The sequence below is a fragment of the Chlorocebus sabaeus genome, chromosome X, assembly GCF_047675955.1.
Source record: "Chlorocebus sabaeus isolate Y175 chromosome X, mChlSab1.0.hap1, whole genome shotgun sequence".
Lineage (NCBI taxonomy): Eukaryota > Metazoa > Chordata > Mammalia > Primates > Cercopithecidae > Chlorocebus > Chlorocebus sabaeus.
Window position 1 is genome coordinate 51704906 of NC_132933.1, and position 60948 is coordinate 51765853.

Below are 60948 nucleotides of genomic sequence, written 5' to 3' on the forward strand. Positions count from 1 at the left end.
CTCAAAGTTAAGTTGTTGGTTCTGTATCAAAGGCAGCCAAGTGAAAGAGAATCTGTATATTTTAAGTTAATATGCCTAATATATATATTATTATTTTCTCCAATATCTCAATTACTTTTCAATTAACTGATGAGCTACCAGTCCAAATTTCATTGGATAATAGGGCTTCTGCTATATTTCTAATAATTTTAATTTATATATTTCAATGATATGCTGTTTGATAAACAATTTCTTGTATATTCTTGGTGGATCACACCATTTATAAATATAAAATAAAATATATAGATATAAAATAAAATAGTTATTTTAAGCTCTGATAAACTCCGATATTCAAAGTTTACCAGATAAGCTTTGGATTTAACTTATCTGATATTAATCTTAGCAATTCTGATTTTTTAATTCACATTTACCTGGGTTTTTAAAATCTTTTTGTTTTCAATCTTTGTGTGTTTGTTTTTGATGTGTATCTTGAAAAGATTATATTGTTGGCTTTTTAGTCCAATCTGGATATCTTTGTGTTTTGATAAGGGAATTTAACCATCCATGTTAATTGTGATTACTTCTTTTAGGTTTTATTCCTACCATCTTATATTTATGCTTTCTATTAATGATTCCTTATTGCTCCTTTTGGTTTTTCTTTTCTGACAAATTTTTCCCTCCAATCACTTGAAAATTCTACATTTTAATGCTAGTCTACTATTGGCTACAATTGAAAATTTTACCAAATGTATATAAATGTATTTTCTACTAATGTCATCATTTAACCACTATCTATAACTGCACTCAATCTCAAGTAAGATATGACCTATAATATGCTTTCAATTATATCCTAACTCCACTTCCAAATGTGTTCACATCACCTTGAACTTCAGTTTCATTTCTCTATTTTTCACTCTGTTATTACAGTATGTCACTATAATTTTAGGAATTATTTACAAACAATTGCATTAAACTTTGCAGAATATTACTACTACAAATGATTAATTGGTTATGTACAGAGTTCTAGGTTCATGATCTTTTTCCTTCAGAATTTTAGAGACATTGCTCCATTACATTCTAACATAAACTTTTTTGGGTAAAAAAACCCAATTACATTTTAATTTTCTCTTTAAAAGTTACCTTTTCTCTCCCTCTGGAAGTATGTAGGATTTTATATGTTCTGCGTGCTTAAGATGTATCTAACTATTCTTACGTGTGCTCTGAATTTTTTCTTACTCAGCATTTGGTGGGGCCTTTAGATCTAGAGGACCCAGACTTTCAGGAAATTGCTTTCTATTATTTCTTTAATTGTTTGGTTTTTTTTTTTAAACAACCTTGAGTAGATATTAGATCTACTGGATTTAATTTCTATGTCACTCAATCTTTCTTTTATAATTTCCATCTCTTTTTATTTAGGAATGATTCCATGATTAAATCTCCCAAATAACAAATTCCATCTTCAGTCATATCTCTTAGGTTCTTCCATACTTCTGATGAGGTGTTTGTTTTTTGTTTCACATCTTTGATACTATCTTAAAAGGTCTGTTAGTCTTCAACTATCTCAGTGTACTTCAAAATACAAAAGTAAATGTAATAATCGGGCCAAGTGTGGTGGCTCACCCTTGCAGTCCCAGCACTTTGGGAGGCTGAAGTGCATGGAATGCTTGAGCCTAGGAGTTCGAGGCCAGCCTGAGCAACATGGCAAAACCCCACCTCTACAAAAAATACAAAAAAAGAATTAGCCCAGCATAGTGGCATGCACCTGTAGTCCCAGCTACTCAGGAGGGTGAGGCAGGAGAATCACTTGAGACCAGGAGGTCAAGGCTGCAGTGAGCAGTGATCCCACCACTGCACTCCATTCCAGGTGACACAGTGAGACTTTATCTCAATAAGAAAAAGAAAAAGAAAAGTAATAACTATAGTTGGGACAGTTATTCTAAATCTAAATAGGTAATTTCCACAGTAATATTGTTTATTTAGCACATATTTTCCTTTCAAATATATGTAAAATTTCTAAATCAGAATACAACTCACTGAACAGAAGCCTCATTGTTTAAATCTCAACATTCAGTAAAATAAACACTACATATTAGGTTGCTTTTGAATATGAATCACTCATTTAGGTAAAGATATAATTTCTAACTTGTGTTAAAAGTGAAAGAAAATTAAGTGGGCTCGCAGTGAAGAAGATGGTCGAATAGGAACAGCTCCAGTCTCCAACTCCCAGCATGAGCGACACAGAAGACCGGTGATTTCTGCATTTTCAACTGAGGTACTGGGTTCATCTCACTAGGGAGTGCCAGACAATCGATGCTGGTCAGCTGCTGCAGCCTGACCAGCAAGAGCCGAAGTAGAGCTAGGCATCGCCTCACCTGGGAAGCGCAAGGGGGAAGGGAATCCCTTTTCCTAGCCAGGGGAACTGAGACACACAACACCTGGAAAATCGGGTAACTCCCACCCCAATACTGCGCTTTAAGCAAACGGGCACACCAGGAGATTATATCCCACACCTGGCCGGGAGGGTCCCACGCCCACGGAGCCTCCCTCATTGCTAGCACAGCAGTCTGCTATCTAACCGCAAGGCAGCAGTGAGGCTGGGGGAGGGGCACCCGCCATTGCTGAGGCTTAAGTAGGTAAACAAAGCCGCTGGGAAGCTCGAACTGGGTGGAGCTCACAGCAGCTCAAGGAAAGCTGCCTGTCTCTGTAGACTCCACCTCTGGGGACAGGGCACAGCTAAACAACAACAAAAGCAGCAGAAACCTCTGCAGACACAAACGACTCTGTCTGACAGCTTTGAAGAGAGCAGTGGATCTCCCAACATGGAGGTTGAGATCTGAGAAGGGACAGACTCCCTGCTCAAGTGGGTCCCTGACCCCTGAGTAGCCTAACAGGGAGACATCCCTCACTAGGGGCAGTCTGACACCCCACACCTCACAGGGTGGAGTACACCCCTGAGAGGAAGCTTTCAAAGCAAGAATCAGACAGGTACACTCACTGTTCAGCAATATTCTATTTTCTGCAGCCTCTGCTGCTGATACCCAGGCAAACAGGGTCTGGAGTGGACCTCAAGCAATCTCCAACAGACCTACAGCTGAGGGTCCTGACTGTTAGAAGGAAAACTAACAAACAGGAAGGACACCTACACCAAAACCCCATCAGTACGTCACCATCATCAAAGACCAGAGGCAGATAAAACCACAAAGATGGGGGAAAAGCAGGGCAGAAAAGCTGGAAATTCAAAAAACAAGAGCACATCTCCCCTGGCAAAGGAGCACAGCTCATCACCAGCAACGGATCAAAGCTGGATGGAGAATGACTTTGACGAGATGAGAGAAGAAGGCTTCAGTCCATCAAACTTCTCAGAGCTAAAGGAGGAATTACGTACCCAGCGCAAAGAAACTAAAAATCTTGAAAAAAAAGTGGAAGAATTGATAGCTAGAGTAATTAATGCAGAGAAGATCATAAACGAAATGAAAGAGATGAAAACCATGACACGAGAAATACGTGACAAATGCACAAGCTTCAGTAACCGACTCGATCAACTGGAAGAAAGAGTATCAGCGATTGAGGATCAAATGAATGAAATGAAGCGAGAAGAGAAACCAAAAGAAAAAAGAAGAAAAAGAAATAAACAAAGCCTGCAAGAAGTATGGGATTATGTAAAAAGACCAAATCTACGTCTGATTGGGGTGCCTGAAAGTGAGGGGGAAAATGGAACCAAGTTGGAAAACACTCTTCAGGATATCATCCAGGAGAACTTCCCCAACCTAGTAGGGCAGGCCAACATTCAAATTCAGGAAATACAGAGAACGCCACAAAGATACTCCTCGAGAAGAGCAACTCCAAGACACATAATTGCCAGATTCACCAAAGTTGAAATGAAGGAAAAAATGTTAAGGGCAGCCAGAGAGAAAGGTCGGGTTACCCACAAAGGGAAGCCCATCAGACTAACAGCAGATCTCTCAGCAGAAACTCTACAAGCCAGAAGAGAGTGGGGACCAATATTCAACATTCTTAAAGAAAAGAATTTTCAACCCAGAATTTCATATCCAGCCAAACTAAGTTTCATAAGTGAAGGAGAAATAAAATCCTTTACAGACAAGCAAATGCTGGGAGATTTTGTCACCACCAGGCCTACCCTACAAGAGACCCTGAAGGAAGCATTCTTATATACCAGTAAGAGACAAACAGCCAAATCATGAATGAACTTCCATTCACAATTGCTTCAAAGAGAATAAAATACCTAGGAATCCAACTTACAAGGGATGTAAAGGACCTCTTCAAGGAGAACTACAAACCACTGCTCAGTGAAATAAAAGAGGACACAAACAAATGGAAGAACATACCATGCTCATGGATAGGAAGAATCAATATCGTGAAAATGGCCATACTGCCCAAGGTTATTTATAGATTCAATGCCATCCCCATCAAGCTACCAATGAGTTTCTTCACAGAATTGGGAAAAACTGCTTTAAAGCTCATATGGAACCAAAAAAGAGCCCGCATCTCCAAGACAATCCTAAGTCAAAAGAACAAAGCTGGAGGCATCATGCTACCTGACTTCAAACTATACTACAAGGCTACAGTAACCAAAACAGCATGGTACTGGTACCAAAACAGAGATATAGACCAATGGAACAGAACAGAGTCCTCAGAAATAATACCACACATCTACAGCCATCTGATCTTTGACAAACCTGAGAGAAACAAGAAATGGGGAAAGGATTCCCTATTTAATAAATGGTGCTGGGAAAACTGGCTAGCCATAAGTCGAAAGCTGAAACTGGATCCTTTCCTTACTCCTTATACGAAAATTAATTCAAGATGGATTAGAGACTTAAATGTTAGACCTAATACCATAAATATCCTAGAAGAAAACCTAGGTAGTACCATTCAGGACATAGGCATGGGCAAAGACTTCATATCTAAAACACCAAAAGCAACGGCAACAAAAGCCAAAATTGACAAATGGGATCTAATGAAACTAAAGAGCTTCTGCACAGCAAAAGAAACTACCATCAGAGTGAACAGGCAACCTACAGAATGGGAGAAAATTTTTGCAATCTACTCATCTGACAAAGGGCTAATATCCAGAACCTACAAAGAACTCAAACAAATTTACAAGAAAAAAACAAACAACCCCATCAAAAAGTGGGCAAAGGATATGAACAGACATTTCTCAAAAGAAGACATTGATACAGCCAACAGACACATGAAAAAATGCTCATCATCACTGGCCATCAGAGAAATGCAAATCAAAACCACAATGAGATACCATCTCACACCAGTTAGAATGGCGATCATTAAAAAGTCAGGAAGCAACAGGTGCTGGAGAGGATGTGGAGAAATAGGAACACTTTTACACTGTTGGTGGGATTGTAAACTAGTTCAACCATTATGGAAAACAGTATGGCGATTCCTCAAGGATTTAGAACTAGATGTACCATATGACCCAGCTATCCCATGACTGGGTATATACCCAAAGGATTATAAATCATGTTGCTATAAAGACACATGCACACATATGTTTACTGCGGCACTATTCACAATAGCAAAGACTTGGAATCAACCCAAATGTCCATCAGTGACAGATTGGATTAAGAAAATGTGGCACATATACACCATGGAATACTATGCAGCCATAAAAAAGGATGAGTGCGTGTCTTTTGTAGGGACATGGATGCAGCTGGAAACCATCATTCTTAGCAAACTATCACAAGAACAGAAAACCAAACACTGCATGTTCTCACTCACAGGTGGGAATTGAACAATGAGATCACTTGGACTCGGGAAGGGGAACATCACACACCGGGGCCTATCATGGGGAGGGGGGAGGGGGGAGGGATTGCATTGGGAGTTATACCTGATGTAAATGACTAGTTGATGGGTGCTGACGAGTTGATGTGTACAGCACACCAACATGGCACAAGTATACATATGTAACAAACCTGCATGTTATGCACATGTACCCTAGAACTTAAAGTATAATAATAATAAATAAATAAATAAATAAATAAATAAATAAATAAATAAAAGAAAATTGAGTGAAGAAATAATTTTTTATGTGAAGACTTGACCAAAACCAATTAGTCAAATACAAGATTACTGCCATGGGTATCAACTATCCAGGCCAGTGGCATGAGCAGTAAAAAGAATTTATCAAGACAGTTGTAGGTAAATAAAGGTAAATTTATTAGAGAAAGTATGAAAATATGCTGCAAGAAAGCAACAAGCAAATCAGGAAGAGAGGAGCTGACTGCAAGGAGACAAAGGCTTGCTGGCGATTTTTTAGGATGGTGCTTGTACTGGAGAGGGCTGCATGCAGTACTGATAATGCCAAGGTTGCAGTGAGCTAACTTGAGTTTTTCTTTCAGACGAGGGTTTGATAATAGCTGGACACAGGAAGATTGTGAGTTATCTGCGCAGGAGGGGTATGTGTCCTGGACCATGAAGAAAGACAGACTTATAGATTATCTGCTTTCTCTTCTTGTTTTCTCCTGCTCCCGCCAGCCTGACTCCTTTTCCTTTATTAGGACTCCACAATTAACGTATTATAATACAACTCAAACTCTAATAACACAACACATTTGTTAGAGATTTGGAAGCAGATATAACTACATTTGAGGAACTGAATGTTCTTTAGCTGGGGGGTAATCAGAGAAAAAGATATTTTGTGGATCAGGCCCCAATTTTTATTATTTTATTGATAACAATGCCTTACTTTGTTTATTGAAGAATGTTTCTTCCAATTAAGATACACTTACAATTTTATAATGTTAGTGGGGCAAAAAGAGGGGCCCACTTTTCAGAAATCCACTGTTTATAAAGTTATTATTTAGACATGGAATGTCTAATTAGACATTTTCTGCTCTGATGACAACCACATTTTTTTCCAAGTATTGACTTGCCAATTTATCCTCGACAAGTGATTCAGAAAGATAAATGAGCTTTCTGACTTTGCAAATAAGAATGTGGATAGATTTTTTTCCGAGAAACTGTGTCCCATCATCTGGCCCATACTTCTAATTTAAAATATAACTGTTATCTCAACAAACAGCATTAATTTTAAATTTTAAACTTAAATCATCCTTACTGCATTGTTCTCATTCTCTGTACTTCTTATTTTTATATTATTTCTATAAAGAATCTTAAGTGTGAATTCTGTGGCTTTAGAATTAGTTCTCTATTCTGATTAGATTTAAAGAGACTAATAACTCTGTTTCCAGTGGTAAAGAGAACACGGATAGTCAATGTCATGATGAGGCAGTAGAAATACACAAAACATGGCTGTGCACAGTGGCTCACGCCTGTAATCCCAACACTCCGGGAGACTAAGGCAGGAGAATCACTTGAGGCCAGGAGTTCAAGACCGAATTGGCCAACAAAGCAAAACTCCATCTCTACTAAAACTACAAAATAATTAGCTGGATGTGGTGGCAGCTGGCTGTAATCCCAGCTGCTCAGGAAGCTGAGGCACGAGAATCGCTTGAACCCAGGAGGTGGAGGTTGCAGTGAGCCAAGATTGCACCACTACACTCCACCCTGGGCAACAGAGTGAGACTTTGTCAAAAAAAGAAAGAAAGAAGGAAAGAGGAAGGAAGGAAGGAAGGAAGGAAGGAAGGAAGGAAGGAAGGAAGGAAGGAAGGAAGGAAGGAAGGAAAGAAAAGAAAGAAAGAAAGAAAGAAAGAAAGAAAGAAAGAAAGAAAGAAAGAAAGAAAGAAAGAAAGAAAGAAAGAAAGAAAGAAAGAAAGAAAGAAAGAAAGAAGGAAAGGAAGGAAAGAAAGAAAGAAGAGAAGAGAGAAGAAAGAGAGGAAGGAAGGGAAAAAAAGAAAAGAAAAAGAAAAGAACACAAAATATCATCACTGGATACTCCTAATCACATACTTGGAAGAGTCAAGGTTCTGAGTGATGAAATATGAATTTTATACCTGAGAACATTTTATGTCAATCTAACAAGTAAGATGAGATTAGTTGGCTGCTGTTAATCATGCTGGATAAAGTTGCAGAAGAAAGGGATGAGCTCAGGGCTTCAAATTCCCAACACAAGTACTGTATAAATGACCTGGAAGTTTCTATGTCTGCAAGTGGCTGAATTACAATGTAAATTGAATTCCCGATTCTCAGGGTGTCTGATGTTAAAGTGAGAGCATTGATTAGGAGGGAATTGGATTCTGAAAGTTTAAATGAGGACATATGGGTAGATACTGATGAAGCTGGGGACCTTCGTTAAGGAATTTAAACCCCCAAATTCAACTAAGTCTTCTTTGCCAGTAAAGACAGCCCTTCCATCCCTTTCTAAGGAGATTAACCCTGCCAGCATTAAAGACCAAAACTGAGTCCTCCATATGGAAACATTCCCCAGGGAAATTAACTAGCTACCTGGAGGCAGGTTGATTATGTTGGACCACCACCATCATGGAAGGGGCATCATTTTTTTCTTATTGGAACAGACACTCTGGATATGGATTTACCTTCCCTGGTTGCAATGCTTCTGCCAAAACTGTCATCCATGGATGTACAGAATACTTTATTCACCATTGTGGTATTCCACTCAGCATTGCTTCTAGTAAGAAACTTACTTCACAGCAAGTGAAGTACAACAGTAGGCGCATGGTCATGGAATTACTGGTATTAAACCATGTTCCCTATTATCCTGAAGCAGCTGGCTTAAGAGAATGGCCTTTTGAAGACTCAGTTACAGCATGAGGTAGGTAGCAATTTCTTACAGGCAACTCTATATATAGGAGTAATGTTCTCCAGGAAGTTGTATGTGATCTACATCAGCAACCCAATATATGGTGCTATTTTTTTCATAGCCAGGTTTCATGGGCCCAGGAATCAAGGGGTGGAAACGAGAGTGGCATCACTCTCTATCACCCCTAGTGTTCCAATACCAAAATTTTTGCTTCCTGCCTCCATGATCTTATGCTCTGCTGGTCTGAAGATCTTAGTTCCAAAGGGAGAAATGTTTCCAGTAGAAAATTCAACAATGATTCCATTGAAGTTAAGACTGCCACCAGGCCACTTTGGGCTTCTCGTGCCTGTGAATAAACAGGCAATGAACAGACTTGCTGTACTAGCTGGGGTTATTGGTCTTTATTAACAAGGGGGAAATGTGAGTCTATTCCACAATGGAAGTAAGGAAGAGCTTGTCTGGAATATAAACTATCCCTTAGGGCTTAGTACTACCATGCACTGGTATCCCTTAGTACTAATACTAGTATTAATATCCACTAGTACTAGTACTAGTGCTAGTTCTAGTATTCCTTAGTGTTTCTGTGCCCTGTGATTAAAGTCAATGGAAAGCTACAATAACTCAATTCAAGCAGGACTAATAAAGACCCAAATTCTTCAGGAATGAAGGTGTAGTTCACAAAGAACCATGACCAGCTGAAGCACTTGCTGAGGGCAGAGGGAATATGGAATGGATAGTGAAAGAAACTAGTTATAAAAACCAGCTATGACCACATAACCAGTTGCAGAAATGAGAACTGTAATTATCATGTGTATTTTTTCCTCATTTCGTTATGATTAAGTTTGTGTGTGTATATAGCAAATATCTTTGGGTCGTTCCCTCTCTATTCCCTTATCGTATAACAAAATATGTATTAGCTTTACATCGTAGAATTTAAGTTACAGGATATCAAGCGGAAGTGTAAACATTACCCAAGGACTTTGCATCCTCTTCTGGGGAAAAGGCTGGTGCATTTTCAGTTGAACACAGGATATCTGTATCATGATAAGTGGAAGTATCGCTTTGTTATTGTCTATATTTGGAGATTATGTATGGTTTAAGGAGATGTGTATGGGTGCCAAGGTGACAAGGGGTAGACTGTGATGGTTAATATTATGTGTAAAGTTGGCTAGGTTGTGATGTCCAGTTGTTTGTTTAAAAACTAGTCTAGATGTTGCTGTGAAGGCATTTTGTAGATGTGATTAACATTTATAATCTATTGACACAATGGATTGTTTTTCATTGTCTGGATGGGCCTCATCAAATCAGTTGAAGACCTTAAGAGCAAAACTTGAGGCTTCCTGGAGAAGAAAGAATTCTGCCTCAAGACATAGAAATCCTACTTGACTTTCTAGCCTGCAACATGCCCTGTGGATTTCAGAATCAGGATCACAACATCAACTCTTACCTAACTTTCCAGCCTGCCAGCTTTCCCTAAAAACTTCAGGCTTGTCAGTTCCCATCATGTGAGCCGACTCCTTAAAAATGAATCTCTCTCTCTCGCTCTCTCTCTCTCTCTATGTATATATATATGTTTAGATAGATAGATAGATAGATATAGATATTCTCCTATTGGTTGTATTTCTCTAGAGAGTCCTAATACAGAATACAACATATGCATTTTATCTCAAGTTCATCTTGAAATCCCATTAAAATAATCAGAAATATAAACAGAAATGGAGAAGAAATAATAGTTCATGGAATATATTAACAAAATTTTGGAAGATCAGTGGATAAACATTGAAAGACCTAGAAAAACAGGAAAAGCTGAAACTTCAATCTCCCATTAATGATGATGATGAGCTAGGAGTATGTGATTCACTCCACAGAGCAATACAGAGGCTCAGGAATTTGAGGCACCAGTTAACTGTTGAAGTGTCCTCACTGGACTAAGAACAAAAGGATTAGTTGAAATTTTTGTTTTCTTATTTTCTTGAGATAGAGTCTTGCTCTGTTGCCCAGGCTGGAGTGCAGTGGCGCAATCACAGCTCACTGCAACCTCTGCCTCCCAGGTTCAAGCCATTCTCCTGCCTCAGCCTGGGATTACAGGCGCCTGCCACCACACCAGGCTAATTTTTGTATTTTTAGTAGAGACAGGGTTTCGTCATGCTGGCCAGGCTGGTCTCGAACTCCTGACCTCAAGTGATCCATCCACCTCAGCCTCCCAAAGTGCTGGGATTACAGGCGTGAGCCACCGCTCCCAGCCCATTAGTTGAAATTTTTAATAAGGGGCAGTTAGACCCCAAGATCGTCTCCTCCAGCCCCTATACTAGGTGAGTTCTCTCAGAAAACAGATGGTTTACTTTCTGGAGAAGTTAAACAAGAGAAGGTCTGAACTTATAAGTGCAGCTGAGGGTGGGTATAATAAGTTGTACTAAAAAAAAAAAAGGAATACTTAAGTGAGAATTTGCATACTGAAAGGTGAGACATTCTCCCCACTCAAGGTGCTTTCCCTTGCTCAGCCTCCTGAGCACTGTCAACTGTGCTTATATGCCCAAGGAAGGAGACTAGAGGATTCCTCTCCATGTAAACTAATTAGCCTAATAAAAAGTACCTACAGAGGTTGAGGTGGGAGGTTAACTTGAGCCAAAGATTTCGAAGTTACAGCAAACTATGATCATACCACTACACTCCAGTGTGGGCAACAGAATGCTCAGAAAAAAAAAAAAAAGTATATATGAAAAATGGCATTTGTGTGTGCTGCAATGATATAACTGGATCCCTTCTAACCCTATGCAGAGGCCCATTTTTAAAGATAAATAGATGTTTGTTGGAGGACTAACATTGTTTTGGTGAGACCAAGACAAACAGCCATAAAAAGGAAGCTGAAAGTAAAATAGACAATACATGAAACAGAAGAAAGCCATACAAATCTATAATGTCCATAAATAGATAAGAATATATAATATCCATGAGACAAGTGCAGAATTCTATTTTAAAAGAAACAATCAGAGGTCAGGAAAAGCTCCATGTATCAATAGAAGGTCAAAAGAGTAGGGAAAAAAATCCCCAAATGTAGAACACAATAAGAAAGAGATTTTTAAAACAGGAAAAAGATAATAAAATTATCATATGAGAGGTAAAATATAGAAATAGTACAATTTCCATAATGAAAGAACAGAAAAATGGTAAGAAGAAACAATCAAAGTGCTAACACAAGAAATCAATGGAACCAAAAAAGACTCCACATTGCCAAGACAATCCTAAGCCAAAAGAACAAAGCTGGAGGCATCACGCTACCTGACTTCAAACTATAATACAAGGCTACAGTAACCAAAACAGCATGGGACTGGTACCAAAACAGAGATATAGATCAATGGAACAGAACAAAGCCCTCAGAAATAATTCCACACATCTACAGCCATCTGATTTTTGACCAACCTGGCAAAAACAAGAAATGGGGAAAGGATTCCCTATTTAATAAATGGTACTGGGAAAACTGGCTAGCCATAAGTAGAAAGATGAAACTGGATCCTTTCCTTACTCCTTATATGAAAATTAATTCAAGATGGGTTAGAGACTTAAATGTTACACCTAAAACTATAAAAATCCTAGAAGAAAACCTAGGAAATACCATTCAGGACATAGACATGGGCAAGGACTTCATATCTGAAACACCAAAAGCAACGGCAACAAAAGCCAAAATTGACAAATGGGATCTAATGAAACTAAAGAGCTTCTGCACAGCAAAAGAAACTGCCATCAGAGTGAACAGGCAACCTACACAATGGGAGAAAATTTTTGCAATCTACTCATCTGACAAAGGGCTAATATCCAGAACCTATAAAGAACTCAATCAAATTTACAAGAAAAAAACAAACAACCCCATCAAAAAGTGGGCAAAGGATATGAACAGACACTTATCAAAAGAAGACATTGATACAGCCAACAGACACATGAAAAAATGCTCATCATCACTGGCCATCAGAGAAATGCAAATCAAAACCACAATGAGATACCATCTCACACCAGTTAGAATGGCAATCATTAAAAAGTCAGGAAACAACAGGTGCTGGAGAGGATGTGGAGAAATAGGAACACTTTTACACTGTTGGTGGGACTATAAACTAGTTCAACCATTGTGGAAAACAGTGTGGCAATTCCTCAAGGATCTAGAACTAGAAATACCATATGACCCAGCCATCCCATTACTGGGGATATACCCAAAGGATTATAAGTCATGCTGCTATAAAGACACATACACACGTATGTTTATTGTGGCATTATTTACAATAGCAAAGTCTTGGAATCAACCCAAATGTCCATCAGTGACAGACTGGATTAAGAAAATGTGGCACATATACACCATGGAATACTATGCAGCCATAAAAAAGGATGAGTTTGTGTCCTTTGTAGGGACATGGATGCAGCTGGAAACCATCAGTCTCAGCAAACTATCGCAAGAACAGAAAAGCAAATACCGCATGTTCTCACTCATAGGTGGGAATTGAACAATGAGATCACTTGGACACAGGAAGGGGAACATCACACACTGGGTCCTATTGTGGGGAGGGGGGAGGGGGAAGGGATGGCATTAGGAGATATACCTAATGTAAATGACGAGTTAATGGATGTAGCACACCAACATGGTACATGTATACATATGTAACAAACCTGCACATTGTACACATGTACCCTAGAACTTAAAGTATAATAAAAGAAAAATATATTTAAAGGTACAATAGTAAAAAGAAAAGGATAGGAGACAACAGTAACACAAGTTTAGAAGCTGGAGTACAGATGGGCACATTGCAATCAACTTATTAGATTTGAGATAGCTGCATCCTATCCCTAAAGTAGAAAAAGGTGAGAAGTAATCTAATTTACCTCACAGAACCCCCAAGCTCAGAGAATAGTATTCTCTAATAAGCAAGGGTGAAAATAAGACCAAAAATAGGAGGCTTGGTTAAATGTTTCAAAAACAGTTAGACCCTCACTCTTCCACTCCAAGTACCTCAGTGACTATCCCTCCTCGACCCTGGCAGAAGACTGGAGATTAGTTATTGAAGCAATGTTTGTCATTGGAGTGACTGGAAATAATCAAAATAGTCATTGGAAGAGAGCTTTCTAAATGAAATTGGTACATTCACACAAAGGGAGATTATGCAGCTGTAAAATGTGAGTAAATTATGTACTCATGTGGAAAGACTTCCGAGATATACTGTTAAGTAAAACAAGCAAATAAACAACCTAAAAAAAGCAAAGTGCAGGACAGCAAGTGTGTGAATGTATGTGTGTATATATACTATATTTTATCTTTTATAAAAGGGGTAAAATAAGAATATTTACATTTATGTTTCCTTATATATGCAAGAAGAAATCCTGGAAGTATGAAAGAAACTAATAACAATAGTTATCTGTTTTGGGAAAAGGGGAACTGAGTGGAAGAAGAATGTTGGTTGGAGGGAGGTTTTTCGCTGCGTTTTTTTATTATTAATTTGAACCATGTGAATGTATTACCTAGTGAAAAAGCAAATATATAAAAAAGAACTGGAGTAACATCTGACTTCTCAACAGCAACACTGGAAGCTAAAATACAATGAAACAATGTCCTCAAAATTCTTAGAGAATTTCCAATTCAAAATTCCATCTCCAGCCAAGCTATCAATCAAGTGTTGGAGTAGAAAAATGACATTTTCAAACCTGAAAGATCTCAAAAGTGTGCTTTGCATAGACACTTTCTCAGGAAGCTACTGGAAGATGTGCTCTGCCAAAAGAGAGCATAAACCAAGAGGGAGATATGAGATCCAGGAAACAGTGAGTCTAACACAATAGTGAGCAAAGAAAGTCACCAAGATTATTGTGAAAAGAGATCCCAAAATAAAAGTTGTGTTGCATGCCTAAAGTGCAACCAGTCTAGTTTAAAGCAGTTCAGAAGATTCCCAAGAGAAACTTTGTCCAGAAAATGAAATTGGTAGAATACCTAATTTATATAAACATAATGGAAGAATATTTACATAATTGAGAGTATATTTTGGGGCCGGGCGCGGTGGCTCAAGCCTGTAATCCCAGCACTTTGGGAGGCCGAGACGGGCGGATCACGAGGTCAGGAGATCGAGACCATCCTGGCGAACATGGTGAAACCCCGTCTCTACTAAAAATACAAAAAAAAACTAGCCGGGCGAGGTGGCGGGCGCCTGTAGTCCCAGCTACTCCGGAGGCTGAGGCAGGAGAATGGCGTAAACCCGGGAGGCGGAGCTTGCAGTGAGCTGAGATCCGGCCACTGCACTCCAGCCTGGGCGACAGAGCCAGACTCTGTCTCAAAAAAAAAAAAAAAAAAAAAAGAGAGTCTATTTTGGAAACAAATTGGTGATAAATACATAGGAAAAGAGAGGGGGAAAGAAATTAAATCTAGAGAAAATAAAAAGTTGTGCAGGACAGGAAAAAATAATCCTAATGTACTATGTAACTCAACTTTCAATAACAAGTACATAGTCAACATAATACTGTCAATATAACTAAAATAAGAATAAAGTAATTGGGAGGGCAGGGTATAAGAAATGTAGAAATGTACGATTACAGTAAGCAGGGGTGAGTATAAAAGAAGAGTTAAACTCATCCTCCATAGTGGGAAGTCAGTGACTTAAAACTCAAAAATCAAGAAACAATATAAGTATGTTATTTTGACATAGACAGATAATCCCAAAATAATACATTAAAAGAGTTGAAATTTATTGCTTCTGGGTGTGGGAAATAGTGTTGAGATACAGGATATTGCTGTTTTTCATAGTAAGCTGTTATGTACTGAATCGTGTCCCCCAAAATGTATATATTGAAGCCCTAAACCCTTAACGTGACTGTATTCAGAGATAGAGCCTTTAAGGAGGTAATTATGGTTAAATTGGGTACTAAGAGTAGAGCCCTAATCTGACAGGATTAGTGTCCTTATAAGAAGAGACAAGAAAGATCTCTCTCTATCTCCATGCACACACAAAGAAAAGACCATGTGAGGACACAGCAAGAAGGTGGCCATATACAAGCCAGGAAGAGAGGCTACACCAGAAACTAACCTTGATTGCATCTTGATCTTGGAATTCTAGCCTGCATAACTATGAGAAAATAAATTTCTATTGTTTAATCCACCCAACCTGTGGAATTTTGTTATGGAAGCTCAAGCGGACTAATACATTAGCCTTGTATGATTATACTCATGCATTGCTTAACAATGAAGATACGTTCTGAGAAATGCATTGTTAGGTGATACAGTCATTGTGTGAACATTGTAGAGTGTATTTACACAAACCTAGATGATATAACCTACTACATACCTGGGCTATATAGTATAAACTATTGCTCCTAGGCTATAGACCTGAACAGCATGTTACTGTACTGAATAGTGTTGGCAATTGTTACACAATGGTATTTACATATCTAAACATTTAAACATAAAAAAGGTAATGTGCTGTGCTGCAACATTACAATGGCTACGCCATCACTAGCTGATAGGAATTTTTCAGCTTCATTATAATCTTATGGGACCACCATCGTGTATGCTGTCCATCATTGATGTTGTTATGCAGTGCATGACTGTATTGGATTTTTTAAACTATATGCATATACAGCTTTGATTTGAAAAGTAAATTTTTAAAATTCTGAAGGAAATGACCTAAATTTAGAATTTTATATCCAATAATTATCAGTCAAGGGTAAGGGTAGAATACAGGCATTTTCAGACAGGCAAAATCTCAAAGTATTTATATACTATACACTCTTTCTCATAAACATAGATTTATTTTGTCAAAATGAGGTCATAAATCAAGAAAGATGAAGCCACGGAATGTAGGGAAAGCAAAATCCAACATGAAAAAGAGACTAAGAAAATTCCACTATGATGACAAGGGAGTTTCTAGGACAATAGCTGTACCTTAAGCCTGAAGAGTAATCTTCCAAAATGGAGCAGGAATACAGAAGGATCCATGAACTCTAGGGGAAAAATGTATACAATGAACAACAATAATATATAATAGATGCCAATTACTATGTACCAAGTATGACTCTGAGTGCTTAATCTTTTAATCCTCATAGAAATCGTATGAGATATGCCATTTCCCATTTTAAACATGGTGAAAGTGAGACAGAGAGTGAAAGAGATTTGTTCAAGATCATGTAGCTATTAAATGACAAATTCAAGATTTGAAGCCAGGCTGTCTAGTGGCAGAGTCTATGCACTTATCTGCCTCTCCTTCTAATGTCTCAATTGTGAAAAATCCTTACATAGACATAATGTAAACACTGAATGTTGATTTAACATAATATAGTGATACAACAATATATTGGGAGAATATGGGAGAAGTGTGGTTATGTATAGGATGGGAGGTATAAGACAACTGAATCCTTCCACTGTAGGAAGTCCTAGCTGATACATAAAATTTAGAAATCAAGAAATAAAATGGTTGATAAAAATATAAAGGCAATATCAGAAGAAAGAGTTAATTAAAAGTAATTTTAAAAAGAAATTGAAATTAATTTGGAAGCAGAAATCTGGGGTAGGGAAGGATGAAGGAAGGTTCTGCTGGATTTCTGTAATTGTTATGGCACCCTATAACTATGAAAAATACATTTTAAAAACCAGGTTCTGAGATTGAACATAGAGTAGAACTCCAATTCTGTGTAAAGAACTGGAAACTTGAGAACCATTACGGACTGAATGGTTGTGTCCCCGCAAAATTCACATGTTAAAGCCCTAACTTCCAATGTGGCTGTGTTTGGAAACAGGACCTCTAAGGAAGTAATTAAGGTTAAATGAAATCATAAGGGTGGGGTTCCGATTTTGTAGGATTCGTACCCTTATAAGAAGAGACATCAGAAAGTGCCTCTCTCTCTCTCTCTCTCTTTCTCTCAACGCACCAAGGAAAGGCCACATGAGGACACAGTGAGAAAGCAGCCATTGAGAAGCCATGAAAAAAGCCCTTACCAGAAATTTTTGGCATTTTGATCTTGGACTTCTTAGCCTCCAGCAAATAAGTTTCTGCTGTTTGTGAGCCACCCAGTCTGTGGTATTTTGTTATAGCGGCCCAAGTAGACTAATAGAAGAATATTATGCTAAGTCACAAAAGGACAAATCATATATGGTTCCACTAAAATGAGGCACCTTCAGTAGTTACATTCATAGAAATAGAAAGTAGAATAGTGCTTTGCAGGGGCTGGGGGAGCAGTGAGGGGAGTTACTGTTTAACGGGTAAACATTTCAGTTTGGGAGATGAAAACAGTTCTGGGCGGGATGTGGTGGCTCTCGCCTATAATCCCAGCACTTTGGGAGCCAAGGTGGATGGATCACCTGAGGTCAGGAGTTCGAGACCTGCCTGGCCAATATGGTGAAACCCCATCTCTATGAAAAATACAAAAAATTAGCCGGGAGTGATGGCAGGTGCCTGTAATCCCAGCTACTTGGGAGGCTGAGCCAGGAGAATCGCTTGAACCTGGGAGGTGGGGGTTGCAGTGAGCCATGATCGTGCCATGGCACTTAAGCCTGGGCAATGAGTGAAAATCCATCTCAAAAAATAAAAGGAAACAGTTCTAGAGATGAATGGTGGTAATGGTTGCACAACAATGTTAATATATTTAATGTCACTGAACTGTACACCTAAAAATGGTGAAGATGGTAAATGTTACGTATATTTTACTACAATTTTTAAAGAAAAAAGAAGGATGTACAAGGGTATGCATAATAATACTCATGGAAGGCTGTATTCTCGGTTTCAATTCTGCACTATTTTCTTCCAAAGCCCCACATGTACTAGGCTTCCTCAGTGTTCTGTCCTCAGTTTTTCCATCTGTACTCCTCACTGAGGCTACCTGACTTACCCTTCTGTTATCATCCATAATATGTATCTTCATCCCAGACATTTATTCTGAGCTCTAGATACATACCTCTCAAATAAATACTGAGCTTCTCCACTTGGAAGTCCCATAGTGTCTTAGTTTGTTGTGTGTTGCTGTAAGAGAATGCCTAAGACGACATTTATAAAGAAATGTTTTATTTAACTCACAGTTTTGAGGGCTGGGAAGTTCAAGACTGGGCAGTCGGCCGGGCGCGGTGGCTCAAGCCTGTAATCCCAGCACTTTGGGAGGCCGAGATGGGCGGATCACTAGGTCAGGAGATCGAGACCATCCTGGCTAACACGGTGAAACCCCGTCTCTACTAAAAAAATACAAAAAAAACTAGCCGGGAGTGGTGGCGGGCACCTGTAGTCCCAGCTACTCGGGAGGCTGAGGCAGGAGAATGGCGTAAACCCAGGAGGCGGAGCTTGCAGTGAGCCAAGATCCGACCACTGCACTCCAGCCTGGGTGACAGCGTGAGACTCCGTCTCGAAAAAAAAAAAAAAAAAAAAAGACTGGGCAGTCACATCTGACAACTTCTTTTGAGGGCATCAAAACATGGCAAAGAAACAAAAGGGGAAACAGGTACATGCAAAAGACACCGAGCACAAGAGGCAGACTCGCTTTATACCAACCAACCTTCTCACAGTAACTAATCCAGTCCCATGAGCACAAGAACTCTCTCACTCCAAAGAGACTGCATTAAAACCCTCATCAGGACAGATTCCTCATGACACAAACACCTCTTAAGGTTACCACCTCTCAACACTGTCACATTGGGAACTCATCCTCAACATGAGTTTGGATGGGGATAAACCATATTCAAATCATAGTACATAAGCACTTCAAATTCAAAGAGTTCAAATCAGGATTAATCCTCTTCCTCTCCCAAATCTTCTCCTTTATGTCCGAAAAATAAAAGGGGAAGAGAACTGTTAATATCCCTCTCCATTCATTCCTCACTCCAGATTATATACTTTCCCCTACACTAAACTGCCTCAAGGACCAATCAGTTCATGTGATTTTCAGAAATGGACATTTTTGCCCAAGAAGAAAGATTGCATTTTCACCTTTGGAAAGTGGTCTTATATGACTCCTTATATGTGCATGACCCAGCAAAGCCACTGTACTCAAAATCTTAAACCAACCTCTGAGCCCTGAGTCTACTACTACAACAACACTAGAGTAAGAATCTGGAGACCTGAGCAGAGTCAGACCCCAAACTGACTATAAGACCACCTATCTCTCCAAAACATTTAGAAATGTTGTCCACTGCTACCCTAGCCCCATAAGTAGGCATGAGGGCTCTTAGAACTGAGCAGAAGGCCCCCCTAAGTCCCAAGTTTTTAATGGTCTTGGGTCTAGAATCTCTCTCTCCTTCTCTCTCTCTTTCTCTCTATCTCTCTCTCTCTCTCAGACACACACACACATACACACACACTTATTAAAGAACACTTGAATGCCTGTGTCACATGGGATCTGGTGTAAGGCCATAGCTGTAGATAAGGAAAGGTACTAGTGCAACAGTGGTGGATATCATAGAGGATCTACTCTACCTGATCGTGCAACTGCTTATGCCCTCCAGTCCTGCTTGTGCTTGATCCCATATATAAAACTTCCATCTTGGCTGGACACAGTGGCTCATGCCTCTAATCCAAGCACTTTGGGAGGCCAAGGCAGGAGAGGCCCTTGAGCCCAGTAGTTCGAGACCAGCCTGAGCAACATAGTGGAGCCCAAGTTCTACAAAAATAGTTAAAAGATTAGTGAGGTATGGTGGTGTGTGCCTATATTCCTACTACTCGGGAGGCTGAGGTGGGAGGCTCACTTAAGCCAGGAGGTCAAGGCTGTAGTGAGCCATGATCATGCCACTGCACTCCAGCCTAGGTGACAGAGCGAGACCCTGTCTCAAAAAAAAGAAACAAAAAAGAAACTTCCATCTCATTGCTGGGGCTACTCAACCTTATACCTCGGTGGATCTGACAGAACTCAGCTCATAAAACAATTCTGGCTGCATGGCCACTGGATGTCCTATAGTCAGGCATTTCATCTCTACCAGGATGTAGTAGCATGTCAGGAGCTGTTCTTAAAAGGTATATAATTTTCCATTCATATGACATGGCTTTGCTCCACAACCCTAGCTATGTTGTGATTTCCCCATAGGGGCTTCCCATAGGGCCTTTCCCATAGGGGCTTCCAAATACTCCACATGGCATCTTTTTCCAACACAGATACCTCTAATACTGAGATAGGAGATCAGCAGGACTTGTTTTCCGAGCACTGGTAATGGCTCTGCTGATCAAAAACAGGATGCAGTAAAGACACCAGGAGATGATGAAAAAAGCAACCTCTGGTTGTCCTCACTGCTCATTATTAATACTCCAACCAGTGCCATGACAGTTTACAAATGCCATGGCAATGTGCCATGGCAATGACCCAGAAGTTGCCTTATATGGTTCCAGGAACTTCCCACTTCTTTTCTAGAAAATTCCAAAAACCCATTCCTTCATTAGCATTTAATTATGAGTGGGTATAAATATAGCTAGCCAGCAGAACTGCTGTCCTGCTCCCTCTGCTGCTCCAGAATGCTACTGTTGCTATATACTGCTGCTGCTGCTGCTGCCGCTGCTGCTCCAGGCTGCTTTGCCTGTGGAGGAGCAACTTTGCTGTACACTGCTACTCAGGGCTCCTCTGCCTATGAGACAGCCCTGGTCTGTCTATGGAGCAGCCATTTCGCTATACACTATTGCTCTAATAAACTTGCCTTCTTTTACCGTCAGCTCGTTCTTGAATTCTTTCCTGAGTGAAGGCAAGAACACCCCTGGGCTAAGCCCCAGTTTTGGAGTTCACCTGAATCAGTACCATAAGGACTGTCCCTTGTATGCATCAAGTGGCAGAACTGCTTAAAACTGCATCCTGGACCTGCTATAGGGGCTTGTTCTGTTATAGTTCTCAAAGCTGGCACCTTTTGTGTCACCCAGTATATGGGGTGAAACAGTAATTCCAGGTGTGAAATGTGGTATTTCCAGAACCCAAAGAGGCCTACCAAGCAGTGCACTTCCAGAAAATTATCTGTGAAGAAGGTAAAAAAATACCTTAATTTGTCCTTCCCTTTGTGGCATTCCCCAGGCCATTCAACTCCTAAAAATTATACTTAATGTGGTCAACCCCCTAGGTCTTTGTAGGGTTCATCTCCCATTCTCCATTGTGTATGTGCCTTACTAAGGCCTCCAATGTGCTAGCCCCTTCCTACTCATTTTGGTCCAATTAGCATGACGTCACTGACATTGTGGACTAGTACTATATTCTGAAGGATGTTTGAGTGGTCCAGATCTCTTCAGACTGTATTGTGACAGAGGACATGAAAGTTAGTAGAGCACTGAGGAAAACCTGTGTATGCATACTGTTATCCATTCTGTGTGAATATGGACTTTCCATTATGATACAGATAGGAAAAAAAAACACATTTTCTAAATCAATAGCTGAAAACTAGGTACTTAAGGCCATGCTTTCTGCTGTAGCAAAGATATCATATCTGGTATGCCACTGCAATTGTCTTACTACTTGGCTGAGTTTTCAGTAGTCTAGTGTCATCTAGGCTCTGTCCACATTTTGCAGGTTAAACTGGTGAATTAAATGAAGATATGATGGAGACCACACCTCTTCATTCTCTAGGTCTTCAAAGGCGGCAATAGTTTCTGCCATCCTCCACTACACAGATGCCATATGTTTTCATTTACTATCTTGGCCAGGGAAGGTGAGGACAGTTTCAGAAGCTTCCACTTGGCCTTCTCATATACAAATAGCTCTGACTCCACAGGCCAAAGAACTACTATAGGGCTTGTACCAACTAACCAACTATGTCTATTCCAATTACACATTCAGACATCAAAAACATAACCACTGAGTGGGTCTGTGAACTCAGTGGGCCCACTGTGAACCCTACCTAGGCCAGGATCCCCTTTAATACTTGGCTCCCATGTGCTTCCATTCTAATAAGAGGGCCAATTAAGACACTTTAGGTCTCTGGGTGTCAATATCAACTCAGAACCAGTGTCCATCTGTTCTCAAAATGTTTGAGTATTTCTCTTTCTTTGGTACACAGTTACCTGAGTAAATGGAAGGACTAGAAAAATCATTACTACACATGCGTTGTAAGGTCCTTCTTCCTGGGCACTTAGCCTTTCCTTCAAATCATGTGTTGTGGATCAAAACCTGACTTGAGACTAGAAGCTGGATAAGTAATTATGACTTTTTATTGAGGCAACCTCCCTCAAACCTGTGACCACCTTTCATTTCTTGTGTTTGTATAGACTGCAAATTGTTGGCTGCCTATTTCCCCCCAGGATATTATGTTGTATTGACTGTCCGTGTCCTATTAACTGTCTCTTAACCATCTACCCACTAGGGGTACTGTGTTCTATTAACCATCTCCATAGCTCTCTGCAAGTCAGGCCTCCCCACCTGCCACTCTGACCCTGTAGTCAAGTATTTACATCCACTTGACTTCTGAGAGTTAAGTGCAGCCATCTTGCCTCTATTGTTTCAGAGGCATCATCATTTCTATCAGTGATCCTTGTTCCATAAGATGCTCTCCTACTCTGAGCCCTGGCATGCAGAAGAGATCCACTACTGAGCTTCACATGTCCCTCTCACCAGAATATTCCTCATAGCTGTGGTAAATGGTTTGTCCTTTGGATCCTCCTGCAGAATATAATCTTCTAGAGGGTTTTCTGGCCTTACATAATAGGTTTATTATATAATTCTCACCTCTCTGAGTCTTTGATCCCTTTTTCCACCATCTTCTATGGCAACTCTGGCATTTACACCTCACTTAATGTAGGCCATGGCTTTTTCCATACTTTGAGGAGCCATCGTAGTAATGAGTTCATGTCATTTCCTGTATTTTTTTTCTAGGGTATTAAATCCTGTATTCTGGGAGAGCACTTTCAAATTGATTAATTCTCTCATATTCAAGTTTATATTCCAGCCCTCCTGATCGAGCTCCTCAGAATTTGGTGCCATACTTATTCCCTCAGCACCTTCTGGAACATGCTGGCTAGGTTACGTCCTGAAACTCTTTGTTGGTGTATTCTCTTTCTTTCCTTACTACACCCAGCACATCGCCAGCTAGATTATGCTGTGGCTTAATCCTAGTTATAGGCCCAGTGGCCAGGATAGGAGGTGAGGGCAGATTCTGAGGGAAACCCAGGTTATCTTACAGGGGAAAGGATTCCATATATTGAAGCAAGATGGAGTGCCAGCCCTTAATAGGGAGGAGTAGGACACTTCTCAAGGGGCTCAGGGGAATCTGGGAATATAAGAATTTTTAGGGACATCAATCCAGATGTCCCCATCCCAAGTGTCGGAGTCCCATTCCTTCTTAACCATGGCACTGAACTCGGCATAGAAGACTTGTCTTGGTTAGAATTTTAACTTTCTTTGAAGCTTTCTTTTAACAAATCCTGAGTCTACTCCTCAGATTTCTCCACCATTTACCTGGAAAAGATGAGAACCTCTTTATATGTTATGAATAAAGCCTTCTGGCTTTCAAACATAGCTTTCAATTGTTAATTAATTTAATTCAGCTTTTTGTTATTCTTTTCTAGAGCTCAATCCACTTAGCAACAGCCACCCAATTTTCTGGCCTTCCTTATATTTAATATTTCCCATATTTCTCAAAGGTCTGATACATGGCACCAGTTAATGTGTCCCCTTTTACCTGTATGCCACCCCAGTTAACCACATTGAAAGTTTTAACAATTCCTCTGCTACCTTGTTCCAGAGGCCTATCTACTCCACCTACCACCAACGATGGGTCTTCATTGACAGCTGAGTAGCAGGTGATTCATCTCCAAAATTTCATCACAGTGTTTGCTTTCTCGAACCACTTCTTGAACCAACTGTTGCAGGTTGGCTTCCCAGGAAGCAGACCCAGAGACAGAGTTCAGCAGGAAGGGTTTTTACTAGGGAATGCTGTTGGGATCAACACCTGTGGAAGGGAAAAGAAGGAAGCAGGATTGGACAGAGGGAGGAGTGAAGCTGTCCCAATTTGGGGCAAGAAGGCCATATCCATCAGTAATTGGATGTGAAATACCCCCAGGTGGGGGGTGTAACCTTGGGGGAGGTGGCTTTCTTCAGCTGAGGAAATTCCTGAAGAGGCCTGACAGCTGAGGACTGTGTACTTGCCGCACTCCTGGCAATTAAAATAATAAGCTTTTCATTCCTGAAGGGGGATCAGGGCACCAGATGGCAGAATCCACTACAAGCGTGACACCATTTTTTTTACAGTAGAGTAAGTTGGTGGCCATCGAACGCTAGTATTGAGAATGGTTTCATTTTTAAAATACCTAATAAGATTTAAATTTTAAAACACTTATTGCTTTACAAATAATATTTATTTAAAATTTTAAGTTATACTTTCCAAATATGTAGACATAAATATGTGAGCCTCCATTTATGCTTTTGCTCCAGGTCCCTCAAATACTATTGACCAGGCCTGCCTAGTATGAATCCATCCTTTTCCTTGTTGGTAAATTATGCATAAAATTTCATTTATTATATAAATATCATAAATAGAGTTAAGTAAAAAACAAATGAGCCCGGGCGTGGTGGCTCACACCTGTAATCCCAGCACTTTGGGAGGCCAAGGCAGGCAGATCACCTGAGGTCAGGAGTTCAAGACTAGTCTGGCCAACGTGGTGAAACCCCGTCTCTACTAAAAGTACAAAAAAAATAGCCAGGTGTGGTGGCAGGCGCCTGTAATCCCAGCTACTCGGGAGGCTGAGGCAGGAGAATCGCTTGAACCCAGGAGGCAGAGGTTGCAGTGAGTCCGGACCGCGCCATTGCACTCCAGCCTGGGCGACAGAGCGAGACTCCATCTCAAAAGAAAGGGAAAAAAAAAAATGAAATCACCCATCAGTCTAACACCCACAGAAAACTATTAACATTCTCAGAGTATGTAGCAAGATAATTTAGATATATACTTTTTCTTCATTAAAAGTATGGCATGTGCTTTCCCACTTAAGATTATATGCTGAATTTCTAATGTAGGCACATGTAGATGTCCATCAACATTTTCAATAGCTGCATAATATTTAAATGTGTAGACACACATCAATTTGCTTAGCCAACTGCCTATCTTGAGATACTTGGGTCATTTACAATTTTTCACCCTTCCAAACAGTTTGAAGATGCACAACTTTCCACAAGCCAATTATGTGATTATTTCCTAAAGATACATTTCTACAAGTGGAATGACAGGGTCAATGGATGTACATATATTCCAATGGAACTTGTACCAGTGTCTACTCCCACCAGCAGTTTGAGAGTGCTCCTCCCCTGACACCCTCACCCTCACTAAGGCGTGGCAGCGAGGTAGATCTTTTATGTGTACCCCAACAACACTCTCTATGGTTCCACAAAGGCCCCACCTTAACCAACCTTATAAAGGAAATCTGATACAAGCACTAAAACTTATTCTTTCTTCTCGTACACTTTCTTATTACTTCAAAGTTGTAACTGTTCACTTACATGGATACCAGAATTGGCCAAGAGGACATTTTTCTGTCAAATACCCCAAGGACCCTAAAATAAAATTGGTCCTCTTTGTATGTCTCCAGAATACATCTCAGCACTTTTTGGTTCAAAGGGCCTCTCACATCCATACTCTCCTTACCATTCCCATGGCCACCAGTAAAACTTCACACCTTTATTATCTCATGCCTGGACTAACTTGTGGTAGCTTCCTGTTTTTCCAATCTCCAGTCACCACTCCTATCCCCACCCCAGTTTGGACTCCTGCTGAACATAAATCTACCATATCGTTTTCCTTTCATCTTGTCATTCCTCTGGTCACAAAAAGCCTTGATGTCTCCCAGGGGTGGATGCAGTAATATTCACACACCCCAGTTTAGCAGTTAGGGGTGCTCCACGAACAGGACTCACCTTTACCGCCTGACTCTCTCTGTCATCACTACCCTCCCTACACTTTCCATTCCAGCAGGCCAGCACGTCTCTCTGGAGAAGGATTCCCATCTCCATGCCTTTTTTCCCATCACTCCTTCCATCTTGAGTGCCCTTCTGATCCTTTTGTATCCTTGAAGCCCAGCTTACCTAAGGGTCCCCCTCCTTTGTAAAACTTTCCTTGAGCACTGTTGCCTGAAGCAGTTTTTGCCACCTCTAAACACTGATAGGAGGCATCTGGGCATGATTGGAAGCTCCCAGTTTTGTTACTATCTTTTTGTTTCCATATATCTTGCCTTTCCAAACAGATCATAAACTCAAGGACAAGGACAATGACTTTTTTCTGCTGCTTAAAACACACAACTTTATTGATGACATAAAAATAAAGTCTTAAATGTATAAACATAAGTCCACACAAAGGACCAAAGATTACCTTACTTATGAAGAATCCGTTCAGTTTCTGCTCATGAAGCATACTAAAAATATCTCAATCCAGACAAGATAAAAATCAACACATGTATTTTTAGTACAAGCTTGAATTCATTTGGTGTTCATAAAATGGTCTGGCTGTAGACCATCATAGGTAACATCAGTTTCGAAGTTATAATGCAATTTACAATGTGCATTACTTCCAGAGTGCAAAACCAAAATGTTACTCAAATTTGTTTGGGAACATACAGCAAATCAGAGTTTACTTATTAATAGCTCAACTCTCTCTTTCACCTCAGGGTCATTGCATTCTGCTGCTAAGGCTCGAAGTTTCTTGGCACATGCTTTAGGTCGTTGGAATAGGAAATAAAGGGAATTTTTACTGAATTTGTCCTGGGTAAATGCTTTTGCTCTTCTTTTAAAATGGTAATTTATATTTTCAAATAGTGAAAGAGCATTAAGAATATTCTCCTTTGTCTCTTTCTTGCTAAAAATGTTAATCAGTGATGTCGGTGCATTGGCAATGAGCAAGTCTTTTGTCATAGACGGATTTTTAGAGAAATTCAAAAGCATTCCCAAAACATGATCTTTAGTTTCTCCACTTCCCACTGTTAACAAACGAAGAAATTCTGAAATATAATTTGTAACCATATGCTGATATTCACTGGTAATAGTCAGATGCCTTATCAATCTTAGTCCAGCCAACTGCACATTTGAATTCAAGGGATAGGTGACGGTGTCTTCACAGACTTGGTTTAAGTAAGTTTTAACCTTCCTATGGTTTTCAGCAGCCACTGAGATATTATTCAGTGCATTTAAAGCCTTCTGCCTAACACTGGGGTAGGGATTATTGAGCAAGCTTTCAATAACTGAAATTCCACCTACATTACGAACAGCTTCGTGAGAATAAGGATAATCAGCACTGTTATATAAAGCATTATTGGCTATTTCATGAACAGAAGGATCTTCAGTCATCTCAATCATGCAAATGAGTTTTTCAAGATCTCGTGGATCCATATTAGCTTCGCGTTTACAGCGGCAAGACCAGGGCCGAGGTTTTTCCCCAGTCCTGGTTTGTTTTCTGGACTCATCTTCAACTGGGAAACTGGCCTCACTTTGGTGTGGAAACTTAGTTTCCGACCAGATCATGGCTCCATCCCATGACCCCATTCCTGCCCCAGGGACCATGGACGGATATGTGCCTCTTGACTCAGATGACTTTTTGGCTTTAGCCTTAGATGCAGATTTGTCCTCATTTGTATTTTCATTACCATCACAGAACCAAGACCCTATATCAACTCCACCAGCAGCCTCAAACTTATCCTTGATGCTGGTGTTATCCCCAGCTCCAGAATCAAAATTGGCATCTTTCCCACTCTTAGATCTGAACGTATTACTGTTCTCACTCTCAGCCCAAAACAAAGACCTTAAACTGATCTCCTCAATATCGGGGCTGGACTCTCTACTTAGCTCATCCTCTCCCAGATCCCTAGCCAAGGTCCAGGACTCTACACCAGCCTCTTCCCCAGCCCCAAGCCTAGACTCTACAGTGGTTGCATCTCCATCCCAGGACCAAACCCCAGCCCCAGCCTCAGCCCCAGCCCCAGCTCCAGCCTCAGCCTCAGCCCTAGCCCCAGCCCCAGCCTCAGCCTCAGCCTCAGCCTCAGCCTCAGCCTCAGCCTCAGCCTCAGCCTCAGCTCCAGCTCTAGCCTCAGCCTCAGCCTCAGCCCCAGCCCTAGCCTCAGCCTCAGCCCCAGCCCTAGCCTCAGCCTCAGCCCCAGTCCTAGCCTCAGCCTCTGCCCCAGCCCCAGCCTCAGCCCCAGCCTCAGCCCCAGCCTCAGCCCCAGCCCGAGCCCCAGCCTCAGCCCCAGCCTCAGCCTCAGCCTCAGCCCCAGCCTCAGCCTCAGCCTCAGCTACAGCCTCAGCCCCAGCCTCAGCCTCAGCCCCAGCCTCAGCCTCAGCCTCAGCCCCTACACAGGAGCCCATATAAGCCACCTCCTCAGATCTAATCCAGGAGCCACTACTAGCCTTGTTCTCAGCCTCAGTCCTAGAACAAGTGATAGCCTCTTCCCCAGCCTCCGATCTGGATGCAGTAGTGGCCTCATCTTTATCATCAGGCTTGGACACAATATCAGCTTTCGCCTCTGTCCAGCACCAAGACCCTATAACGGCCTCAGCCCCAGGCCCAAACCAGAATCCTTCGTTGGCCTCCACCTCAACACTGACCTGGAACCTTCCACTGGCCTGGTCCTCAGATCTAGCCCAGGATCCTCCAGTGGCCTGGTCCTCAGATCCCATCCTAGACCCTCCAGTGGCCTCATTCCCAGGCGTAGATCCAGCCCAGGATTCTCCACTGGCTTGGCTCCCAGCACCAGCCCAGGAGCTTCCTCCACAAGCCTGATCCTCAAATTCAGGCTTGGAACAGTCACCAGCCTGATTCCCAGGCCCAATCCAGGACCTTCCACTGACCTGATTCCCAGTGCCAGCCCAGGACCCACCACTGGACTGGTCTGCAGGCCTAGCTCCCCCAAGGACCTGGCCACCAGCCACACCCCAGGAACCTATTCCACTGGACTGATCCTCAGACCCTGGCCTGGATCCTCCACCAGTCTGGTCCCCAGGTCCAGGCCAGAACCCCCCTCCAATGACCTGATCCTCAAATCCAGGTTTGGAACAACCACCAACCTGATCCACAGCCCCAGCCCCAGTCCAGGAGCTTCCACTGACCTGATTCCCAGGGCTATCCCAGGACCCAGCACTGGACTGGTTCGTGGGCCCTGGCCTAGACCCTCCAACATCCTGGCCACTAGCCCCACCCCAAGACCCTCCATTCGTCTGACTCCCAGGGCAAACACAGAACCATCCACTGGCCTGGTCCCCAGTGCCAGCCCAGGAATCTCCACTAGACTGGTCCCTAAGCCCCAGCCTAGAGTCTCCAACAACCTGGTCCCCAGCATCAGCCCAGGACCCTCTGCCACTGGCCTGATCCTCAAATATAGGCTTTGGCCCACCACTAGCAGGATGCCCAGCCCCAGTCCAGGATCCTCCATTGGCCTGGTCCACAACCCCAACTAAGAATCCTCCACTGATTTGGTCCCCAGAGTTAGCCCATGACCTTCCACTGGACTGGTCTTCAGACCCCACCTTGGACCCTCCACCAGCCTGGCCACCAGCCCCAGCCCAAGACCCTTCTTCAGTGGTCTGATTTTCAAATATGGGCTTGGACCCACCACCAGACTGATCAAGTGTCCCAGCCCAGGACCCACCACTGGACTGATCTACATGGCCCAGCCTAGACCCTCCACTGGCTTGGTCTGCAGTGTCAGCCCAAGACCTTCCACTGGACTGGTCCTCAGGCCCCAACCTTGACTCTCCACTAGCCTGGTCACCAGCCCCAGCCCAGGACCCTTCTCCACTGGCTTGATCCTCAAATCTAGGCTTGGACCCACCACCAGATTGATCACTAGTCCCAGCCCAGGACCCTCCACTGGCCTGATCCACGACGCCAGCCCAGTATGAAACACTACTCATATTCCCAGCCCCAGCTCCAGTCCAAGACCCTCCACTGGCTTGGTTCTCAGCCCCAGTCCAGGACCCTCCAATGGCCTCTTCCCCAACCCAGGACACCCCACTGGCCTGTCCTCCAGGCCAGGACCCATTACTGGCCTGACCCACAGCCCAAAGCTCTCCAATGGCCTGATTCCCAGCGAGAACCCAAGAACACCCACTGGCCTGGTTCTCAGCCCCAGTCCAGGCCCCTCCACTGGCCTTGTCCCCAGCCCAGGTCCCCTCACTAGGCTGACCCCCAGCCCAGAGCCCTCCACTGGCCTGCTCCCCAGCTCTAGCCCAAGTCCCAATACCAACCTCATTCTCAGTCCTGGCCCCAGCCCAGGACTTAACACTGGCCTCATCACAAGCCACAGCCCAAGACCTAATAATCCCAGCCTTATCACTAGCCCCACTCCAGGTCCCAATACTGGCTTCATTCTCATCATCAGCCCAGGACACGCTATTTTCCCAGTCTCCATCCATGGTCTGAAATCTAAATTTGATCCACCGCTCAGCAGCAATCCAATCTTCAACACCAATCCCATTCCAGTAGTAGTCATGGATGTTAAGCTGAGTCCTTCTGCAGGCTTGAGTGCCTGACCCACCCTCACTCTCAGAAATGGGCATGGCCTCAGCCTCAGGCTTTGCATAGACCTCATCTTCTGCTGTGGTTTCTGCCTCAGAGCTGGGCAAAGCCTTGTCCCTTGTCCCAGGCAAGGTCTCACCCTGGGAACCGGCCACAATCTGAGGCTGGGCAGAGTGCCTTGTGCCTGCCCCAGTCCCTGCTTTAGGCACAGTATTGGTACTGCCCTTGACCTTATTCCTGGCACCAAGCAAGGTCTCACTCTGGGAATTAGCGACAGCTTGGGGCTGGGCAGAGCCCACTGTATCTGCCCCAGCCTCTGCCTTAGGCACAGCATTGGAATTGCCCCTGACCTTATTTTTGGCCCCAGGCAAGACCTCACCCTGAGAACTGGCCACAACCTGTACCTGGACAGAGCCCATTATGCCTGCCCCAGCCTCTGCCTTTGAAATAGCATTGGAATTGCCCTTGGCCTTATTCCTGGCACCAGGCAAGGTCTCACGCTGGGAGTTAGCCACAACCTGAGGCTGGGCAGAGCCCAGTGTATCTTCTTTGGCCCCTGCCTTAGACACAACATTGGGATTGCCCTTGACCTTATTCCTGGCACCAGGCAAGGTCTCACGCTGGGAGTTAGCCACAACCTGAGGCTGGGCAGAGCCCATTGTATCTTCTTTGGTCCCTGCCTTAGACACAACATTGGGATTGCCCTTGACCTTATTCCTGGCACCAGGCAAGACTTCACCCTGGGAATTGGCCACAGCCTGGGTCTGGGCAGAGCCCCTTGTATCCATCCCAGCCCCTGCCTTAGACACAGCATTCCAATTTCCCCTGACCTTATTCTTGGCACCAGGCAAGGTCTCACAATGGGCATTAGCCACAGCCTGGGACTGAACAGAGCCTGTTGCACCCATCCCAGCTTCTGCCTTAGACAGAGCATTAAGATTGGCCTTGACCTTATTTTTGGCACCAGGCAAGACCTCACCCTGAGAACTGGCCACAGCCTGGGGCTGGGCAGAGTCTGTTGTATACGGCCCAACCCCTGAATTAGGCACAGTAGTGGAATTGCCTCTGAACTTATTCTTGGCACCAGGCAAGACCTCACCCTGGGAATTGGCCACAATCTGGGGCTGGACAGAGCCTGTTGTATCTGTCCCAGCCCCTGCCTTAGACACAGCATTGGAATTACCCTTGACTGTATTCTTAGAATCAAGCAAAGCCTCACCCTTGGAACTGGCCTCGATCTGAAGCTGGGCAGTGCCCATTGCACCTGCTCCAACTTCTGCCTTAAGCACAACATTGGGATTACCCTTAACTTTATTCTTGGTACCAAGCAAGGCCTCACCCTGGAAACTGACCACTGCCTGAGGCTGGGCAGAATCTGCTGTACCTTCTCCAGCCCCCACCTTAAGCACAGCATGGGGATTGCCCTTGACTTTATTCTTGGCACCAGGCAAGGCCTCACCCTGGGGATTGGCCACAACCAGGGGCTGACCACAGGCCCTCTGGTCTGTCTTAGTCCCAGCTTTAGAAGTGGCATTAGGATTGCCCCTACCATCAACCCTGGAATCAAGCAAGGCCTCAGCTGGGGTCTTGACCCCAGTCTGAGGTTGTGTACAGGTTTTCATGTCCATCCCAGACCCTGTCTTACACTTGGCTTTGGCTTTGCCCCTAGCCTTACCTCTAGTATTAGGTAAGGCTTCACCCTGGCTCTGGGCCATACCTTGAGCCTTCATATCCACCCCAGCTCCTTCCTTAGGCATGGTATTGACATTGCCCTTGACCTTAATTCTGCCATCAGACAAGGTATTAGCCTGAACACTGGCCACAAGCTGAGGCTGTGTACAGGACAACATGTCTGTCCCATCCCCCGCCTTAGCGATAACATTGGGATTGCCTCTGCTCTTATCCCTGGCATCAGGCAAGGCCTCAACCTGGGAGTTGGCCCTCAGGTTTGCCCTGGCCCCTTCTTTAGTCATGGCATTGGGATTGCCTCTGTCCTTAACCTTGGCATCAGACATGGCCTCAGCGTGAGCGCTTGCAACAGCTTGAGGCTGAGCAGCAGCTCTCATGTCAGCTCCAGTTATTGCCTTAGATATGACATTGGTATTTCCCCTACCATCAACCCTGGCACCAGATGTCACCTCAGCCTGTTTCTTGACCACAGTCTGAGGTTGTACACAAGCTCTCACATCTGCCCTTGCCCCCACCTTACACATGGCATTGGCGTTATTCCCGGCATCAACCTTTGCCCCAGGAATGGCCTCAGTCTGGGTTTTGGCAACAATTTGAGGCTGAGCAGAAGCCCTCGTGTCTGCCCCAGACTCTGCCCTAGACATGGTTTTGCAATTCCCCATGTCCTCAATCCCAGCACCAGGCATGTCATCACCCTTGATCTTGGTGACAGCCTGAGACTGTGCACAGGACTTCATGTCCACTCCAGCCACCTCCCTGGACATGCCATTGGGATTTCCCCTAGCATCAACTGTGGCACCAGGCCTGGCCTCAGACTGAGTCTTAGCCACACTCACAGTCTCTTCCAGAGCTCTTGTCTTGGTTTCATCCACAATTCCAGTCTTGTTCGTGGCCCCCATCTTGACCACTTCCTTGGGTACTGCCAAGGTCTCACTCTGTGTAACCATTACTCTGTTAATCTCTGTCTCTTTTTCAGCCAATATATGAGTTTCAGCTTTGGTCTGGGTCATTGCTTCTCTCTTGGCCTCTGTCTTGGCAATCAGTGCCCAAGCTTTAGCCTTGGTCTGCGTCACTGCTTCTTTCTTAACTATTTTGCCAGCCTCAGCATCAGTTTGGGTCACTGCTTCTTTCATGGCCACTTCTCTGGCTTTGGCCTTGACCTCAGTCAGAGTCACTGCCTCTGTCATGACCAGTGTTCCAGCCACCACTTTGGACTCAGATTGAGTCTCTGCCTCTGCCTCAACCATTGTTTTGGCCTGAGAGTTGGCTCTGTGTCTGGCTATAGCAGTGGCCTTGGTCTCTACTTCAGCCCCAGGCCCACCTCTTGTTCCAGTTTCTGCTCCAATCTCAGCCTGGGGTTTAGTCTTAATCTCTGCTTCACTTATGGCCAAGGTCTGGCTCTGCACCCCAACCACAGTCTCCATCTTAACTCTGGATCCATTTCTGGCAAGTGTCCTCACACTCTGGGCTCTTCCCTTGGTAAATTTGTAAATGTAGTAGCAGGTGCCAGCCCAGATCACCAGTCCTGCAGTCACCCAGCCCACTTCCTGAGTGCGGCCCATGTAATCACCCCTGCTGAAAGCACGAACAAGGTATGGTAGAGCGCACTTGGGCTGGGGTAAAGAGAGTGGTAGTTGTGGGTGTAGGCCTGTGAGGGTGCTGGTCTTCAGCCACTCAAAGGCCACTACAGCTGCCACTGGAGGTGGACCTAGAAGTGGAGGAAGGAAATGGACTAAAATTTCTCTTCTGATTTTGTTGCATCATACAGATAGATACATATAGGAACAGAAAAGGGTAGAACCATGTGCTTGGTGGAAGAGAGGATGATTAGCAGCCTCTCCATTCCTCTTATTTCATCCTCTCTCCACCTTCCCCAACGCCCAATAATTTTCTTCCAAGGTACTTCTATACACATTTCCATACACCAAATGAACAGTGGAAAGGATGGTAGGAGGTCTGACAATAAATGGGAGCAACCGAGAAGTCCCAGACTTTGATTTCTACTGGACCTACTCTGGTCACCTGTCTACAGGGCCGCACCCTCATACCAACCTGTAATGATCCAAGGCAGTTCCCTCCTCTCCTCTTGCTTATCTTGGTAATACACCCTAAAGTAGATACATAAATTCATGAGATCTCTGGACCTAGAGAGAGACAGACAGACAGATGGAGGGACAGATGGGAGTAGAGAGTTTGTTCTTGATGGGACAGGCATATTATTAGCAAACTACCTTTCTTCAGTCCACCCCAAGACGCTGTCACACTCTTTTCCCTGTACCAGAATTAAGGTGAGGGTATGGAGTAAGTGACAGGGATGGTGGGAAAGGTGGCTGGAAAAGGAGAGGCTGAGGATCCTCATCCTCCAGACTGGTCACTGGTCCTTACTGGATGCACACTGGTCTCCACCAACCCACTCTAGAGGTCTACCCAGGCAGTCCCCACACTCTTACCAGTCTCTACTGATCAGGAGCAATCTCCTCTTTGTTTCTTTGCTTCCAGTGATCTTACGCCCTGTAGCAGACATGCAGGCAGATCTATGGACAAGTAAACAAAGAGTAGGTAATGGAAACCAAGTCTCTGGTAGAACAGACAAGCACCCTGATCCCTGACCCCAATGTCTGCCTCACCAGAGCCCAGGCTCAATATACTAATGTGTACCATCTCATGGTCCCCTCATCAAGTCTTCCCCCAGTCATACTCCAGCCCACCCTTACCCCCATATTCCTATCATTTCCTGCACTGAAATCCACAGGAGGCATGGCAGCACTGTGGCAATCCAGCACTCCACTGAGATCCTGTTAAATCTCAGCCACCTCCTATGCCCACCCTCTCTTGTCATCCCCAGAGACTATCCCCGCTTCACACCAACCTCCATCCTTCTAGATTGGTCTCCTCCTCTTTCCCTTGCTTCCAACGGTAAACAGCCCTACTGCAGGCCTATGGGAAGACCTTGGAACAGATGGAGAAAAAGAAGAGAGTGGATGTTAAGTACTTGTGACACTTTCCCATCTAAGACATAGGTCCCTGTACCTGCCTGTCTGGATTTAGAGACCCATTTGCTGGCAGAAAAAAAAAAAAAAAAAAAAAGGTCTGGGGCTTCCCCAGCACTGAAATGGGAAGGATGGAAAAGGGAGGCAGGAAAAGTAAAAGGCAACAGACAGAGACACATTATTTTATTTTATTTTATTTTATTTTATTTTTTATTTATTTTGAGACAGGGCCTCACTCTGTCACCCAGGCTGGAGTGCAGTGGCACGATCATGGCTCACCGCAGTCTTGACCTCCCAGGCTCAAAAGATCTCCCACCTCCGCCTCCCAAATAGCAGGAACTACAGCCTGTGCCACCATGCCAAGCTAATTTTTAAATTATATGTAGAGACAAAGTCTCGCTATGTTGCCCAGGCTGGTCTTGAACACCTGAGCTCAAGCAATCCTCTTGCTTGGGCCTCTCAAAGTGCTGGGATTACAGGCAAAAACCACTGGGCCCGACAAGGCAAATTATTTTAAAACCACCTGTAGGGTTCTAGGGATTTCCCCAAAAGCCCACCATTTCCTTCACCAAGATGGTGAGGTAGGTAGAAGGATCTGGAAAACTGGAGGATGGCAGGAAAGATGGGAGCCCCCAGATCCCATACTCTAGAACCACAGCCTACCGTTGTCCACGTCCCTTTCAACTTATCTCTAGGAGTCTCCAGCAGAAGAGAAAAGCTATAGGGGAAGCCTTTTGCTTCTACAAAATCACTATCCTTCCCCGCCAAAGGCCATCTCAAAAAAAAAAAAAGTAATATTATTTAATACAATTTATATTTTCTCAGTATTATCTGAAATGCAAATAAAAGCATCTGTAGAAAAGTTTGCTGTCTTTATTGATCTTCAACATACAATTTAAAAGTCCTAAGCTTGGTAAGTAAAATACAGTTTAGGGAAAGTCCCCAAGCTAGCACCACCCCACATCCCAATCAGACAACCGCACCTAAGTTCCTGTCGTAGAATTCATATAGAACTCCAAAGGTTCAGATAGTGCCTATACGCCCACTAACCTCCGTGATCCAGTGCAGTTTTCTCCTCTCCTTCCTTTCTCCTCGCCGCAAACAGTTCCACACCGAACTACCGACCGACAGACAGGAGAGAGTAAAACCACTTAGTGTTGGTCTAGAGCCCAGGACATAGATCCCAATACTCGCCTTTCCGGGTTCAGGAACCTGGTTATCAAACGTCCCTCCCCACAGTCTGAGACACCACCTTTACCAACCCCACCGTCCAGTCTCTAAGGCCCACCATTTTCTCTGCAAACGCCACCGTGGGGCATCCCTTCCACTAAATTGAGCAGGAAGCGAGCGGACATCTGTGGCCAGTGATTTGAGTGATGGGCATCTCAATCTCTGTATTTCCCTCTGGCGGAGACAATCTCCCCACAAATCAAAGCCCACAGTTCGCCTGCACAGATGTAGGCGGAGGCAGGGGGGCTAGGGAGAATCAGGGGCAAAGGCTCCTCGAACTTGAGGCAGCATAGACCACCGTCCCCTCAAGCCCCGAAACCGCTGCCCGGTTCAGTGAGCTTCTGCCGGCCTGGCCAGGGCGCGCGGGCCCCGGGGCCCTTACCTGCTCCTCTATCCCCGGGCCCGATGCCAGCCCGCCGAGCGCAGGGCAGCGGGGAGCTGGTAGCCAGACGCTAGTGACGACTGCACCGAAGGCTGCGTAGCTCTGCAGCTCCGGGTCACGTGAGGACCGCGCGTCACCGCCGAGCTCGTCCTCCTCCCCACCACCCCCTACCACCCACCAAGGGCTGGCGGCCAGTCACCAGGAACTACCCCCTCCTCCACTCCGCACGCACAGACATTCCCCTTCTGCGGTCTGTGCTCCGTGCCCCAGTGCGCACGCCCTTGTCACTCATCTCAGTCCTCTCCAATCTGAGGGCCCACAAGTGGCATCATCGCCTTGCGGTTGGAGTTTACCCATCTTCAGTTACGGGGGAGGGTCTGCATCCCCCTACCCACTCCCAGACCTTGACTGTGGCCTTTTCCGCTGCTTCTTTGAGTAATCCTTTCTTTCTCTCTTAGGCTGTAAGACCAGCACTCCCCACCCGCCCCCTACAGGACATGCCCTCTCTAAATACAATGCCTGCACCAAATGGGCTGTGGAAGGGGGTATCAGGAAGGAAAGCAGAAGGTGCAAGTAGAGCTTTAACTTTCTTTTTTGTGTTCCTTTTTTTTTCTTTTAATATGACATTCTTTTATAATTTTGTAATCAGAAAATACAGTATAGCCATTTTCATTTGACACAAAAAATATTCAGCGCATAAAAATAACAAAAGACTCAGTCTTTTGTTTACAATATTTTGTGCCACATTTTAAAATGTTTTCTAGTTACTGTAAACTATTTCACAGTTTTTAAAACAGACTAGTAATTCTTGACATTTTAAATACAAAATTGTCCTAAACAAAACCAGCACGTTTTCAATAGAATCTATAAATTAATCTTTGGAAAGACATTTCGTTTTCTAATCTTGACAATTTTACACAAGTGATTTGTAACTTTTGAGGTTCTGGCTGAACTCAGCATCTTTTTTCAGGTGTCTAAGACCTTCTTCAGAGAAGACTCCTAGAGGATATATTTAAGACCCAACTCCTGATGAGCCTACTGCTTTACTAGTGACTTACCAAATTAACCTGCTTTACTAGTGACTTCCCAAATTAACCTGTTTTCCATTCGAGGGACTTTATTTGGATTTTACATAAGCATGTAATCAGATCAGCCTCACCACACCCATGGAACAACCAACTGCAAGAGCTTGGATGGAAAGGAGGCTTAACAGGTGGAATTTTCATCCATCATAACACTAAAGATCTCGCCGGTGTCTACCATTCATGTACTACACATTACCCTAGCAGTGGCGAGTGTTCAATATTTTCAAGTGGAGATGGTGGTGAGGGTCTGTGGGTGACTGTGAATCACTGCAACACACCTAATGTCTGTGTCATTTTTTTCCCCTCACAAGTGGAAGGGCAATGTACAGGATCCCAAGCAGTTGCCAAGAAAAAGAAGTTTTTCATGTCCTGCCTTGTGTTACAACTTCACTGCACCTCCCATACAAGTCCCTCAGAATAATCCCAAAACTCAAGAACCAAATATGCAGAAGTTAGTCCCCACGCATCCACCTGTCCCTACTGAGGAGTCATACTCCAAATATAGACCCTCCAGGCAGCCTCTTTCTTAGAACATTGAAAAATGACACCCCAGAGGGAGGGGCTCCACTGTGAGGGGCCCCTGTGTGGAGGAGGCCCTTTCAAGAGCCAAGGAAGGAAGTCCTAGTGCCTTACAATCTTACTAATGACTTTTCAGAACTCAGTTGCCAGTGACGAACTCACTTTCTCCACCAAAGGAAAATATTGATAAATTAATTGAATAAAAATTTTAAGCTTTGGTAAAGTAAAAAAAAAAACCATAAACACTGACTGTCAAAAGCTAACTTGTAATAATCTAAAAGCTCTTACATATCATTAGTAACATGATCAACAACCCAATAGAAAAATGTGCCAAAAGACATGAACAGATTTGTTCGCAGAAAAGAAATACAGATTACTAATAAACATATGAAAAGATGCTCAAACACAGAAATGCAAATCAAAACAACTATGCCTTACCATGTTTCAAGTATGATTTTCTCAAAGTTTAGAAACTTGATAATGTTGTTGACTGGTTTGTCAGGAAGTGGGCACTCATCTACTCTGTTGGAGGCAGATATTGATGCAACCTTTTTATATAGGACAATTTGGCAAACTCTATTAAATGATAACTATAATATTTCACAAATTCTTTGACCCAATAATTCAATTCGTTGGAATTTAGCCAACCTATATACCTACAGTTTCACAAAGATATATATACTAGAATTTTTTTTTTTTTTTTTTTTTTTTCAGTGCTTGTAAGGTTTTAAAAAACTGACACAGTCGGGCGCGGTGGCTCACGCCTGTAATCCCAGCACTTTGGGAGGCCAAAGCAAGTGGATCACGAGGTCAGGAGTTCAAGACCAGCCTGGCCAAAGCAGGTGGATCACGAGGTCAGGAGTTCAAGACCAGCCTGGCCAAAGCAGGTGGATCACGAGGTCAGGAGTTCAAGACCAGCCTGGCCAAGATGGTGAAATCCTGTCTCTACTAAAAATACAAAAATTAGCCGGGCGCACTGGCAGGCGCCTATAACCCCAGCTACTCGGGAAGCTGAGTCAGGAGAATTGCTTGAACCCAGGGGATGGAGGTTGCAGTGAGCCGAGATCGCACCACTGCACTCCAGCCTGGGTGACAGAATGAGACTCTGTCAAAACAAAAACAAAAACAAAAAAACCTGACGCAACAAAAAATGGCTATTGATAGGGGAGAGACGAAATAAATCATGTTATATTTGTACAATGTGGCTAGTGGAGTTAGGTCTGTGTATCCCGGTGGAAAGATAATTAGGGTGTTTTATTATTTGCTGTTTATTTTACATACAAATTCCACAAGAGTACAATTCTAGTATAAAATTCAAACCCAAGGCCAAGTGTGGTGGTTCACGCCTATAATCCCAATACTTTGGGAGGCTGAGGCAAGAGCATTACTTGAGGCCAAGAGTTTGAGACCAGCCTACATAGGTTTCCCAACATAGGGAAACCCTGTCTATTAAAAAAAAAAAAAAAATAGCTGGGCTTGGTGGTGCACGCCTGTGGTCCTAGCTACTTGGGAGGTTACTTGGCAAGAGGATTGTTTGAGCTCAGGAATTCAAGGTTACCGTGAACTGTGATTGCACCACTGCTCTCCAGACCAGCAATGGAGTGAAACCATGTCTCAAAAAGAAAAGAAAAGAAAATTCAAACCCAGAAAAAGCACTAGGACCACTTTAACTCCCCTATCCTTACCCAAATCACAGTTACCTCTCCATTTTAAGTTTGGTGTGTTAACCTTTTGTATACATAATATACACATACATGTCTTATTAAAATATATAAATGAGATTTTTTTTATATGGAGTCTTGCTCTTTCACTCAGGCTGGAGTACAGTGGCACGATCTTGGCTCACTTCAACCTCCACCTCTCGGATTCAAGTGATTCTCATGCCTCAGCCTCTCTAGTAGCTGGGATTACAGGTGTGCACCACCATGCCCAGCTAATGTTTGTATTTTTAGTAGAGACTGAGTTTCACCATGTTGGCCAGGCTGATCTTGAACTCCTGGCTTCAAGAGATCCGACCACCTGGGCCTCTCAAAGTGCTGGGATTACAGGCACGAGCCACCACGCCTGGCCAGGATCATAATTAACATACTGTTTTGCAACTAGATTTTTTTTCACTTAAAGTTATGTCTCAAAGAGCTCTACATACCAGTACATTTAAAGCTGCTTCATTCTTTTTAACTGCTTCATATTATGAGTTCTGGATCTGGAGCTAATAAAGCAAGTTTACAATGAACAATCTGGCACATACAGCTTTGCCAACAGGTAGAAGAATTTCTTTAGGATATTCTACTGTAAATATAATTATTTGATTAAATGTATGAGATTTTAAACATTTGATATTGCCAAAAGAAGGATATGAGATTTTATATCATTAATGGATGTACCACCAAACTGTCCTCCAAAAAGGCTGGGCCAATTTATACCCCCATCAAACATAAGACAGGATCTATTTCCCCACACCCTCATGCACACTGTACAAATGCTTCTCAGCTTATAATGGGGTCATGTCCAAATAAATTCATAGGTTGAAAATACCATAAATCTAAAATGCATTTAATACATCCAAACTACCAAACATCATAGCCTAGCCTACCTTAGAAATGCTCAGAACACTCACATTAGCTGACAGTTCAGCAAAATCATCTAATGCAAAGCCTATTTTATAATAAAGTGTTGAATATCTCACGTAATTTACTGAATACTATATTGAAAGAAAAACAGAATGGTTGTATGAGTACTTGAAGTACAGATTTTACTGAATGTATATTGCTTTTGCACCATCAATTAAAGTAAAAAAATCATAGGTTGAATCGTCATAAATTGGGGACCATCTGTATTAGTAATTATTGCCAGTATAAGACTCAACAAAAGATTGTCCTTTTTTTGTTTTGTTTTGAGATAGGTTCTCACTCTGTTGCCCAGGCTGGAGTGCAGTGGTGTAATCACAGCTCACTGCAGCCTCGACCTCCCTGAGTTCAGGTGATCCTCCCACCTCAGCTTCCCCAGTAGCTGGGACTACAGGCGCATGCCACCACGCCCAGCTAATTTTTGTACTTTTGGTATAGACGGATTTTTGCCACGTTGCCCAGATTGGTTTTGAACTCCTGAGCTCAAGCAATCCACCCGCCTCGGCCTCCCAAAATGCTGGGATCACACAGGTGTGAGCTACTGCACCTGGCCCAGATTGTCCTTTTAATTCACATTTTCCTAAATATCTATTATCTTGAGCATAATTTCACATGCTTAACATCCATTTGCATTTCTTCTCTGAGTATTAGTTAATATCCTTTGAGTATTTTCCTATTCAGCTGTATTTTTCTCACTGGTTTGCAGTTCTTTACAATTTCTGTAATTGTTATTTTTCTATTACAAAGGTTGTACATATATTTTCTCAATCCATCACTAACATCTTAATTTTATGGTATTTTTGATATTCAGAATTTTTACTTTTTTAGACAAGGTTTTGCCGTGTTGCCCAGGCTGGACTGCAGTGGCGTGATCATAGCTCACTGCAGCCTTGAACCCCTGGGCTTAAGCGATCTTCCTGCCTCAGTCTCCTGAGTAGCTAGGACTACAAATGTGTGGCACCACACCAAGCTAATTTTTATTTTTTGTAGAGACGGGGTCTCACTATATTCCCCAGGCTGGTCTCAAACTCCTGGTCTCAAGAGATCCTCCCACCCAGACCTCCCGATGTGCTGGGATTACAGGCATGAGCCAGCACTTTGGATTCTGGAGCCATGGCACCTAACTCCAGAATTTTTACATTATGATGTGGTCAAAAACATTAACTTTTTCTTGTACGGCTTCTGGGTCATTGCATATGTGTGTGTGTGTGTGTGTGTGTGTGTGTGTGTGTGTGTGTGTGTGTCTCCAAATCCCAGCACCATTCATATAATAGTCCATTATTCCTCAATAAATTTAAAAGAGCTAACTTAACCATATGTTAAACTCTCATTTATACTCAGATCTGTTTCATCGATTGACTGTTCTGTTTCACTGATAATATATAGATATATAGTTATAAACTGCCTCAATATCACACTTTTACATAGTGTTGCTTTGTAGCAAGTTTTGGTGTCTGGGAAGACAAATCCTTCATTGCTCTGCTTTTTCCAACTATTTTTGGATATCCTTGGGCATTTCAAGTGAAGTTCCAAGTTTCATTTAAAAAAAATCTTGTTGGACTTTTCATTAAGATTGCATCTAATTTATAGATTAAGCTGGGTGTGGTGGGTCATGCCTATAATCCCAGCACTTTAGGAGCCAAGGCAGGTGGATCACTTGGGGTCAGGAGTTCGAGACCAGCCTGGCCAACATGGTGAAACCTCGTCTCTACTAAAAATACAAAAATTAGCCAGGAGTAGTGGCGCACACCTGTAGTCCCAGCTACTCGGGAGGATGAGGCATGAGAATCGCTTGAACCCTGGAGGTGGAGGTTGCAGTGGGCCTAGACTATGCCAGTGCACTCCAGCCTGGGCAACAGAGTAAGACTCTATCTCAAAAAAAAAAAAAAAAAAAAAAAGAATTTATAGATCAACTTAAGGAATAATTAAAATCGTAGTAATAAAGTATTTTCACCCAGGATCATGTAGTATTTTTAAATTTTATTCACATCCTCTTTTGGGCTCTTCAGGAAAATTGTGTCATTTTTCGTATGTGTGTGGTTTTCTTTATAGGTTTTATACATTTCGTATTAGCTGTATTCCCCGATATTTCATAGTTTTTGTTAATATTGTGAATGTGGCTTTTTGTACATTATATTCTCTCTACTTTTTTTAGAAAATCTACTATTTTTATAAAAATGATGCGTGCTGATTATAAAGAAGCAGTGCAATGCAATACAATAAAGTACAGAGAATAAGATAAAATATCATCTCAGGTTCTAGCACTCTGAAATAACAAACTTTCAAATGACAATCAAACTTCCCAGGACATGTTATGCTCTTTAGATCTAAGCATTTTATTCTCTCTTAAGAATATATATGTGTGTGTGTATGTGTAAACATATATATGTACATATAGTTAGTTCCTTTAATTTCTTCTTTTTCATTTCCCATCAATGTAATTATATGAAGCCCTTCATCTGTCTATAATTCAATTTTTAGCCACGTGTTTTTATTTCACTCTATTTATAATTTATTCTATAATGTTGTTTTGTCCTAATGGGTTCTTTACTTTGCAATCTTCCTTTTACCTAACTCTGCTGTTTTCACATGTCATCTTTGCATTCTGTTTTATTAAGTTCATATTCTTATTAAGTTGTTCTATAGCTTAAAGTACTTGGAAATTTCCTTCTGTTCTTTGTGGTATGCTTTCTTCTTGTTTAGATTCTTTGTCTTGTGCTTGCTGTATCTTATATGGTTTCTGAGGAATGGAAGAGCCTGGTTACACTGCACCACAATGCCCAGTTCTGGAATCTCCTGTTTCTTTACTCGGCTGAGATATTTTGAAGTTTGCATCATTGGAATGTGCCCCTTTCTTTGGTTGCTGATGATCATCTCCACTCTTCTGCTGTTTTGTTTTTTCTGCATTTTGTTAAATATTAGGAGAGATCCGGTGAAGTGGTATCTTCCTCTATTCTAACATAGAAGCTTCTTCTTATCCATTTTCCAATTGTGTATTGATGGTGCAAAGCAAAGCTACAAATTCTGAATGTTGACCTTGCATCAGGCCACCCTAAAGAATTTGTATTATTAGTTATAAAAGTTTGTCAGTTGATTTTCTCTGATTTTATCAAAATACATTTATATTGTCTGTAAATGACAGTTTAATATTTTTCCTTTCTGATATTTTATACTATTCATGTTATCTTTTCATCGTATTGTATGTAACAAGAAGTCCAGAGTGATGTTGAATAGTAAAGGTGATAATAGACATCCTTATAGCCAGAGTTTAGCTCCTGAAAATAACGGGAATGCTTTCCATGTTTCATCATTAAGTACAATATTTTTATGCATCTCTTACACAAATCCTTTGCCAAGATAAGGAAACTTCTATTCCTAGAATGCCAGGAGTTGTTCTTAGGAATTGATGTTTAATTTCAACAAAAATTTTATGGTACCTATTGAGATTATCATACTTTAATATGATTTTAATATAGTAGATTACAATAAAAATGTTTAAATATTGGACCACCTTTGAATTCTTGAAATAAACCTCACACAGTAGTGACAATTTTTTTGATAAACTGTTGGATTTCAATTTGCTAATATCTGGTTTTACATTTTTGTAGATGAGATCAGTTTATAGTTTTCTTTTTCTGTGTACCATCCTTTTTCAGTTTTTGGTAATAGAATTATACTAGCCATATGAAATGAATTAGGAAGTTTTCTGTGTTCTGGAATTGTTTATATAACAAGAGAATTTTCCATTCCTTAAAGGCTTGGGGAATAAATTTTCTAAAAATAATAGTCTGAGCATAGTAATTGTCTCTTTTTTTTAAATTATACTTTAAGTTCTAGGGTACATGTGCACAACATGCAGGTTTGTTACATATGTATACATGTGCCATATTGGTGTGCTGCACCCATCAACTCGTCAGCACCCATCAACTCATCATTTACATCAGGTATAACTCCCAATGCCATCCCTCCCCCCTCCCCCCTCCCCATAATAGGCCCTGGTGTGTGATGTTCCCCTTCCAGAGTCCAAGTGATCTCATTGTTCAATTCCCACCTATGAGTGAGAATATGCGGTGTTTGGTTTTCTGTTCTTGCAATAGTTTGTTGAGAATGATGGTTTCCAGCTGCATTCATGTCCCTACAAAGGACTCAAACTCATCCTTTTTATGGCTGCACAGTATTCCATGGTGTATATGTGCCACATTTTCTTAATCCAGTCTCTCACTGATGGACATTTGGGTTGATTCCAAGTCTTTGCTATTGTGAACAGTGCCGCAATGAACATACGTGTGCATGTGTCTTTATAGCAGCATGATTTATAATCCTTTGGGTATATACCCAGTAATGGGATGGCTGGGTCATATGTATTTCTAGTTCTAGATCCTTGAGGAATCGCCATACTGTTTTCCACAATGGTTGAACCAGTTTACAATCCCACCAACAGTGTAAAAGTGTTCCTATTTCTCCACATCCTCTCTAGCACCTGTTGTTTCCTGACTTTTTAATGATTACCATTCTAACTGGTGTGAGATGGTATCTCATTGTGGTTTTGATTTGCATTTCTCTGATGGCCAGTGATGATGAGCATTTTTTCATGTGTCTGTTGGCTGTATGAATGTCTTCTTTTGAGAAATGTCTGTTCATATCCTTTGCCCACTTTTTGATGGGGTTGTTTGGTTTTTTCTTGTAAATTTGTTTGAGTTCTTTGTAGGTTCTGGATATTAGCCCTTTGTCAGATGAGTAGATTGCAAAAATGTTCTCCCATTCTGTAGGTTGCCTGTTCACTCTGATGGTAGTTTCTTTTGCTGTGCAGAAGCTCTTTAGTTTAATGAGATCCCATTTGTCAATTTTGGCTTTTGTTGCCGTTGCTTTTGGTGTTTTAGACATAAAGTCCTTGCCCATGCCTATGTCCTGAATGGTATTACCTAGGTTTTCTTCTTGGGTTTTTATGGTATTAGGTCTAACATTTAAGCCTCTAATCCATCTTGAATTAATTTTCGTATAAGGAGTAAGGAAAGGATCCAGTTTCATCTTTCTACTTATGGCTAGCAAATTTTCCCAGCACCATTTATTAAATAGGGAATCTTTTCCCCATTTCTTGTTGTTCTCATGTTTGTCAAAGATCAGATGGCTGTAGATGTGTGGTATTATTTCTGAGGACTCGGTTCTGTTCCATTGGTCTACATCTCTGTTTTGGTACCAGTACCATGCTGTTTTGGTTACTGTAGTCTTGTAGTATAGTTTGAAGTCAGGTAGCATGATGCCTCCAACTTTGTTCTTTTGACTTAGGATTGTGTTGGCAATGCAGGCTCTTTTTTCATCGCATATGAACTTTAAAGTAGTTTTTTCCAATTCTGTGAGGAAAGTCATTGGTAGCTTGATGGGGATGGCATTGAATCTATAAATTACCTTGGGCGATATGGCCATTTTCACGATATTGATTCTTCCTATCCATGAGCATGGTATGTTCTTCCATTTGTTTGTGTCCTCTTTTATTTCACTGAGCAGTGGTTTGTAGTTCTCCTTGAAGAGGTCCTTTACATCCCTTGTAAGTTGGATTCCTAGGTATTTTATTCTCTTTGAAGCAATTGTGAATGGAGGTTCATTCATGATTTGGCTCTCTGTTTGTCTGTTACTGGTGTATAAGAATGCTTGTGATGTTTGCACATTGATGAATGCTTGTGATGTTTGCACATTGATTTTGTATCCTGAGACTTTGCTGAAGTTGCTTATCAGCTCAAGGAGATTTTGGGCTGAGATGATGGGGTTTTCTAAATATACAATCATGTCATCTGCAAACAGGGACAATTTGACTTCTTCTTTTCCTAACTGAATACCCTTGATTTCTTTCTCTTGCCTGATTGCCCTAGCCAGAACTTCCAACACTATGTTGAATAGGAGTGGTGAGAGAGGGCATCCCTGTCTTGTGCCAGTTTTCAAAGGGAATTTTTCCAGTTTTTGCCCATTCAGTATGATATTGGCTGTGGGTTTGTCATAAATAGCTCTTATTATTTTGAGATATGTTCCATCAATACCAAATTTATTGTGAGTTTTTATCATGAAGGGCTGTTGAATTTTGTCAAAGGCCTTTTCTGCATCTATTGAGATAATCATGTGGTTTTTGTCTTTGTTTCTGTTTATATGCTGGATTACGTTTATTGATTCATGTATGTTGAACCAGCCTTGCATCCCAGGGATGAAGCCCACTTGATCATGGTGGATAAGCCTTTGATGTGCTGCTGGATTCTGTTTGCCAGTATTTTATTGAGGATTTTTGCATCAATGTTCATCAGGGATATTGGTCTAAAATTGTCTTTTTTTGTTGTGTCTCTGCCAGGCTTTGGTATCAGGATGATATTGGCCTCATAAAATGAGTTAGGGAGGATTCCCTCTTTTTCTATTGATTGGAATAGTTTCAGAAGGAATGGTACCAGCTCCTCTTGCACCTCTGGTAGAATTCAGCTGTGAATCCATCTGTTCCTGGACTTTTTTTGGTTGGTAGGCTATTAATTATTGCCTCAATTTCAGAGCCTGCTACTGGTCTATTCAGGGATTCAACTTCTTCCTGGTTTAGTTTTGGGAGATTGTAAGTGTCCGGGAAATTATCCATTTCTTCTAGATTTTCTAGTTTATTTGCATAGAGGTGTTTATAGTATTCTCTGATGGTAGTTTGTATTTCTGTGGGGTCGGTGGTGATATCCCCTTTATCATTTTTTATTGTGTCTATTTGATTCTTCTCTCTTTTCTTCTTTATTAGTCTTGCTAACAGTCTATGAATTTTGTTGATCTTTTCAAAAAACCAGCTCCTGGATTCATTGATTTTTTGGAGGGTTTTTTGTGTCTCTATCTCCTTCAGTTCTGCTCTGATCTTAGTTATTTCTTGCCTTCTGCTAGCTTTTGGATGTGTTTGCTCTTGCTTCTCTAGTTCTTTTAATTGTGATGTTAGAGTGTTAATTTTAGACCTTTCCAGCTTTCCCTTGTGGGCATTTAGTGCTATAAATTTCCCTCTACACACTGCTTTAAATGTGTCCCAGAGATTCTGGTATGTTGTATCTTTGTTCTCATTGGTTTCAAAGAACATCTTTATTTCTGCCTTCATTTCGTTATGTACCCAGTAGTCATTCAGGAGCAGGTTGTTCAGTTTCCATGTAGTTGAGCGGTTTTAATTGAGTTTCTTAGTCCTGAGTTCTAGTTTGATTGCACTGTGGTCTGAGAGACAGTTTGTTATAATTTCTGTTTTTTTACATTTGCTGAGGAGTGCATTACTTCCAATTATGTGGTCAATTTTGGAATAAGTGTGATGTGGTGCTGAGAAGAACGTATATTCTGTTGATTTGGGGTGGAGAGTTCTGTAGATGTCTATTAGGTCCACTTGGTGCAGAGTTGAGTTCAATGCCTGGATACACTTGTTAAGTTTCTGTCTCATTGATCTGTCTAATGTTGACAGTGGGGCGTTGAAGTCTCCCATTATATTGTATGGGAGTCTAAGTCTCTTTGTAAGTCTCTAAGGACTTGCTTTATGAATCTGGGTGCTCCTGTATTGGGTGCATATATATTTAGGATAGTTAGCTCTTCCTGTTGAATTGATCCCTTTACCATTATGTAATGGCCTTCTTTGTCTCTTTTGATCTTTGATGGTTTAAAGTCTGTTTTATTAGAGACTAGTATTGCAACCCCTGCTTTTTTTTTGTTCTCCATTTGCTTGGTAGATCTTCCTCCATCCCTTTATTTTGAGCCTATGTGTGTCTCTGCATGTGAGATGGGTCTCCTGAATACAGCAAACTGATGGGTCTTGACTCTTTATCCAATTTGCCCGTCTGTGTCTTTTAATTGGACCATTTAGTCCATTTACATTTAAGGTTAATATTGTTATATGTGAACTTGATCCTGTCATTGTGATATTAGCTGGTTATTTTGCTTGTTAGTTGATGCAGTTTCTTCCTAGCATTGATGGTCTTTACATTTTGGCAGGGTTTTGCAATGGCTGGTACCAGTTGTTTCTTTCCATGTTTATTGCTTCCTTCAGGGTCTCTTGTAGGGTAGGCCTGGTGGTGACAAAATCTCCCAGCATTTGCTTGTCTGTAAAGGATTTTATTTCTCCTTCACTTATGAAACTTAGTTTGGCTGGATATGAAATTCTGGGTTGAAAATTCTTTTCTTTAAGAATGTTGAATATTGGCCCCCACTCTCTTCTGGCTTGTAGAGTTTCTGCCAAGAGATCTGCTGTTAGTCTGATGGGCTTCCCTTTGTGGGTAACCCGACCTTTCTCTCTGGCTGCCCTTAACATTTTTTCCTTCATTTCAACTTTGGTGAATCTGACAATTATATGTCTTGGAGTTGCTCTTTTCGAGGAGTATCTTTGTGGCATTCTCTGTATTTCCTGAATTTGAATGTTGGCCTGCCTTACTAGGTTGGAGATGTTCTCCTGGATGATATCCTGAAGAGTGTTTTCCAACTTGGTTCCATTTTCCCCCTCACTTTCAGGCACCCCAATCAGACGTAGATTTGGTCTTTTCACATAATGCCATACTTCTTGAAGGCTTTGTTCATTTCTTTTTCCTCTTTGTTCTTTAGACTTCTCTTCTTGCTTCATTTCATTCATTTAATCTTCAATCGCTGATACTCTTTCTTCCAGCTGATCGAGTCGGTTACTGAAGCTTGTGCATTTGTCACGTATTTCTTGTGTCATGGTTTTTATCTCTGTCAGTTTGTTTATGGCCTTCTCTGCATTGATTATTCTAGTTATCCATTCTTCCATTCTTTTTTCAAGATTTTTAGTTTCTTTGCGCTGGGTACGTAATTCCTCCTTTAGCTCTGAGAAGTTTGATGGACTGAAGCCATCTTCTCTCAACTTGTCAAAGTCATTCTCTGTCCAACTTTGATCCATTGCTGGCGATGAGCTGCGTTCCTTTGGAGGGGGAGATGTGCTCTTATTTTTTGAATTTCCAGCTTTTCTGTCCTGCTTTTTCCCCATCTTTGTGGTTTTATCTGCCTTTGGTCTTTGATGATGGTGACGTACTAATGGGGTTTTGGTGTGGGTGTCCTTTCTGTTTGTTAGTTTTCCTTCTAACAGTCAGGACCCTCAGTTCTAGGTCTGTTGGAGATTGCTTGAGGTCCACTCCAGACCCTGTTTGCCTGGGTATCAGCAGCAGAGGCTGCAGAAGATAGAATATTGCTGAACAGCGAGTGTTCCTGTCTGATTCTTGCTCTGGAAGCTTCGTCTCAGTGGTGTACCCCGCCGTGTGAGTTGTGGGATGTCGGTCTGCACCTAGTGGGGGATGTCTCCCAGTTAGGCTACTCGGGGATCAGGGACCCACTTGAGCAGGCAGTCTGTCCCTTCTCAGATCTCAACCTCCGTGTTGGGAGATCCACTGCTCTCTTCAAAGGTGTCAGACAGGGTCATTTGCATCTGAAGAGGTTTCTGCTGCTTTTTGTTTAGCTATGCCCTGTCCCCAGAGGTGGAGTCTACAGAGACAGGCAGGCCTCCTTGAGCTGCTGTGGGCTCCACCCAGTTTGAGCTTCCCGGTGGCTTTGTTCCTACTTAAGCCTCAGCAATGGTGGGCGCCCCTCCCCCAGCCTCACTGCTGCCTTTCAGTTAGATCGCAGACTGCTGTGCTAGCAATGAGGGAGGCTCCGTGGGCGAGGGACCCTCCCGGCTAGGTGTGGGATATAATCTCCTAGTGTGCCGTTTGCTAAGACCCTTGGTAAAGCACAGTATTAGGGTGGGAGTTACCCGATTTTCCAGGTGTTGTGTGCCTCAGTTCCCCTGGCTAGGAAAAGGGATTCCCTTCCCCCCTGCACTTCCCAGGTGAGGCAATGCTTTGCCCTGCTTCAGCTCTCGCTGGTCGGGCTGCACCAGCTGACCAGCACTGATTGTCTGGCACTCCCCAGTGAGATGAACCTGGTACCTCAGTTGAAAATGCAGAAATCACCTGTCTTCTGTGTCGCTCGCGCTGGGAGCTAGGGACTGGAGCTGTTCCTATTCGGCCATCTTGTTCCGGGTCCTTGGTAATTGTCTTTGTTTCCTTTTGTTGTTTGTTTTTAAGCAGTAAGATTTTTTTTCTTTTTTTTTTTTTTTTTGAGACGGAGTCTTACTCTGTCACCCAGGCTGGAGTACAGTGGCATGATTATGGCTCCCTGCAACCTCCATTCAAGTGATTTTCATGCCTCAGCTACCCAAGTAACTGGGACTACAGGTGCGTGCCACCATATCGGGCTAATATTTGTATTTTTAGTAGAGATGAGGTTTCGTCATGTTGGCCAGGCTGGCCTCAAACTCTTGACCTCAAGTGATCCACCCGCCTCGGCCTCCCAAAGTGCTGGGATTACAGGCGTGAGCCACCATGCCCAGCCTGAGGTAAGATTTTTATCTCTATAGTTTTCTATTCAAGTTTTCTACTTCTTGAGTCAGTTTTGATTAGTTGTATTTTCTTCATATATGATCCATTTTGTCTGAAATTTCAATTTGAGTGTTATAAAATTCTGACTTGTATTTTCTTATATTTTTCCTATTGTCTTTTATAGCTATAATTATAATTCCCAATGTTGTTTATTGTCTCTTCTTTTTTCTTTGATCAGAATTACCAAAAAAATTTTCTCAAATAACTTCAGTTTGTATCAGTCAATTGTATTGTGATTTTTTTCTTCTCGTCTTGTTTTCTTTCTTTTATTCTTATCTGTATTTTTCCTTCCTTCTATTTTCTTAAGATTCAATTTACTGTTCTTTTTCTATATTCTTGAGTTAAATGTCTAGTTCATTTATCTTAAATCTTCCTTATTTTCGAATATGTATGTGAGCATATAAATGACCCTCTTTAATAACTCTAACCTCATCCCAGGTTTTACATCTGGTGGATTTATTTCCATTCTCATCTACATAATTTGAAGTCATGATTTTTATTTCTTCTTTAACCCAAGAGTCATTTAGAAGAGTCTTTTTTTTTTTTTCAATTTTGGATTCAGTGTGGGGACTGCATTAATGTCTAATTTTATTTCATTATATTGTGTCACCTACTCTTCAAGGTCTTTCTTAATTGTGCATTAAAAAATATCCCTGCAGCTTCTATGGTATCATTGAATTTGACTTTCTTTCCTCTTTTTAATTTTTTTGTATTTTTAATTTTGTGGGTACATAGTAGATGCATATATTTATGGGGTACATGAAATGTTTTGATGCAGGTATGCAATGTGAAATCATTACAGGACTTATCACTTATTCATTTACTTAGGTATTATTTGATTCCTTTATCCAGGATGTAAGCTTCTTGGGAAATGAGACATTGCTTCTTATTTGCTACCACATTTCCAGTACCTCAAACAGGGTCTGGAACATAGTAAGCACTCAATAAATATTTGCTAAATAAATAAATAATGAATAATAAATATGACCCCTATGATTACTCTTTCTACTTCTTTAAAAAAGAAATTGGTGAGATTTAACTGTTGAATAAGCATATTCTAATACCTAGGCACTTTTTAAAACCAAGTGCATTTGAAAAGAATGTTATTTTCTGTTGTGTACAAAGTTGTTTATATTAGAGAAATTAGTTAAAGCTCATCTATTGTGAAATTTAAATCCTCTATCTTTTTGCTAATCTGTGGATTATTGAAAAAGGTGTGCTAAGCCTCCCAACTATGATTGTAGACATAACAATGTTTCCATATATATATAATATTTTGCATTGCATATTTTGAAGCTATAGTTAACTACATAAAAGATTGTGTTATATTTTCTAGGTAATATAACCATACTTAATAATAAGTGTCCTTCTGTGTCCTTCAGTCCTTTCAGTCTGAAATTCTACTCTGTCTTACACTGATAATGCAGTTTCTGCTTTCTTTTTATTAGCTTTTGCCTGGTTTATCTTTTTCCATCTTCTTATTTAATACAGTATAGAGGTATATTTTTATTTTTAACACAATCTGAGAGTCACTGTCTCTTTTTAAGTGAATGCAACCAATTCACATTGTTATTACAATAGATTTGGATTTATTTACGCCATTTGTTTTTGCATTTTCTGTTTACTAGGCTTTTTTGTTCCTTCCCCGCCCACCCCGTGCCCCCCACCCCCACCCCCTGGCTTTGTGTTAGATCAATTTATTTTACCTACAGTGGTTTGGAGGTTATGCATTCCATTTTTATTACACTCCCCCCCCCCCAACTTTTGTCAGCCCTGATAGCTTTTTTCTTTTGCAGATACCTACAAAGAAGTCCTTTTATTTATTTATTTATTTATTTAGACAGAATCTTGCTTGTTGCCTAGGCTGGAGTGCAATGGTGCAATCACAGTTCACTGCGGCCTCAATCTCCCCGGGCCCAAGGATCCTCCCACCTCAGCCTCCTGAGTAGCTGGGACTACACGCATGCACCACCACATGCAGCTAATTTTTTTAATTATTATTTTTCGTAGATATGAGGTTTCACTATGCTGCACAGGCTGGTCTTGAACTCCTGAGCTCAAGATATCCTCCTGCCTGGGCCACCCAAAGTTCTGGGATTACAGGCATGAGCCACTGTGCCTGTCCCTACCAAGCAGTCCTAATTTCTATTCTCCATTCTCTCTAAATCTGAGAGCCTGTTCCATAAAACCTGTTTCAGAGGGACAAATGCCTCTTCCATGTTCCTAGCATACTAGAAGTAGAAGCCAAAGCCATAAGGTTTCCAGCATAAAAAATGGAGGAATAGCTTCATGACCTTGGGGAAGGCAAAGATGCCTTAGAGCATAAAAAGCATTAACAATAAAAGAGAAAATTGATAAATTGGGCTTTATCAAAATTTATATGTTTTGTTCATCCATAGACATTATTAACAAAATGGATAGGTAATGTACAGGCTTAGAAAAATATACTTATAGTACATGTAGCTGACAAAGGACTTATATCCAGAATATATAAAGAACCCCTACAAATCAACAATAAAAAGAAAAATCCATTGTAAAGGGGGGCACAAACTTGAATGGACACTTCACAAAGGTAGATATCTAGTCCTCAACATCTTCAGTAATCAGAGAAATGCAAATAGAAAATACAATGACATTCCACAACACTTCCACTAGAATGGGTGAAATCAAAAGACTAACAGCACCAAATGTTGGTGAGAACATGAAGAAACCAGAATACTAATACATTATCATCACGGGTGTAAAATGGTACAGCCACTTTGGAGAAATCTTTCTCAGGTTCTTATAGTTTAACATTTGCTTACCATACAACCTAACAAGTTCACTTCTGAGTATTATTTAGCCAAAGGAAATGAAAACATGCCTACACAAAGACTTGTATATGAATGTTTATATCAGCTTTATTCATAATAGCTGAAACTCAGAAACAATAAGAGAATGGATAAACAAATTGTTGTACCTATATGCAGTAGAATACTATTCAGCAATAAAAAGTATTAAAGTACTGATACATGCAACAACATAAATCTCAAAAACAGTATGCTTGCCCAGCACAGTGGCTCACACCTATAATCCCAGCACTTTGGGACACTGAGGCAGGTAGATTGCTTGAGCACAGGAGTTTGAGACCAGCCTGGCCAACGTGGCAATACTCCTTCTCTACTATCAATAAAATTACAAAAATTAGCCGGGCGTGGTGGTACACACCTGTAATCCCAGCTAATGGGGAGGCTGAGGCATGAGAACCACTTGAACCCAGGGGGTGAAGGTTGCAGTGAGCCCAGATCGTGCCACTGCACTCCAGCCTGGGTGACAGGGTGAGACTCTGTCTCAAAAAGGAGAATTTAAAAAAAAAAAAAAAAAAAAAGCCAGTATGCTGAGTGAACAGAGCCAGACATAAAAGAGTATCGCAGGATTCCATTACACGAAACCTAAAAGCAAACGAAACTAATCCGTGGTGATAAAAATCAGAAAGTGGTGTTCAGGGGAATAGAGGGGAATCTGACACTGGGCAGGCAAGCGCCAAAATTGAGGCTTAGCCCAGGAGGGTTCTTAGCTTCTCCCAGGAAAGAATTCAAGGGCTAGCAGGTGACATTAGACAGCAACTTTTATTGATGTGGCAGTGTACAGCAGCAGCAGAGGTACTGCTCCTTGCCAAACAGGACTAACCCATTGGCAGTGTGCCCAGAGTAGCAGCCCTGGAGCAGTTCTGCAGCCATATCTATACCCACTTTTAATTATATGCAAATTAAGGGCCAGGTTATTCAGAAATTTCTAGAAAAGGGGTGGTAACTTCCAGGTGTTGCCATGGCCATGGTAAATTGACATGGCACACGGGTGGGCATGTCTTATGGAAAGCTGCTTCAGCCCAGTCCCTGTTTTAGCTAGTCCACAATTTGGTCTGGTGTCTGAGCTCCACCCCTGGAGTAGAGTCCCACCTCCTACCTAAAATTGACTAGAAACAGGCACAAAGGACCTTTCTGGGATGATGAAAACATTCTACATCTTGTTTTGTGTGGTGGTAACATGGGATTATACAATTGTTAGAACTCTTCAAATTGAACATTTAAGATGTGTGTGATATATTGTACATAAATTATACTTCAATATACCTTAATTCCCTCTCCAGAGAAAGCCACTTTATTAGTTTGGTGTGTATCATATCAGACCTTTTTCTATGAGCTTCATGCATATATATGTACCTATAGAAATATTGTTAGAGGGTATCAAATGGTACATATGTTTCACAACTTGGTATTTTCATTCTACGATATATCTTGCGGCTCTTTTCTTGTCAATAAATATTGATCCTTTTAACTGTTGTATTGTATTCCATAGTGTGGCTATAGTATGGTTTATTTAGCCATTCCTCTACTGATGGACATTTAGGTTTTCTTTAATTTTAAGCAATAAAAAAACAATGCTGCAAAAATTATCTTTGCAAATTTTGGCAATTGAGTAACTGATAAGTGGTATAACAATGTTGCAGATTACATTTCTCTATTAAGTAGTGAGGTTGAGCCTCTGTTCACGTTTATTGGTTACTTGTAGCTCTGTAAATTGCCTGTTCACATGCTTTGCCCGTTTTCCTGGCACAAAGGATATTATCTTTATCTTACTGATTTTGCCAAAGGGCTGTATTTAGTATAGATAGTACTTGTTTCTCTGTTTCATATGTTGCAAATATTTTCTCCCAGTCTGTAGCTTGTTTTAATCTTGTTTATGTTGTCTTTCTACATACTGAAGTTTTTCCATTTTGATGTAGTTAAATGCATCAGTCTTTTTATTTATGGCTTTTTTCTTCCCCAACCGAAGCCTATGAAAAATACTCTCCCAGCTCGAGAACATCCTGGCTAACACGGTGAAACCATGTCTCTACTAAAAATACAAAAGATTAGCCAGGCGTGGGGCGGGCGCCTATAGTCCCAGCTACTCGGGAAGCTGAGGCAGGAGAATGGCGTGAACCTGGGAGGCGGAGCTTGCAGTGAGCCAAGATGGCGTCCACTCCAGCCTGGGCGACAGAGCAAGACTCCGCCTCAAAAAAAAAAAAAAAAAAGGAAAAGAAAAGAAAAATACTCTCCTAAGGACAGGCATGGTGCCTCACACTTGTAATCCCAGCACTTTGGGAGGCCAAGGCGGGTGGGTCGCTTGAGACTAGTTCGAGACTAGCCTGGGCAACATGGTGAAACCTCGTCTCCACAAAAAATACGAAAATTAGTCAGGCATGGTGGCGCATGCCTATAGTCCCAGCTACTTGAGAGGCTGAGGCTGGAGGATCACTTGGACCCAGGAAGGCCGAGGCTGCAGTGAGCCATGATCACATCACTGCACTCCAGCCTGGGCGACAGAATGAGACCCTGTCTCCAAAAAAAAAAAAAAAAAAAAAGGAAAAAGAAAAAAAGAAAGAAAGAAAGGAGAAGAGAAAAGAAAAGAAAAATACTCCCCTATACTGCTATAGTACTATTGTAAGTTCTAAAAATCTATTTGGAACTTAATAAATGGCATAAGATAGGACTCTGATTTTTTTTTCATATGGATACCCAGATTCCCAGGAGCATCTATTGAAGAGATCCTTTCCCCTATTTGAACTTGAAATGCAACCTTTACCATACACTTAACTAAATGCCATGTACTTTACCCATATATACTTGTATCTATATGAGAATATATAGGTTAAATACAAGGATCATATTGCACATACTATTCTGCATTATGTTCTTCCTCAAATTAATTATAAATTTAGCACTATCCGATCAAACCAATTCATTTTAACTAACACTCAAAACAACAGTTTGAACTGGAACGTAATTTCTTACATTTTCTAAATCTGTTGGACCCAAAACAATGACTAAGTGGAGCAACACTTTCAGTAGAGGAAAAGAATTAGGCAGTTACCTGCCTTTCCAGCAGAAACCATGTTTTGGGTAACCAAAAAGCCCAGTTAATGAGGGAAAGTGCTTCCTTCTAGATTAGGAGAATGTTAAGTAATACACACATAAAAATGATAGAATTCAAAAATTATCATTTTATGACACCGTCCCCCCCAACACCATAAAATAATTGATTCAGAAAAGGATCATGGATGGATGCTTGTATCATCAGGTGCTAGCCATGAGGGAAAAACATAACTTTACAAAAGAGGAATTATATCATCATCACCAGCTTAACCCAGTTTGATACGTTTGGTTGGAATTTTTTTCCTAGCTTCTTGAGATAGATGCTTTGATGGTCTCTTTCCAGTCTTTTAAAAATTCATAGGTTTTGGCCGGGTGTGGTGACTCATGCCTGTAATTCCAGCATTTTGGGAGGCCAAGGCGGGCAGTTCACTTGAAGCCAGGAGTTTGAGACCATCCCGGCCAACGTGGTGAAGCCCCATCTCTACTTAAAATACAAAAATTAGCCGGGCATGGTGGTGCACGCCTGTAATCCCAGCTACTCAGGTGGCTGAGGCATGAGAATCGCTTGAACCCGAGAGGTGAAGGTTGCAGTGAGCCAAGATCACACCATAGCACTCTAGCCTGGACAACAGAGCGAGACCCTGTCTCAAAAGAAAAATCATAGGCTTTTAAAAATCAAGGGCATTTTTTAATTATGTTCTTAATATTTGTGTATTTATCTATATATAATTTTACCTAAATTTTTAAAAATACAAAAATAAAAAGGATTCAACATGGAATAAGACAAGGCCACTACTATCTCATTTGTCGCCCTTGCATGAATTAGACAAAAGAGATTCCTCTAGGAAGATGCCACCCAGTTGGCACATGGCTTTGTGCAAATTAACAAAAGGGATTAATTACAAATTAGCAAAAGGGATCACTGTAATCAGGTTTATTGATGTATAATTTATACACAGTAAATTTTGCTCTTCTAGGGTGTAAAGTTTTATGAGTTTTGGCAAGTGTATGTAGTCATGTAACTACCACCATGATCAAGATATGGAATGTTTTCATTACCCCACCAAGTGCCCTTGTACCATAGTCAACCCTCTCTCTTCAGCCTCAACCCCCCAAAACCACTGATCTGATTTCTGTCCTACAATTTTTGCTTTTCTCAGAATGTCATATAAATGAAACAAGACTTTTTATGTCTGAGATTCATTTAACATAGTGCTTTCGAGCTTCATTCATGTTGTTGCTTGTATTAATTGCTTGGTCTTTCTTATTGCTAAGTTGTATGCCGTTGTATAGTACAATTTATTTATTCACTCACCACATGATGGACACTTGAGTTGTTTCTGGGTTAGGCCAATTACCAAGAAAGCTGCTATAAATATTTGCATGCAAGTCTTTGTGTGGACCTATGTTTTTATTTCTCTTGTTTAAATACTGAGCAGTGGGATTGTTGGGTCACATGGGAAGTGTATGTTTAACTCCATACAAAACTATTTTCCAAAGTGGCTGTACCATTTTACATTCCCACTAGAATCATATGAGAGTTCCAGTTGCTGCAATTCTCACACGCACTTGGTTTTGTCATTTTTAAAGCCACTCTAACAGATGCAGCTATTCTAATCTTTGACCTGTATTTCTAAAATTCAGTTGTTTGTTTTCTTAATATCGAATTGTGAGAGCTCTTTACATATTCTGGATAAAGTCCTTTATTAGCTTTGTTAAGTTAAAGATATTTCATTCCTGTCTATAGTTCAGCTTTTCATTTTCTTAACAGCACCTTAGAAAAGGCAGTAGTTTTTATTTGGGTACATCCAGTTTATTTATTCACCATTTATGGTTTGTCCTATTTGTGTCCTACCAAAAATTGTTTGCCAAACACAAGATCACAAATATTTTCTATTATATTTTCTTCTAGTCATTTTATAATTTTAATAATCTTAATGATTATTAATAATTTTAAAGTTGTAGCTTAATTTTGCAATAGCTAAAGGATATAGTCTGTGTTATTTCAACCTTTGCAGTTTGTTGAGACTTACTTTATGCCTTTCATGTAGTGAAATTTTGTAGATGTTCCTTGTACCTAAAAATAAACTGTATTCTGCAGTTTTAGAATGCAGGGTTCTACATTTGTCAGTTATGTTAAGATTACTTGTGCAATTCAAATATTTGATAGTCTTACTTATTTTTGTCTTATTTTATCAATACTGAGAAAAGTTGGTACAATGAAACACCATGCGGCTATAAGAATGAACACACTACTGCCGCATGTAACCAAATGGATGAATCTCACAAACATAATGTTGAGTTATATTATTAAAAGTTGTATTATTAGATGCATGCAAATTTAGAATTATTTGATCTTCCTGCTGAATTGACTCTTTTATCATTACGAAATGTCCCTTTTTGTCTTTACTACCACTTCTTGCTTTAAAGTCTACTTTATCTGATATTAATACAACTACATCAGCTTTTTTGTTAATATTTGCATGGCATATCTTTTTCCATCTTTTTACTTTTAGCCTTCTGTGGCTTCATATTAAAAGTGGATCTCTTATAAGCAACATATAGTTATTTTTTAGTCCATTCTGAGAAGTTTTGTGTTTTAACTGGAATGTTTGGCGCTTACCTACAATATATATTATAGATGGTATATTTGGTATATTGGGGCTTAAATCTACCATCTTACTATTTGCTTTGCATTTGTTCTTCCTGTTGTATATTGCTTTTTCTCTTTTCTCTTGCCCTCTTTTGAATTGCATAATGATTTTTTATAATTCAATTTTCCCCATTATCTATGATTCATGTAGTGGTTACCTTAGAGAATAAAAAATACATCCTAGACATTACTCAAGCCTAGTATAAATTTTACCACATTGTCTGACTATAGCACACTCCTAAATTAGTATTAGATCCCTTGCTTGCATTCCACACTCCATCTGTGATTCCAAAGCCTGTGAGTTTTTCTATATATATTACTGCCTTGGAGACCAAGTGATGTTGGTCATACACCTTGGCCCTTTAGCACAAAGAAAGGGATTTTATCTCCATCAAGAGAGATTTATAAACTGGTACCCATA

The 60948-nt window shown here is 41.5% G+C and overlaps 1 protein-coding gene across 3 annotated transcripts; it reads right to left on the bottom strand.

Annotated features, from left to right (window-relative positions):
- Nucleotides 1-26831: 26831 nt before the first annotated feature.
- ARMCX4 (armadillo repeat containing X-linked 4) lies at nucleotides 26832-37502 on the bottom strand. 3 transcript variants are annotated; one of them, XM_073013527.1, is made up of 6 exons: nucleotides 37350-37502; nucleotides 36788-36854; nucleotides 35617-35696; nucleotides 35198-35281; nucleotides 34800-34855; nucleotides 26832-34455 (listed from the first exon to the last, which is right to left on the bottom strand). In XM_073013527.1, exons 4-6 carry the CDS (start codon nucleotides 35269-35271, stop codon nucleotides 27179-27181), a joined length of 7407 nt encoding a protein of 2468 aa, XP_072869628.1. In that variant the 5' UTR covers nucleotides 35272-35281; nucleotides 35617-35696; nucleotides 36788-36854; nucleotides 37350-37502; the 3' UTR covers nucleotides 26832-27178. The 3 variants fall into 3 exon arrangements, with proteins under 3 accessions (XP_072869628.1, XP_072869626.1, XP_072869627.1); XM_073013525.1 differs by having other exon boundaries at nucleotides 34800-34891; XM_073013526.1 differs by lacking the exon at nucleotides 37350-37502 and adding an exon at nucleotides 37026-37332 and having other exon boundaries at nucleotides 34800-34891.
- Between the last annotated feature and the right edge of the window lie 23446 nt (nucleotides 37503-60948).

Excerpts from the sequence above, each read along its gene's own strand:
- ARMCX4 (XM_073013525.1), bottom strand. The coding sequence starts at position 35,271 with ATGTCTGCTACAGGGCGTAAGATCACTGGAAGCAAAGAAACAAAGAGG. Across the intron at positions 34,892-35,197 it reads CTCCTGATCAGTAGAGACTG|GTCCAGAGATCTCATGAATT; the intron begins GTAAGAGTGTGG and ends GTCTCTCTCTAG. Across the intron at positions 34,456-34,799 it reads ACTGCCTTGGATCATTACAG|GTCCACCTCCAGTGGCAGCT; the intron begins GTTGGTATGAGG and ends CTCCACTTCTAG.